The 72,089-nt window shown below is 45.4% G+C and overlaps 1 pseudogene; it reads right to left on the minus strand.

Moving 5' to 3' along the window:
* Nucleotides 1-2,971: 2,971 nt before the first annotated feature.
* Nucleotides 2,972-59,646, minus strand: LOC136503873 (putative disease resistance protein RGA3; annotated as a pseudogene).
* Between the last annotated feature and the right edge of the window lie 12,443 nt (nucleotides 59,647-72,089).

A 72,089-nucleotide genomic window follows, 5' to 3' on the forward strand; every position in this document is an offset into this window, starting at 1 on the left:
ACACTTTCTCCACGCTAGTTTCCTTTTTTGCCTATGTATCCGCCCAGTTCAGCACCACAGTCAAGGCGATTCAGTGCGATAACGGATGGGAGTTTGACAACTCTAGTTCCTACACTGTTCTTCCTCACTCATGGTGTCCACCTACAGTATGTTGTGCCCCTACACTTCGCCTCAGAACGGTAAGGCCGAGCGCATCATTCATTACCTAAACAATGTTGTCCGCTGTCTTCTATTCTAGGCATCTCTTCCACCCTCCTTCTAGGGTGGAAGCCCTACAAACCGCCACCTACCTCATTAACATTCTGCCTACCAAGACACTTCGATCATCCACCCCGCACTTTGCCCTTTTTGGTACTACGCCTTCTTATGATCACCTTTGCGTCTTTGGTTGCAAATGCTATCCCAACATGTCCGCCACAGCCACTCACAAACTTTCTCGGTCTACCTTGTGTGTTTTCTGGGTTATTCCGCTCATCATAAAGGATACCGATGCCTTGATCTCTCTTCCAACAGATTGATCATCTCTCGCCATGTCGTTTTTGACGAGTCGGCCTTTCCCTATGTTGAGCGTGATTCTTAACCATAACTGGGTGACTTGAATTTTTGGATGTGACTGACTATGTGCCAGCTCCCATTGGATCCACACAAAGGTTTCTCTCTGTAGGTCCCAGCGCCCAACCTCCTGCATAGCCACGTGTGGCTGCGCCCGGCGATGTCCCGGCTGGTCCAACAGCTTTGCGCCCGGCGATGTCCTAGCTAGTCCTGCAGCGTTTGACGTGCTCCTAGCCAACCTCACGCTGTTGCCCTCACAGCCACGTGTGGCTCCTGCACCTTCGTCCGCACAGCTACGTGCGGCTCCTACGCCTCCGTCCACGGCGCCTGCCTCGTCTTCGCCAAGTGCTAGCGGGTTAGGCGCGCACTATTCGTCGCCTAGTGCACGCAGCCCCCTGCCCGGCTTCCCACTTCCCACCGCTGGTGCCGGCATCACCCCCATAGCCGGTGCTCTTCCCAGCGCCCGTCATCAAGCACGTCTACATGCGCCGAGGCTCGGCTGCTGCGCCGCCTGTGCTGCCTGCTGGTAGCCCTACCGTGGCACCTGCTGGCAGTCCTGCTGCTGCCAACCCTCCGTCGGCTTCTAGCAGTCCTCCTGCGCCGCTGCCCAAGGGTGTTGTTGTTGTTCCCCCAGTAAGCAACCAGCACTCCATGGCAACACGCACGAAGAGCGGCTACCGATTCCTAGTTGTCTACCATGGTGCGCTGCTGTCCCCCGTGCCCAAGGCCTTCCGTAGCGCCCTTGCTGACCCAAGTTGGCATGCTGCTATGGAAGAAGAACATGCTGCCTTGCTAAAAAACAACACCTGGGATCTCGTGCCCTGGCCCCCTCGAGCTAATGTGGTAATAGGGAAGTGGATTTTCAAGCACAAGTTCAATGCCGATGGGTCTCTCGAACGGTACAAGACGCGTTGGGTTCTTCATGGATTCACCCAACGCCCTGGTGTGGACTTCGTCGAGACATTCAGTCCGGTGGTAAAGCCAGCTACTGTCTGCACGGTGCTCTCACTGGCTCTGTCTCATCAATGGTCTGTTCACCAGCTTGATGCCAAGAATGCTTTTCTACACGGTACCTTGACTGAGACAGTCTACTACGCACAGCCGTCCGGTTTTGAAGATCCCACCCATCCTAACTTTGTTTGTCGGCTCAACAAGTCACTGTATGGGTTCAAGCAGGCTCCTCGTGCTTGGTACAACCGGTTCACTACATATTTGGTTTTCCTTGGATTTATTGAAGCCAAGTCAGATACTTCACTCTTTGTCTATCGATGTGGGTCAGATACTGCCTATCTACTGCTTTATGTTGATGACATCGTCCTTACAGCTTCCTCACCGGGTCTTCTTCAACGGATTATTTCAGCCCTCCAGCAGGAGTTTTCTATGAAGGACCATGGTGAACTGCATCACTTTCTCGGTATGCATGTTTAGCGTTGTCGCAATGGTCTTCTTCTCTCCCAGCGGCAGTACATGCTGGACATTCTTGATCGCGCTGGGATGGCAGAGTGCAAGCCATGTTCTACTCCGGTTGACACAAATCCAAAGGTTGTTGCTGCTGATGGTGCACCTATGGATGATGCATCTGACTTTCGCAGTCTTGCTAGTGCCTTACAGTACTTGACGTTCACTCGGCCTAACATCTCATATGCTGTTTAACAGATTTGTCTACACATGCATGATCCTCGTGAACCTCATCTTGCAGCCATCAAGCGAATTCTATGATACGTTCGAGGTACTCTTCACTTGGGCCTTCTGCTGCGACCATCTACATCTACTGATCTTGTGGTCTACACTGATGCTGACTAGGTTGATTGCCCGGATACGCGCAAGTCCACCTCGGGCTATGCTGTGTTTCTCGGTGACAATCTCGTCTCCTGGTCCTCCAAGCGTCAGAACACCATCTCAAGGTCCAGTGCTGAAGCTGAGTATCGCGTAGTGGCTAATGGTGTCGCCGAGGCCGCCTGGCTGCGCCAGCTCCTCCAGGAGCTCCACGCCCCTCTACGCCGTGCTACACTGGTGTATTGTGACAACATCAACGCGGTCTACATGTCCTCCAACCCAGTTCATCATCAGCTCACTAAGCACATCGAGATTGATCTTCACTTCGTTCGGGAGCGGGTTGTGATTGGTGATCTTCGTGTCCTTCATGTCTTGATTTCGTCTCAGTATGCGAACATCTTCACCAAGGGACTTCCCTCTTCGGTTTTCACATAGTTCAAGTCCAGTCTGAATGTGCGCAGTGGCTGACGATCAGACTGCGGAGGCGTGTTAGAATAGGCTATTGGGCCAGCCGCATGGGCCTAGGCGCCTAGGGCTTATATGGTAGTTGATTTGGTATTAGGCAAGGATCCACCTAATTGGGTATTGATCTATAAACCCCAGGTCATCCTTGCCTATATATTGTACACCTCCTGTGCTACTCATTAATCAATCTACTATATTCCCCAGCACACTTTCCTTCACATCCAAGTATAAAGTAGCCTTGTTTATTGTCAAAGTGCTCGACTTTTCAACACATCCTACAATTAGGGAGGAAGACTAGAGTGTAGGCAAAGTCGGTAGATTGTGTTGCTTGTCATTGCAGATTCTGAACATCAATGAAGCACTTGAGGTCGTAGTGTCCTCCATAAAGAACATATAACCTGAGCATATTGATATAGACAAAACATTGAGTAATGAAAAAAAAAGATTGAACATAGTAAACTTAACTGAAATGGAAGCAGTACTGTTGTAACAAGTTATTGATGTCAACACATTGCTAGAAGCTTTACCATTGTTTATTTCTCTTTTGAGAATCTGGTAATTCAATTCATTCTATTTCCTTCCAATTTGACCAGCTTTCACCATTAGGACTGCAGCTCTCCTTCAAGAGTTCACAGTCTTCCACTCTTATTCGCCGAATAGAAGTTGGTAGTGCTGGTAAAGACAACAAATTGGGACACGTAGAATTTGAGGCTCTCCAGACAGGAAAGGTCCTTCAAACTTGGCAGGGACTGGATTCCGCAATTCATGAAGCACAGATGCTGGATGGAACTTAAACTATCAGACCTTTCAAACAAAATGAATGGCTTGTTGCAACATTCAAGCGTGACCTGTGCTGGAATTGCAAAACCTTCTGTCGATAGCATGTCATTGAGCATTATGGAACTTCTAACAGTGAGTGATTTCTGTACACGACAGTGTGAAATATACTTGGCTGAGAGCTTTGGAACTAGCACCAATGTCAACTCATCAAGTTGTAGGGAAGGTAATCCTTCAAGCATGCACAAATCTGGCAAATGACTTAGTTCGAGTGTCTTCAAGGAGGTAAGATGACCAACCGATAAGCGAACAAAGCTTTTGTAGTCATATACAGTCTCACTTGCAAGCATGCAGTTGGATACATCGAGCTCCTCAAGGGACAATGGCATAGATTCGACTCCATGAGCCAATCCCAAAGAAGGACAAGAACTTAGATAAACGCTTAAAAGAGATGCTGCACCATTTATGCCCCTTAATGATCTGATACACCAGCACTCCAAAATAACCAAACTGTGCAGTGTTTTCAAGTGCTGGAAGACTGCTTCTGACGGGAGTGTAGTTAAACTCATAATACCTTGTAATTGTAAACGATTCAATGAACTGAGGCCTCCAAGGTAAATAGTTAAAGCCCAATCTGTAATACTGCAATTACAAAGATGAAGTTATTGTGTCCCAAGGCTATTTCTATAGAGGAGTTTTATCCTTTGCTCCTGGCAATGTATCCATGCCTTGATGATATTTTCTTTCACAAATGCTTCATCTCTTCCACCAGCTAGTCTGCTTTCAATGACTCGATGTGTTCTGCTACATCAGTATCCATCAATGGCATCATCTGCTTCAGATATGAATGCTCTTCCAATATTGTTTTTTAATTCGAGAACTTGACCCTGAATCCAGTTCCCAGATCAAAGCAAGTCGGGATGCCAGATTATCTGTTTTCATCATGCTTTCCTTTTCGTCATGTTGTTCCAGCTTATCATTGCAAAGAAACATAAGCAATGTGCACTCTGCAATTTGGAGAAATTCAAGGTGACTCGGGAGGCACGGTAGTGTCTTCAGATTTGGGACATGTCTAAGTGACAGATGAGAGCAATGCCTGAGGATCTCTGCATTGGGTGGTAGATATTGTAAAGAACTACAATTGTACAGACAAAATCTATTCAAATTATCAAAGTAGGAACCATTGAGTAACCAGCTTGGATATGCAGAAGATTTGTAACCCCAAATGAGAAGAAACTTTAGCCCAGGCGGAGGCATCAGCCCTTCAAGAACATCCAAATGAGAACTATCTTCTCCGCGCAAGTCATTGTCAAAACTCCAGTTCAGATGCAATCCCTCAAGATGCCTTTTCTGATGGAGCTTTGACTCTAAGGCTTCCACTTTTCCAGTGGCATTCTCAAGATTTGTGATACTTAAGATGCCACCAAGATTATTAATGTCCCTTCAGCCTACGCACACTAATTTTTTGAAGTTCCTGTTGTGAAATTAGCTTGCCCATGTAAGGAATCGGAGGGGCCCCTTCTTCAACTGGATAACCATAGTATTCATCAAGATATGCTCCCAGATGCTGTAGGTTACTTAAATTGCAAATTTTATCAGGCAGGCTCTTAACTTTAAAATTGAAGAGAAGTATCTGTAAGTGGTAGAGAGTGGACAATGACCTAGGCAGTTCAGAAATTGAAGTTCTAATGAGGTTCAAATACCGAAGATACTTCAGATCAGCAACAGATTGAGGTAACTTCCTTCCATCATAAGAGCACAAATACAATACACGTAATTTCTTCAAATTCTGCAGTACCTCATGGAAAATATCACTTACATTATCTACAAGGGGGTCGATGCAGATAACAGTGCGTAAATTTTGGATCTTGCAGATACTTTGCTTGTGCTTCTTCATACTCTCTACACGAACAGATAAATGTCAGAATAGCGCATGGTATTTCTGTCACATTATCATCTTCTAGTCTGAAGCAGTCCTCTCTAGACAGCTCCTCTGCCAAGTCATGTAGGAGATCATGTACATACAATCTTGTACCATATAAACTTTCAGAAGTTTGAAAGAACGAACAAGAGACCATCTCATTGATGTATTCCCTTCCAATATCGTCCATTCTCTTATCTTGGTTGCGTGAATCAACAAGTCCCTCTGCTATCCATAGATAAAGCAACTCCTCAACTGAATACTTGTGGCCTTTTGGAAATAAGCTGCAATACAGAAAGCACCTCTGGTGGCGTGGATCTAACTTCTCATAACTCCACAATAGAGCTCTCCTGGGTCCGCTTATGTTTCTAATCTTTAGAGCATCTTTCCATGTGGTGAGATCTTTATTCCTGCTTAGCTGAGAACCCAGAACTTGTGCTGCCAAAGGAGATTGTCCAAGCTGTTTAGCAATCTTCTCTGCAATCCCATCTAGCTCTGCACGCAGATGCTCATCTCTGATTTCTGCTCCTGAGAAGGAATGGTATTTGAAAAGTTTCAGGAATTCCGTGTCTTCCATGCTTTCCAAATGAACCACATGTTTACAGCAAAGAGCAACAGGAAATGTATCCCGTCGAGAAGTAACCAAAACTTTGCTGCCCACCCGCTGAGAAACTAGAGGAGCTCGGATTCTTGAAACTAGACATCATCCAAGACGAGGAATTTCTCTGACTGTTGCAGCATGTCACTTAATTTGCACTGAAGAGTATCAAGATTATCGACACGTGGGCATTCTCCCTTTGCAGAAGACTCAATGATCTCTCGTGTATGAGCACGGACATCCAGCTTGCGGGAGATGCAGACCCACATCCTGACATCAAAATGTTTCTTCACCCTGTCATTGCTGTAGACATATTGTGCCAAGGTGGATTTTCCAGCACCTCCATGAGCAACAATGGCCACACCAGAGTAGCCAGCTGAGTTATCCTTGTTTGTAAGAAGATCTATTATATGATTGCGATCGGAGTCGCGACCAAACACTTTTGGAGGGGGCAGTGATGTTGTCAAAGGGACAGCTGCTGTTGGCACATCTCTAATGCCACCTAGAGCTGGTAACCCAAGAAGCTGACGGAAGTCCTTGACTTTTGCTAAGATGCTCGAGTTCATTCAGCTGGCGAAGTAGCTCCCTGTTCCCAGGAAGCAGGTTGGACATCCTGCTTGTGGCAACACGCAAAGGCTTCAGGACTTTGGCTCTAACCCCCGCTGGGGAGCGATCATCATTTCCATTCTTCGCCTTGTGCCTGAGGACACTGTACTCGTGCTCGTCAAGCAGATCTTCAGCAGTGTACAGGGCTTCTTTGAGCTGCCCGAGCCATGCTTCCAAGTTTCTGCGGTGGGGACTCGCTTCAGCCGCTTCGATTACCAGATTGAACTGTGGCATGATGCTCGTCTCCAGTTCATGGAGCTCATTCGCCATGTCAACGCGAAGGTAGGTTGAAGCGAGCTTATTCAAGATGTATGAAGCCAGAGCCTGTGCGGGATGACTCCAGTGGACTTGATACTTGAAGTCAGTCGCCGAAGGAACTCCACCCCTTCCCCGGAGCGTCCAGGACAGGCGACTCGGGGGCGACCGTGCCGGCACTCCATCTCGCCCCCTCTGCGCCTCCCCTCCGGCCGCCGTCACCGTCCTCCAGCACGAGGCGGCGGCGGCGGCCAGCGGTGGACCCGAAAAAAGAGCATCCGTCCGCACCTTCACCTCCCTCCCACTCCCTCTAGCTCATCCCCTCCCTACCTCTCCAACTCCGGCGATGTCCGGCGGCCTGCCGGCCGGATCTTGGTCCCTAGGGGCCGGATCTGGCGCATGCTCGCTGTGCCGGGTCGGGGCTGCCTGTGGTGTCCGGATCAGCCCCCATGGGCGGTGGTGGCTTCAGCCGGCCTCCCGCTTCCGGTCGGCGTGTGGCTCTGGCGTTTGGCAGGCGTGCTGGGCTGCAGCCGGTTTGCGCCGTGGCCTGCTGCGTGGATCTGGCCGGGGCAGTGGCGATCGGCGGTCCCAGTGGCATCCTCGCCAGATCTGTGATGGCGCATGCAGGGCGCCCGGGGCCGGGCGGCAGAGGCCTGCAGTTGGCCGTCTCGGCAGCGCCTGGCAGGGTCCTGGTGTCTGGGCGCCCCCACTGCTACCTCCGGTGCGTACGACGGCCGGCGGGGCAGGATCTAGCCCCACAGGGCTGCTGGGGTGAAAACCCCGCCAGGCTCTTGCCTTGGGCCGACGACGGTGTCCCAACGAAGTTGGCGTCTGCCGATGTCATCCCAAGGCTTTGTTGATCCCACGGTGCTCTTCGCTGGAGTCACTCCTCACTGTACTGTGTCTTCGTTCTATTCTTCGCATAGGTTTGCCCTGCCTCAGTTGATGTTGTCGCTGCAGTCGCTTGGCTGTTCACAGCGGCTTCCTTAGTCGTTGTGGCTAGAAGCAGAAAGACTTTTTTTTTTGAATGAAAGGGCTTCACAGTGAAAAAAAGAATAGAAGGAATAACTTTTTTTCTTTTTGAAAAGAAAGATAAAACACAAGGATACACGGGTGAATTAGGTTGGGAGATAATACGACAACCGTTCCATGGCAATAGCGCAAGAAATACTTGTTGGTATTTCTTAACGCATACAGAAATGATTCGCAAGCGTATGGAATTACTGTTGTAGTAGTTCATCCGGAAATATTTAAGGTATCGTATTTCCGCGAAGAACGGATGTGTAGAAGTTTCTTAGCTAGCTCACCTAAGGTAACGAGAAGAAGGATAGCTCGGGTAGCGAGGTTTTTTAAGGATAGAGATCCTAAGCTAAGATAGCTTTACCATTATAGACTTGCTTCGGGCACCGGATAACACTTTGTTTGCCAAGTATTGCCGGTCTACAACCCTACGCCATATCCGAATGTGGGGGATTATGAAGGACGGATAGGACTATTTGTAGGTTTAGTGTTGGTTTTAGTGAATTTCTTACAAATGTTGGCGGTAAGAATTATGAGTTAAGCACCGCCAATAGAGAGCTTGGAATTGAATGGGGACACTTCTCCACCGAGCTCCACACCCTCTATTTATAGTGTAGAGAGGCATGGGGGGGTATTTGTAGGCAGCAGGAGGTCAGTTGGGTACCTTGGGGCACCAAGCGGCGGCTAGGGGGGCCGACCGGCCCTTGGATGCACCGCCTTTGCATCCTACGGTGCTGGTTGGCTCCCAATGGCAGTTGTAGGAGTGGCATGTGCAAAGATTTGGACAGGAGGTCGGTTTGGAGGTCGATTGGAGGCCTCCAAGCCTATGACGGTGGGCCGGTGGATCCGCGTCAACTCCATCTTGTCCATTGGTTGAAACCGACTTGGATCAACGCTTGACAATGCTTCTGGAGCAGCTCCCACGGATCAGTGACATGGCCAGGCCACCTGGCACCCCGGGCGGTGCCCTTGTGAGGTCGGCCGGTGTGGCCAAGTGGGCCCAAGGCCCCCTGCCATGTCTGCTTGCTCCCTATATTCATATTTGTCACCATTTTAGCCCATTTTTGCTATAATTTTCTGCATACAAATAATTCTACAAGCACAAGTGGAACTGGCTGAATTATAAACAAAATGCAACACATGTGATGATGTTTTACCTCACTTTATCATGCTTTTGGGTGGAATGTTGATGGTAAAAATAGGTGTTAGTGACCATCAACACGGAGCTGGTCGGCGACTTCGCCGCCACCGCGGCTGCAGTCATGGCTACCGTGAACGTGGAAGACATCCTCCGCGGCGGTGGCCAGGGGCCTTAGTTTGTACCTAGGGTCCTTTAAATGAATAAAGAAATCTTTTTAGGTCACCAGTTTTGATTTCTGTTTTCTCTTTTGCTCTCGATCCATCGCAATCGTTGATGATTTGGTTGTTCGATATTACCGTCATTCATGACCTCGCCCGGGGTCGATGTTGGCATTTCTTAGCGCAATCATCAAGTATGGAGATGAAATCCATTCCTGGCAACGACACTATAAATGCATGTTCATATTTCTTAGCATCATCACTAAGATTTGGATAAATCTTAGCAATGTCGTCAAGGAACACCAACACGATAGTTCTTAACGATTACAAAAAATATCCACAAGCATACGGATCTATCATTGTAGCATTTCACTCGAAAGTATTCAGTGTATCGTTATTTATATTTTCCCAAAGGAGGGCAAGGTATAAGAGCCTAGCATGGATATGAACAAGATTACATACTTGCATAGTAAACAAATAGTACATCACAGGGGTAAAATGATATTTCAAGGATAGTGGACACACACTTGGGCCAACCTCAAGGATAAAAGAGAAACAAAGAATAAAAGAATGTTCCTAAGCGGAGCAGACATGTTCTAATATAGCCATGCAAAGAACAGTTGATGATCATACAAATTACATGGTTAGAGCTAGTACTAAGTGTAAGATGGACGGGGAGAGCTCTAGGCACTGGTCTGCCAGCAAGTCAGGGAGACTTTAATACTCCTACACAATACCCGAACGTGAGGGATTACAAGGGACGGACAGGGCTGTCACCACTTGTCGCCTACCCCTCAACCGTGGAGTACCATCATATCTGAAGGTTTCCGTGCACCCGAGCACCATGTCTGTGTACACAAAAACTACCCATATCCCCTCGAGACTCTGACCCTATGGATCGACAAGCATAGGACATGGGCAAACCCGAAGGAACGACGAACCACCACCTCAACTTAGCTCTACTCCTAATCATACAAATTGTATGAATGATTAAGCATAAAGTTGCACATGTTAAGATCATAGCATAGAAACTATATGCTAGTTCATATGTCATGATTATAACATGAAAACTATACTCTAGTTCCATAGCATAACTATATTTATAAAATGAGAGCATGACTTTGAAAGAAATTCTATTTGTATTCATACCATGCTTTCTCTTTTTCTTCCAAGGAGCCAGGCCCTCCTTGATAGCTCTTGCTAGCTCCAAATGCTACTAAAAGCTAAAAAGAGTACAAGGTGTAGTGTGAGGTGTAGAGCCCAAATGAGGTGTGTTTGACGGAGAGCTCCACCCATGCTTATATACAGTTTGTGGTCAATTTGGCGTAGATAAATTAGAAAACTACCCTAAACCGACCAAGCATGCCACCATGCAACCGCCTACAGAAGATGGGCTCGGGAGGTGGTAGTGGGGGTGCGGGCACACCTAGGGTGCAGGTGCACCCTGGCTAGCCCCGCTGGCCATCGCCTTGCTCCGATGGGCTACGGGCTGGGCCTAGGTTGCTTCCTCAGTGGTGCTCAGCCTAGTTTTAGCGTGTAGGTGGGCTTTTCCTTGGCTCCTTTGTGCTTTTCTACTTTACACTTTCCTATGTTGCGCCTTTTTATCATATTTCCATGTATTTCATGAATAAGTCCTGCAATATCCAATACATGTGGAAATATGTCAATAGTAGAAGCATATGTGTCAAAAGTTTGTTCATTTCTCCCGTTTTGGATATTAATTGGTGACTGGATTTGGTCGTTAAGGACCGCCAACAAATCCCCCAAGCTTAACATTTGTTCATCCTGAGCAAATAGCTAAGTACTTGGTTATTGATCAGGAGTTGCTACTATCCTGAATATATTTCAGAAGTGCCATACCTATAACAAAGTATTCTTCTTCAATTTAAATAAGTCGGTATTTTTATCCACCCTTTACTTTGATCCCTATGGGGCATATAGCTTCTCCAAGTTCTTGGGCGGTTGCAAGATAGAACGGTTATAACAGAATCACCAGTCATTCATTCTTTGATCAACTATCTATCCGGAGGTTTTTATGAGTTTTGCAAAATAATTGTAAGTTCCTTGAATGATTCTCTCGATCGCTCAATGTGTATGAAACCTCACCAAGGCATTTGAAATTTGTCTTCTTTTTATCCTACCACTAAAGGCTTTTTGTGGTGTTTTGGGTAGGTATGAAATTGAGGCATACTTGCATCACATATTTTGTTAAGTCAAAAAACGGACCTCAAGGAGATGCAAGTCATACACTTTGATCAAGACATGCAAGTGTGTGGAATTTTAAACTTTTTCTAATTCTAAGTATTTTTGGTACTCCTTTGAATTATGCCTCTCTCTCTTTTTGGATGAATGCCTTTTATTTGAAAATATGGGCTATATTTATTTCTTTATTTCTTTCTTTCATGCTCTTTGGTATGCATTTTTTTCTCTCATGCCTTCTAGCATGTATATTTTTCTTTTCTCTCTTTTTTAGCATAGCCCATACTATTCTTTTGGCATATAAAACTTTAGAGAGAGACCCATGATAAATGAATGGAGTAATTATTTGGTGGATGAAAAAAACATGTTTTTGTGTAACTCTCAGTGTAAGAGTTAGCAGTTTATTTGTGGGTGTACGTGTGTCTTGATCATGGGTGCATGATGAGAATCTCAACAAGGGTCATAACAATTTAACAAAGCTCAATGCAAAAACAAATAGCATATGACTAAGGTTTTGCATGAATATTATGTCATGTGGCCTTAGTAGGTATTCTTAATCATTGAGGAACTTTGAATTTTAGCATTTTTTTAAAATTGAAAACTTTAGATGTCTAGTCTGTCTTAGAACAAAATTATAGCAAATTCTATTTGTAGCATAGCATAACTTGCAGCAACTTAGAAAAGGAGCATATATTTGCATCCCATAAGTTTTTAAGTTTTTAGGATGAGACATTTTTAGCCAACAAACTTAAATCATGGGGAATACTAAGTTACAGTCTAGACATAGATGAATTATAGATAGAGCAACTTTTAATTATTTTAACTTAGGAGAAACTAATTTTTTTTAAAACACATATGAGAGTGGAATTCGTATTTTTGGTATTTTTATCGTATTTCTTTTTTTATTTTTTAAAATTTTAGCTTTTTTAAATGCTAAATAAATAAATACAGAAAATAAATATGAAAATTTAAAATACGAAAAAGACACAAGCTACCTCTATGGGGTCCTCCCCCAAGCTAGCTCATGGCCTATGGTCCTGGATTGTATCCCATAGACCACATGATGTTGCTTCAGCAGCACGTTCATTTGGGCCATCTGTGGTTGCTACTAAAGCTGCCAATAGGTCGTATCCTGCACATGAGTGTTAAGTGTATTTTATATTTTACCTATGCAGATCTCCAGTCCTCCAAGGTGTGTGTTGATGTCGTCTAGTTCGTGACGATCCAAAGTAGACTGTCATGGCTGGACGGATGGTGGTAGTCCCTCGGAGTCGGAGGAGTGAGCATATCTCCATGCTGCATCGTCAGCCTCATGCCATCCCAATCCACCGGTCTCATGTGGTTGCAGGGTGTGCCCCAACCAGGCTAGTACCCGGGTGTGAACCTAGGCATTTGCATGGCCGGTAACCACTCCAGCATGGTATGCTTGAGGCACAAGTCAAGTCAGGTGTTGGCGGTGGCTGATGAGAGCTGGCTGCTTCGTTCCTAGTCCTGCTCCTTGTTGCCCTACTGAGAAACAGAACTCTTGTGTGCTTTCTCTTGCTCAACAAGAGTGAAGGTTAGCTTCGAGGACTTATACAAAGAGCGTTCTGGGTTAGGTAATGAAATCTCATTTGTATATCCAAAAAAACATAAGATTCCCAGCATCATCATATTTCAAATGATGCCCTTGAATCAAGTAGTGCTCATCAATACTGATGCATGGAGTGGAGATGTATGTTACATCTTGTCCATCCATTGCACAAATACTAGTGGCAATACGAGTCACAAGGGACGTGCTAGAGATAGATGTAGAAGCCTTGAATTTTTCTAACCAATGTTTAAAAAATTCTTTTACATGAGCAATTTTAATATTTTTAAGCATGGCATAGAGAATTTGCATTTTCGCATGATAAACAAATCGAATGTCCTGTCTAGCGAACAAAGTCATGGCAATCCAATGATGCATGAACCTCAAAGTAGGATGATGAATATTCATATTTCGAGGTTGAAACTTGCCAACTACGTTTTGACCCAAAATTAGTCTCCATAATTCATGGCAATTAAATCCTTTGAGAGCACGATCTAAGTCAATTGAGCATTTTATACTAAAACCTAAGTGAGAACTGAGATTTCTCCATGTAAGATAATATTCTTGCTCAAAAAGACAGAAACTAATCCCACTCTCAACTTATTGCAAAGGGCATAAAAACTGATTTGTTAGGAGGCGAGAACCTTGTTCGTCAACGGGAGCAACATTCTCCCATCCAACGGCTTTCCAGATGGTGACGAATTCGATGTCCATACCTATCTTATGGAGAAGGTCGGGGTCAACTCACGGTTCTTGATGAGGTTGTACGCTTGCGTCTCCCGGTCTCCTTCCAAGTCAAGGTGGGGATCATCATCACCTTCCTCCATCGGTTGTTCTTGCTCCTCTTCTTGCACTTCCATCGGCTCTATTTGTTCATCTTCATGCATCAGGCTCTCTTTGGGCTCAATGTAGCGCACGCTTGAGCTTCCACGGGCGTGACTTGAGCTTGCTCCTACGACCTTCTTGAAAACACCAGCGAGCTGCCTACCGAACTTGCCCATGGCAAAAACAACACAAAAAGCTCGAAAATGGGGTTACGTTAGCAAAAATAAATTGAACAAGCCATGAGCTTGGCTTGGTGGTCTTGAGCGTAGGATTTTTTGCAGAGTTTCCTTGCTCTCAAGCTTTATGGAACAAATATTTTTGCAAGTGGTGAAGCAAAGAGAGTGAGAAGGATTCCAATTTTGAGTGGTGTGTGAGTGAGGGCTCACACCTGAGCTCTCTTATTTATAGCATGAAGCACCGGCTAAGAGGGGGTGGGAGCAACGACGCCTAACCGTTGGAGAAGCAGTAGCCGCAGCGGCGCTGGGTAGGGTGCAGCCGCACCTCAGGTACGCCCGCACTAGAGGTGGGCTAGCTCGGTCCCCCCTTTGGCCGGTGGCTCCCAATGGCTCCCTAAGAGCTAGCCGTTGGGGTTTTGCAATTTGTTGAATCCCCCTCTCTCATAAATGATTTTCCACAAAACTTTTATTATATTTTGAATTTTCATAAATATTTTAAAAATGAGAAATGATAAGAGAAAAATCTATACTATCAGAAAACAATTTTTATTTTATTTTTCTGAAAAGTTTATTTTGAAGCAAAATTTTAAATTTTGAATTTTGAATTTTTAATTTTTTAATTTTTGATTTTTTAAAAGATAACTACCGATTTACCTTTGGTAAGGGTTCGGCATTTATAGTCCGTCGGCAAGACTTCTCCTTCATTGCTCTGCAGCTGCATGAACAAACTCAGGGGAATTCTGGTTTGCCCCGGGATTTTCCCCAAATGGTTGGCTGGAATAGCAGGCAACCATTTGAGCAATTTGTGTTTTGATCATTTTATTAAAACTTAATTGATTCTTAACAGAGGAGGATAAATTTTTAATGTTTAGAATTTATATTTTCAATCATTTTATCATTAAACATCAACTTTTCAGTGATATTTTCATTAATTTTAGCCTAGGCTTAAGACCAGGTCTTTCAAGGAGGGTTGGATTGAATTAAAATTTGAATTGTAATTATTATTACCTCCGTTGCAGGCGGGATTGATTGTTCCACCCATTGTTATTATGTCAGAACCTGTTGTTGATGAATGCAGTGTCTTCACAGGTCTTAGGGCAATCATTCCCCGAGTGTTCGACATTTCCACACACCTCGCAAGTCATTTGCGTGTCTATGGCTTAGACGATGCCTTTCATAGCTTCTTTTCGTGGGCCCATTTGTCTAGTCTTTTTAACAAAAGATCGGCCTCCTTCATGGTATGCATGCCTTTTTATTGTTTTCTCTCTTCCCCCACCTTTTGTTTGCCACCATCTTTTCGATGAGAGCCGTGGCTTCCGCGGTGTTCCTTGTGAAGTTTTTTCCTATGGGCAAAACAAATGCCCAGAGGGGCAAAATTTGTCCCACGTGTTGACAGCTTCCTTCTCCTTGTAAAACCACTATTTCATCTTCCCCGCGAGGGAGAAGAGAAACAGACAGAGCCTGATACTTACTGGTGCGACGTCTTTGATGACAATGGTGTCGCACAGCTCAAGGAAGTGTTGGAGGTGCGTGTTCATGTCCTCGCTAGGCAAACCACATAATTGGTTTGCCTACAGCATCCTGATCAGGCCAGTGCGAAGCTCGAAGTTTCTAGTGCCCATGTTGATAGCAGGCCCAACGGGCACATTGGAAATAACAGGGGTGGAGTAGGCATGGAGTGACTTGGCCATGAGTGAAGTAGCGGATGGTGCAAGGGTGACTGATTTAATTACCGTCGGAGTGACGGAGGAAGAAGTGGTATGGGACCTATTCTCTCTTAGGAGCGCCTCCAGATTATCTATAACATTCTGTAATTCTGTGTAATAAAAAAAATCCCAACTTTTTAAAATTTTTTTGCTTGAATGTGTGTTGCATGTAAATGTTAGGTCAAACTCAAGTCAAATGTTTTCTCTTCCGGAAGCAAATTCAAAATCTGTGCTTCAAAACTTTTTACAACAAACTGATTGTCATGAAGATTGATCACCTACGTGATGAGAACTGTTTGCAAATAAAATGTTTTTAGGAAAAATTAAAACCTAGGTTGAATTTGAGCCACACTCAAATTCAACATACAACCCGCACTAATGGTTTATTAATTCCTAAAACGTAAACCTAACTCTCTCCCATCCCCTTCAAATTGAGTTTACAAATAAATTGATGCACCAATTAGTATAAGATGCATGTGTGATTTGGATCTTTTTATTTGTGCTTGGAGGTAGCCTTGATTCCTAGAATTCCCTAGAGAAAATAGGAAATCTTTCTTCTTTGCTCTAACGACCGCGTGCGCGGCATGCGGAAGCGACACCCGCTCTAGTCGCGAGTGCCGTGCGGCGCCACGTGGGGCCCTCTGGCCAGCGATGGGAAGCCGCAGAAGGCCGCTCGCCTCCATCTCCCTTCCATCGCCCCTCTATTGCTTTTTCATCCTTGTAGTGTCGTCTTCTTCCTTCACTTGCCCCGTCCCCTTGTTTTCCATCGGAGCCATAGCCTTTCGTCGCTCGCTCCGTCACTCATTGCGAACGCCACGCCTTCGTAGCCCCCCTAAAGTTGTGTCCCATAGCACCCTTGACCGTGTGGACTAGTGTCGTGACCTGCCACCCTTCACAAAGCTTCCTGAGTCAGCGCTAAGATGCACGCCGCGTGTCCCCATGGCGCGGACTATTGGGGTTTAGTCCCACATCGTGTAGCGATGGTGGGAGAGCACAACATATAAGGCAGAAGAAGCCCCCACCTATTAAGTTAGGCTTTTGGGTTGGGAAGGCCTAAGGCTTTATATGTTGTAGCTCCGGTGGACTTGGGACCTGTGGGAGCACAGGCTCATGGACATGAGCCAGGCCGGCTATAAGCCAGTTCCAAGACCATGAACTCGGTGGTCACCACCGGTTCCAACAATTGGTATCAGAGCCCATGGTCAAAAAAGCTAAACCATTGTTGGGGTTTAGTCCCACATCGTGTAACGATGGTGGGGGAGCACAACATATAAGGCGGAAGAAGCCCCCACCTATCAGGCTAGTCTTTTGGGTTGGGAAGGCCTAAGGCCTTATATGTTGTAGCTCCGGTGGACCTAGGACGTATGGGAGCGTAAACTCGTGGACATGAGCCGGGCCAACTATAAGCCAGTTCCAAGACCGTGAACTCGGTGGTCTCCACTGGTTCCAACATGAACGCCATGATCATCGCCTCCTGTAGCATGGTCCACCCCTCGGTGAACACTAGCCGTAGGCTATAAGAACCCAAGCTGGATGCCTCCCTTGCCCTCTCCCTCTCCTAGCCACTGTAGCCCTTTCCTCTCTACCTCCCTTCTCATCCCAAGGCCGCCATGGCCAAGACTCCCTGAGGCCACGATGCCGCGACCACGCCACTGCCGCGGAGCTCTTCCTATAGCCTTGCAACGAGCCTTTGTCACCATAGAGCCACGCAACTACCATGATGGGCGTGCCCACACCATGAAGCCATCGTGACTGTGTCATCTTCCTCAGAGCCCCGCTGGCGCCGCGGCATTCTTTCGCTCTAGGAGCCTTGTCGACCCACCTTGCCTCTCTGAGCCCCGCGGGCCACCCTAGATCACTAGTAAGCCCCCATCGTTGGCCAAGCCCCCACCTTTACTACCTTATAGCCTCATCATGAGCTTCACCCTTGATCTTGGTCACAGCTCAAAGACATGCTGACCGCCTCTCCACCCGGACCGCCTCGACTGTTCGCAACACCTAGGTTCACTGTCTCACCTAGCCACCACGACACCTGGCCACGCCACCTCACTTGAGAACACGTCGATGCCGAGCAAGCAGGAGTAGAACCGTGCCTTCACCTCGAGCCAACCACTTCCGTGACCACACCGCCGCACCAGAGTCCACACACTGCCCCAACTCTTCCTGCTACCCCAGACTTCGCCGGTGAGACCATCAGGGCCCAAAGTCTCGACGTTTTCTTCCTTATCGACCGCCTAACCCCTATGCTCGCCTTTGAGCCGCTGATGCAGCGCCTCAACTCACCTCACGACCACATCCTCAACCTCCACCAGGCGCCCATCTCTATCAAGCCATGCCTCGACAACGTCTGCGCTAGTGTCATCATGCCCACCCATAGGAATGCCAGGGCACACCACCAAGCCACACCGCTAGAACAACTTCTTCGAGCCCCACGTCAATAGCCAGAGCCCAGTGCTGAGCCATGAGAATGCATAAATGGCATCGACGCGACCTCGGCCTTTCCTGCACTGACCCCTACCTACACCACATGGATGCTCAGCGCCAAACCCATCGGTGAGCCATCCATATCCCAAGGTGTCAACAAAATATGGTCGGCAGATCTCCGATGGTATCCCACAAAGGTAGATTGATCGACAGAGGTACGATCAGCAGAGGTGTGCGTGATTAGGAACTAGATGTGACACAAGGCGCAGAGACAACAATTTAGATAGGTTCAGGCCGTCTGATCGACGTAATACACTACGTCCTATGTCTTTAGTGTATTGTATTGAATATGGGATGTATGTAGATGTCGACTAGGGTAACCCTACCTCTCCTTATATACTCTGGAGGGGTAGGGTTACAAGGAAAGTATCCTATTTGGTACTATACAATATCTTGCGGTGCATGTCGACCAGTGCTGTGCATGCCTTGATCTTGTGGGTTGGGCCACCTCTGAGGGTGCGGCCCATGTCTTGTCTTGTGGATATCGGGGGCCATACCCCCATAGCTAGTCCCCAAGCCTAACAGTAGGTGACATAGTCACATGGTGCCAAGGTTAGAAAGTAGAAGAAAGGCAGAAGACCGATCGAGCAGGCAACCATCCCATGGGCGGAGCCCTGAATTGAAAAGCGCACATTCACCACAAGGTGAAGTGTGCCCGCTTGGTCCCTGAGCCTGCTAGAAGATGAAGAATGAATCTTGTAGCAGGGTCAAAGAAAAAGAAATCTAAAAGCTTACCGACATCATCTGACATGCATGTATCAAGACCCTAGTCGTGCTGCCCAAGATCAGCACCCTGATTAGAACAACATGGAGCAACTTGATAGCACACCGATGAGGCGTAGCAAGATCCGACCATCAAGGGAGTCCCCAGCATAGCTAGCGACGTCCGTGCACCAAGGAGTCCCTGGCGTAGCTAGTGATGTCCGAGCACCGAGGAGTCCCTGGCGTAGCTAGCGATGTTTGAGCACCGAGGTGTCCCTAGCATAGCCGGTGATGTCCGCAAGGTGAAGTGTGCCCACTTAGTCCTCGAGCACAAAGAATCCGAGCACCGAGGAGTCCTCTGCGTAGCTGGCGATGTCCGCAAGGTGAATTGGGGTGAAGTGTGCCCACTTAGTCCCTGATCATGAAGAATCCGAGCACCGAGGAGTCCCCAACGTAGATGGTGATGTCCGAGCACTGAGGAGTCCCTGACGTAGCTGGCGATGTCCGAGCACCGAGGAGTCCCCGACGTAGCTGATGATGTCCGGGCATCGAGGAGTCCCAGGTGTAGCTAGCGATGTCCGAGCACCGAGGAGCCCCTAGCATAGCTGGAGATGAAGCACAAGTGATGAACAGTCTGGTCAACTAGTCTGCGGCAAAGTGAGCATTAAGTAGAAGCGACCGACAAACAATCCGATCAACTAGTCGGCGATGAAGTCCATGAACCTAGCGGTCCGACCAGTTGATCGGTGGAGAAGTCCGAGCACCAGGTGGTCCGATCACCTAGACGATGATCCTGCAATACAAATATGTAGAACGGGTAGTACATGATGTAAAAATATATGAACTCCGAAGAAAAATCAGCAATGGTGATGAAATAGCATATGTAGCTTGGTGATCAGTTGGTGTGAACACTTAGTGTTATTCTAAAGATGTATTTATATTTAATATAAATCGCCCGACCAGTTAGTGTGTAGCTAAGTCTCTAGCCCTAGCTAGTCCGTTAACCATAACATGGAGCACGGAGCCCATGTGCATGTAGAAAGAACAAAGTGTCGCTAAGGAGCCGCTACCGACCACCCATAACGCAGAGGGCAGACGCTCGTGCATGTGTAGGGAGGAGCTGAAGACAGGGCCATCTCTGGGGACATCCGAGCATCAACATGACTGTTCTGGGGTTCAAAAAATCGTTTGGAGAGCAAACATGGAGAAAACAGCTTGGAGAAATATTATGATGATATACGAAGATTGGAGAATATTTAGAAAAAAATATTAAAGCATGACTTAGCTTTAGATAGAACGTCTGGTCGGCGGCGTATGGCGTTATCTGGTCGGCGTTGATGAAATTGCCCGGCCCTTGAGCTTTTCGAACTGTCATCATGGCGGCGGTCACGGTTGCCACGGCGCCGTTCTTCACGACGATCATCATTGCAACGCGGTAGGTGGTTGGAGTAAGTAGTCTAGGCAACGTCGTCCTTATATTAGTGGTCGGCGACGTGGGCAACTCGCTTAACGGCTCGCTTGGTGGCTCGACGGCTCCATGTGTGCGTGTGCACATGCAAGTGCCGCAACAATCTGTTGTTGGCCTTCCTTCCATGTAGATGTATATACGTAAGCACATACAACTAGCTTTGCATGGCTCTAGTAATTGGCATGCAGCTAATCGATCTCAGTAGATGAACTAGAATCTTGGGACCGCACAACGGCGATCTGAGCTTCACCTCGATTCACATGCAATAGCAGCCAGCAAAATAATTTGTCGATGCCTTTGATATAGGTACAACACCATATTTGATTATCTGATCCAATCTGGTGGCTCCGTTGGAACTTGTCGCTGAGAGAGACGCCAAGTAGCCGACGCACAAAATAGAAAGCTCTGAGTTGTAGATTGATCCTCGAACACGACATTGAATCTGACATCGAGTCTTGTTAGGTTGTCAGTGGATGCCATCATAGCAGACCAAGTTGCTAGCATAGCAGATTGATTCCATCACCGAGTGATGTCGAGCCTATTAGGCTACTAAAGTACGCCACACTAGGAAGTCAAGTTGCCACGAGCGGCGTCAATTTTGAGATTCCATCTAGTTCACCATGGATCAGCACGCACACCCCTACCTAGCGCGCTAACTGTCGACAAAAGATGCTCGACAATCCTCAGAGGGGTATCCCATGAAGGTAGATTGATCGGCAGAGGCTGTAACACCCTAGGTGTTTGGCATCTACAAAAGTGCATTTCATTTCATAAACATATGCGTCATCCATGTCATCATGCCATTGTCACTGAAACATACATATGCAACATTCACAAATTCTGATTGTTTCATACTTGATTGCTTATGAATGGTAGTAGTGCAATATGTGAATGCAACATGAGTTTCTTATACCTTGAAACATGGCAACATGGTAGTAATATGACAAGTATAAAATAACAACAAAGTCATGAAACATGTGAAACATTGAATTGCAACATTTGGGTGAATTGCTTGTTTTGTTGCTTCATCACATGTGATCAATTGAAATGGGTATAGCATTTGTGTAAAGTGGTTGATTATGGTCTAATACACCTTAACTACACTTAGGGTAATGGTTGGAACATTGTTCATATAGATCAAAATGACAAAAATGCCCTCAAGTGGAGGTTTGACTTGAATTGACCCTTGGAGTGCCACTGTTTGACTGATTCAAAAGACCAACTTAGAGACCTTGCATGGCTGTGCACTCTTTACCAAAGTTGTAGATAATTTATCAAGGAACAAAAGTTGTTTTATGATCATCTCATGAAAATGGCTAGAACATGCTCAAACATGGCCCACAAGTCAGAATTCCATGCTGATTTCACACTTGGAGAAATTGCTAAGTCATAATCCATTTTCAGTTTGATTGAGCCATCTTTGGCTTGATGTAACTTCTGATCCATGGCGATTTAGATGATGATCCTTGAAAATAAGTTGTAGATGGATGGTAGGCCTACATTTTTCATGTACATAGTTTTTGCAATGGGTCAATCGTTTAGCCGTGTCGACACGTTGAAATCACGCTGTCAGTCGGTTTCCGTTGTCTAAATGGTGCTACAGTGACTGACCGCCATCAAACAACAGACGCCGCGTGTGTGCCACCCGTTGCCGGACTTCTGCTCGCGCTGCCATGCGCCACGGGCATCCTGGCGCTGCTGGCCATGACTTGAGCACCCCGTGCGCCTGCCCGACGCACTCGCCTGCTCCATTTGCTTCTCCTCCGCCTTCACCACGCGTAGCGCCGAGCCGTAGCCGCCCTCCATTGCCGGCTGAGCTTCGCCATCACCTAGCTCACGCGCCTTTGCAAAAACATGTTGCCCAGTTCGCCCAGAGCCTCGCCGTGATCCCCTCTACCACCTCCACCATTCAATCGAGTCAATTGAGTCTTGGTAAGTGGGTTTTCGTCAGTTCTTCCACCGCCGCCATGGTGGGACCTCGTCGGAGCTGGCGCTCCACGTGGCCAACTGCCACCGCAGCCTTACTGTCCCTTCTATCCCTTGCACTAGCTACTGTGAGCACTGCTGAAGCTCGTAGAGTCAACCGTTAGGGCAGTGACGCCGTAGCCTCGCCAGAGCCGGCCGAGCCGTGGCCGAGCGCCGCCATGGCCGTCGCCACCCCCTCTTGCCACGGTGATAGCCAAAATTGATGGCACCGCTAGATGCGCATTGATGAGGCGAGCACCGTAGTACCGCTGGACTCACCGGAGAGGCCACCGGTGATGAGCTACGCCACCGTCCGTTCCTCCTCCCCTGCCTGTCTCACTGTCTCGCGGGCCCCTTTTGTCAGTCGCCGATGCGGAGGCGGGAGCCAGCCTAGGCCGCGTCGTGGCTGGGCTGCGCTTGCGCGTGTTTGTGGGCCGCCGAGTCTGACCGGGCCGGCCCAACAGTAGTCAGTAGTGTTTCAAAAATTGTTTTGTTTTATTTCTTTTCACAGATTTGTGTATAGATTCAAAAATGCGTATCTCCTAGTTGGTAGATTCAAATGATGTGGTTCCAATTTTGCTGAGTTCATAATAATGTCTAGTTTTTATTAAAAATATAATTTATGCTATGTTCTGTTATGAAAATTGGAGTTGCTAATTATCTCTTTTAGTCATGAAAGAAATAGGGGTAATTATATCTTTTTCTATGTAGCTCCAAATGGCATGAAATTTTTATGGTGTACTGCTCATATCATGAATAGTTTGTAGTTAAATTTTCATATATTTTGGACACTGTATGTAGGAGATAGAAAATTCTCTTGTTTGCATGGATGGATCTTGTGTGAATTTTCATAATTTTTCTATAGATCCAGTAAGGGTAAAATTTGGTGAGTGCTATTCTTATGCTAGAATGATGCTAAGAAAAATGTGAAATCTGTTGCTTGACACTTTTCATTAGGGTTTCCTAATTATGCTAGAAATAGACATGCCACCTGTTATTTTGGGTACAACAAGTTCTGCTTGCCCAATGGCTTTGAAATTTTTATGGTAGTCTATGTGAGGCATGAGATTACTACTGTAATTTTTGTAGATTTTTATGAACAATTTTACTATATATTGCTTTAATCACCTAATTAACTAAATAAATTAGAAAAGGATATTAAATAATTTATTTAGAAGTTGGCACTATACTTTCTAGTGTTCCTCTGGTATGTGCAACAAGTTGGTAAACTTGGTTTGGTCCAATTAAGCTTTTGCATCATTATTAAATAATTAAGTTAGTAAACCTGTCATTTCTGGACACATTCTAGGTTTACTGGAATTCGATTTGGTTAACATAAGAATCATGCATTGATGTTACAAATGATTTGTAGAGAATTTCATAAGCTTTCCAGAATGTCCTCATGCAAGTCATTTGGAATTGTAGAACTCTTGTTGTGGTTGAATTAAGGGACTACTTGTGTGCATATGAAACTTTAAATGTTAATTTAAGTATGCCTTTACTATTTCTAAGTTTGTGGTAATGTTCCTAGGTGTTAGGCCTTTAACTGAAGATGAGCATCTTTATCTTAGGTTATGCAAGTTAGGTAAGTTGATCTCGTTCTTCAAGTTAAGTTAGATACATGTTTTAAAGTGAATTGAATAGAGCTATTCTTAATCGGTAAACGAGTGTCCAGTGATGTTTTCGTTAAACACTTACTGTGATTCATTCATCATGAGCATCATGTCATTCCTTATGCATCAATGATATTTATCTTGTGCATCGGCATGCAATAGGTGTACCGGAGGGTGTGACACTGCTGGAATTCAAGGAACCGAGCGAGCAGCAGCAGCCGACACCGGAGGTTCAGGAGGTGCAGCCTTCAGGAGAAGTGCCAGACGAGGTCACCGTTGAGTGCCCGGATCACCGTCCGTGCAACTTTGTGAAAGGCAAGCCCCGGAGCATATTAAGCCTCCTAATTTCCGAAATGCAGTTAAAGTATTATTGTTACACACATATATATATATATATATAAGTTTAGGTGTTGGATGCAAACACTTGCTGCATTGGTTATCCAATCCTTGTCCAGATATTGATACCCTGAATCCTATGTAGCTTAGGCTCGTATAGTGCTTAGCCCTACTTAAACACGGTAGAAGTCAGGTGATTTCCTGTCACTTGTGAGATATAGGAAGATACATATGGCATGGTTGGCTATATTTGCTATCGTGGAAAAGAACCAGTCTTAATTTGAAATAAAGACCGGACGGAGGCTTGCCGGTTTGTAGTGACTCCTTCTGTGTCGATTAAGAACTGAATCTTGGAGCCTTTCCTGTTCATGTTGAATGCATGCCTCTCTCTTAGTTGGCTGGGTCTGGAGACCGACCACGAAGCCGAGTAGCTCACCTCAGGCTGGGAGTCGATAAGTATGAAGTACGCCTCAGAAGGGAGCCGTAGGCGTGAGTCCAAGGGCAGGTGATTTAAAAGTCCTGATCGTCCTGGCAGAAGGGTAATCCCTAAGAGCGCTGGCGCTGATCGAACCCGTGAATTTGGTTCCTGAGTTGTCCCAAAGGTGACCCACGGCTACCCTTGCTAAGTATGCTAGGGTGAGAGTTAGGAATACCCCCTCAGCTGAGTTGTAATTCGATTCGAGTCGCCGTCTCTCCCGGTTAGTGAGAACTTGACGGGCTTATCTCCAAAGTAGATACACTAAATAACATAATGGTTCGGAAATGATGATATGATGATGACAACCTTATTATACCTGCTATGGTTAATATTGTTTGCTCCTAATAAGTGAGTGCTCTAGTACAGGTGCAAATCTAGTGGACCGGTAAATGATGATAACTTGATGCTAAGTTTAAATTGGTTACTATAATCATAAGCTCTTTTATGCAACTGTGTCAAGCTAGCCCACCTCATAAGCCTTGCATGACCCTTGGTGTCTTTATTTCTGGTTTTGACGGGTAAGTCTAGTTGAGTGCCTTCTCGTACTCAGGGTTTATCTCCCACCTATTGTAGATGCCAGTTCTACTTTGGTTGCTACAAGTACTGCCTTCTCCTAGCTGGGGATGAAGACTAGACCGTTGGGCGCGGTCTCTCCTAGTTCTCATACCTGATGATGCTTTTGTGGGACATGACTCAGATCTGGCAATGTATTTGAAACTATGAAGTTATGTACTAAACTATGTTGCTTCCACAAATTCAAACTTGGTTTGTAATATTTATTTGAACTCTGATGGATGTAATCTGAATGCTACTTGTGAAATGTTGTAACAAATGATATGTTGTGTTGAATCACTACGGTCTTGGTTTGTATGTCGAGAGTTGGTTGAAATCCTTCGTGATTTCCGGACTACCGGGATTATGGGAGCTTAAGTATAGGAATTTGATCGCTTCGGTGATTATTTTTGTACTTATGTTCTTATGATTTGGTCGGTTCTGTTACAGCTGGCATCAGAGCAAGATTCGACACTAAACATGTCATTTGTGTATTTAAAACAAAAGTATTTGTGAAAATCCTAAATTAAAATACTAAGTATTGCCAGTGGTCATATCCCTTATGCCCAAATAAGGACTCTTAGGTGGCTTATTAAAGTACTAACTTGGGGGTTCCTACTTGTTTCTGTTTCGTTGTCCATACGGTGTGCTATTGTATGGATGCCATCCACTTGGATGGTAATGTATGGATCAAAATACCTCTACGCTCTGGTAAGTGGGAGTTGTGAGAGCATGACCGTCCAACCGTCGGTCTAGGGGAGAGTAGTTGTGGTTGCTCGCATACTTACATGTTCGATCATGTATCTATGAGAGTACTTAAATGTGGGTATCTCTGACGGGTAGCTGTGATACTAGAGTATATGCATCGGGGGATGTATGTATAAAAGTATTTAGTTTACATGCCTTTTTGGGAAATTATTGGGCTAAAATGAAATTTTCTGCAGGTACACTAACAACGTATCATTGTAGATCGACTAGCTATCGTATATGAGAGAACGTATGTATGCCACCGTATATTCCGCTAGCCTTTAATTTTTTCTAGGTTTGTGAGGACGTATGGATCGTGCATGCATCATGTTCGAGCATACATGGCATTTCTTGCATTACTCCCTCCTTTAAAATATGATTGTCCCGACTAATTAAATTTCGTATCCCTTAAATGATTCTCCCCTTACATTGTAACTTTTTGCTACAGATGGCGCGCACGAAACTCACTGCTCGCAAGTCCGCTGGAGGCAGGGCACCTCATCACCAGTTAGCTCCTCGTGAGCCCTGTCCTGAGCCTACTGAGGCGGAAAGGCTGAGGACAGAGCTAGCCCGGGTGACTGCTAAGAGGAATGCGGCTCAGCACCGTTTGGAGCAAGTCACATAGGAACGGGACCAAGAGACCCTAGAGGTTTAGAGGTTGACAGTTGCTCACCGCAACTATGAACGTATGTTGATTCACGTGATGAACCAATGGAATGAAGCCTGGCACGAAGAGAATGTGTTGAGAGCACGACAGGTGGAGCTAGAGCAGCAGTTGGCAGTTGCCGAAGAGTACAATGACCATCTCCATAAGGAGGTTCACCTGTTACACAATCAACTTCACCCTCTCCTGCCACCTGATGATGAGGATGAGATGGGCTCTGGTGTCATCATGGCTGAAGGCGATGATGACATGGAGGTCAATGGACCTGAGGATGTTCCACCTGAAGAGGAGGAAGATGATGAGTTAGAGCCTGCTAGTGATGAAGATGGAGGAGAGATCTTCGACACTGACTCCGAGGACGATGCGTAGTTTAGCTTACTACTTAGCTAATGCGCTAGAGCTAATCTTTTGTTGATCCTCATGCATGAACGAGTAGCTTTGTATCAAGTTAATCGTTGAGATGTAATATCGAACCTTAAGTTATCTTTGATGTCAGTTTGGAACCGCTATGGCTTGGATGTAACCTATCAAACGTTTTATGCTCCACGTATGTGAGTTCTTGATGAATTCCATCTTTGCGGTCTATAGATCTCATTGTTGGTTAAGTTCATCGCATTTATGTGTCAATTGATGCGCTTGATGAGTTGTGTGATTGTGATGAATGATTGTGCCTCTGTTGATTATATAAATGCATTCTCTCTAATGGAATCAGTTTGGCATAATTATACAATTCATCTACAAAAATTTCCACATCGTCAGTGCTCATTGGCTATACATTTTGCAGATGGCTTATAACCTTCGTTGCGGTCGTAGCATGGGAGATGAGGAACAACCACCTCCTCCACCGCCCACACCAGCTGAGCTAATGCAGATAGTTGTTGAAAGTCAGCGCATGCTAGCTGAGGCTATGCGCCATATGGCTAACCGTGATGACCGACATGTCCGCCAGGGACCTGAGCCGAACCAATACAGCAGCTTTAAGGACTTCATGGACACAAAGCCTCCTATCTTTAGAGAGGTAGAGGAACCATTGCAAGCTGATGAATGGTTGAGCATGATAGAGCAAAGGTTTGGATTGCTCCGATTGACTGAAGGTATGAAGGCCTCATATGCAGGACACCAGCTCCAAGGCCCTGTAGGCATCTGGTGGACCCATCACAGGACCACCTTCCCTGCAAACGTCGAGATAGTTTGGGACCAGTTCCAGGCAGCTTTCCGAGGACACTTTATCCCTCCTGGTCTCATGGCCATTAAGCATACCGAGTTTATGAAGCTAACTCAAGGCAACAAGAGTCTTAATGAATACCTCCAGGCATTCAACAACCTGGCAAGGTATGCTCCCGAGTTCGTGGATACTGATGCCAAGAAAATAGCTAGCTTCAAGAGGGGGCTTTCCTCTGATGAAGTCTATGGGCAACTGCAAGTGTGTCACCTTCAATGAGTTTATCAGTGACACCCTGACTCAGGAGAATAATGATAAGATATATGCTGCTTCCAAGACCCGTAAAAGAAACGTTGAGGCAAATGCTTCTCAGTCTAAGGCACCAGTGGTATCCAAGACCCCGTATCATCCACCCAATGCTAATGTCCGGTACCACCCACCTCAAAAGAAGAATCAAGCTAAAACTGGTTTTCGCAAGGGGTACACAATTTCCTTACCAAAGAATACCTCTGGGCAGGGCAGCTCCAATGTCCCACCAGCAAACAGGCCGTGCTGGAACTGTAACCAGCCTGGTCATTGGGCAAATATGTGTCCCTATCCTTCCAAGCAGAATGCTCAGGGAAACGTCCATCAGGGGCGTGTTCACTACACTACTGTGGAGAAAATTCTTGCTGGTGAAGTGGTCACCGCTGGTAAGTTCCTTGTTAATGATCACCCTGCAGTTGTGCTCTTTGATTCAGGTGCTTCGCATTCCTTTGTGAGTTCTACTTTTGCATCTATGCATAAGATGAATGTGATTACAATCATAAAGGGTGGTTATTGTATTAGTGCTGCTGGAAATAATATCCTGACTAACCAAGTAGTTAAAGATGTAAAGATTGAGATTGGGGATTGAGAGTTCCTTACGGATCTTGTAGTTCTACCGGGGGTAGGAATCGATGTAATCCTAGGAATGAAGTGGATGAGTGGGAATGGAGTGTTGATCGATACATCAACCCGTGTGGTAATGTTGAGGGATCCTATGGATAAGAAGGGTTTTCTAGTGCAGTTACCTCGTGATATCTCTATCCACAATATAGCCAATGCTACCCTAGCCAAAGCCATTGAGGATATACCGGTTGTCTATGAGTTTCTAGATGTCTTCCCTAATGACTTGCCTGGATTGCCTCTGGACCATGAGGTAGAATTCAAGATAGAACTCATTCTGGGTACGGCTCCTATTTCTCGAAGGCCCTATAGAATGCCACCCAATGAGTTGGCTGAGCTAAAGAGTCAGTTGAATGAGCTATTAAAGAAAGGTTTGATTCGGCCTAGTTCTTCTCCTTGGGGTTGTCCAGCTATCTTTGTGAAGAAGAAGGACGAGTCTCTATGCATGTGCGTGGATTATTGCCCCCTTAATGCTGTTACGATCAAGAACAAATACCCTCTTCCTCGCATCGATATTCTGTTTGATCAGCTCTCCAAAGCTAAGGTATTCTCCAAGATTGATTTGAGGTCTAGCTACCATCAGATCAAAATTCGTCCTGAAGATATACCTAAGACAGCTTTCTCTACTCGATATGGCTTGTTCGAATACCTTGTCATGTCCTTTGGGTTGACCAATGCTCCGGCACACTTTATGTACCTGATGAATTTAGTATTGTCTCGTCGTGTTCATTGATGATATCCTTGTATATTCTCAGAATGAAGAAGAGCATGCTGAACATCTGAGAATTGTTTTAACTCGGTTACGTGACAACCAGCTTTATGCTAAGTTCAGCAAGTGCGAATTCTGGTTGAACAAGATACCTTTTCTAGGTCATGTGTTATCTGGTGAAGGAATTTCGGTTGACCCTACTAAGGTGCAAGAAGTCCTAGAGTGGAAGGCACCTACTACGGTCATAGAAGTCCGAAGTTTCCTGGGTTTGGCTGGTTACTATCGTCGCTTTATCCCAGATTTCTCTAAAATCGCCAAGCCCATGACTCGACTACTTCAAAAGGATGAGAAGTTTGTGTGGACTCCGAAGTGTGAAGAGGCTTTCCACTCTTTGTGGACCTTACTAACCTCTGCTCCTATATTGGCACAACCTAACATTGAGAAGCCTTTTGATGTCTACTGTGATGCATGTGGCACCGGTTTGGGGTGTGTTCTTATGTAGGAGGGACGGGTCATTGCTTATGCTTCACGCCAGCTTCAAAAACATGAAATCAATTATCCTACCCATGACTTAGAGCTAGCCACGGTTGTTCATGCCCTGAAGATTTGGAGACATTACTTGTTGGGTAATGTGTGCAACATCTATACTGACCATAAAAGTCTCAAGTACATCTTTACTCAACCCGAGTTGAACATGCGTCAACGACGATGGTTAGAATTAATCAAAGACTACAACCTTCAAGTACACTACCATCCTGGCAAGGCTAATGTGGTTGCTGATGCCTTAAGCAGAAAGGCCCATTGCAATTCCTTAGTTAGTGAAGACTTTCATCTGGCACACCTCCTTCATCCTGTAGTACTCCACAATATCACTGTGGATTGCTCTCTTAGAAGTCGAATTATCAAACTCTAGAAGACTGATGTAGGTGTGTTTCATATCAAGCGGAAGATGAAAGGTCAGGAGACCAAGCACTTTAGGGTCGATGACAAAGGAATTCTCTGGTTTAATGATAGGCTTGTAGTACCCAAAGACAAAGAACTTAGAAATCAAATTATGGCTGAAGCCCATTCTTCTAAATTGTCCATCCATCCTGGTAGCAGTAAAATGTATCAAGATCTCAAGCTGTATTATTGGTGGACCAAGATGAAGAAAGAAATCGCAGCCTACGTGGCAAGGTGCGATAACTGTTGCAGAGTCAAGGCTATTCACATGAGGCCCGGATTATTGTAGCCACTCTCTATTCCTGGCTGGAAGTGGGAAGAAATTAGCTTGGATTTCATTATTGGATTACCCACTACCAAAAAGGGTTGTGATTCCATCTGGGTTATCGTAGATCGTCTAACTAAATCCGCTCACTTTATTCCGGTCAAGTCTACCTATCACCCTCACAATTATGCTGAGATTTATTTTCAACAAGTGGTACGTCTCCATGGTGTACCCAAATCCATTGTTTCAGATAGAGGACCGCAATTCACGGCTCGCTTTTGGGAGTGCTTACATCAGAATCTTGGCACTCATCTAATCCGCAGTTCTGCCTATCATCCGCAAACATCAGGACAGACTGAGCGCGTTAATCAAATTCTTGAAGACATGCTTAGAGCTTGTCTTATCTCTTGCAAAGGCTCTTGGGAGGAATGGTTGCCTCTCGCTGAATTCTCTTATAACAACAGTTATCAAGAGAGTATCAAAATGGCTCCTTTTGAAGCTCTTTATGGCCACAAGTGTAGAACTCCTTTGAATTGGGTGGAACCCGGAGAAAGAAGATTCTATGGTATTGATTTTGTAAAAGAAGCCAAAGAGCAAGTCTGAACTATATAGAAGAATATGACTGCCGCTCAGGCTAGACAAAAGAGCTATGCTGATAAGAGAAGAAAACCTATTGAGTTTGAAGTAGGTGACCATGTTTATCTGAAAGTATCCCCTATGAAAGGAGTAAAGCATTTTGGAATCAAAAGGAAGCTTGAGCCTCGATATGTTGGACTTTACCGTATTATCGAGAAAAGTGGAAGAGTAGCATATAAGCTCGATCTACCACGTGAGATGGGAGCTATATTCCCGGTATTCCATGTGTCCCAGCTGAAGAAGTGTCTCTGTATTCCCGAGGAAAGAATAGCAACAAGGAAAGTCAACTTGAAATCTGATCTTTCTTATGAGGAGAAGCCCGTGCAAGTTCTAGATACTCAAGAAAGAGTGACTCGTACGCGAGTAGTTAAGTTATACAAGGTAGTTTGGAGTAATCATAGTGAACGGGATGAAACATGGGAGCGGGAAGATTATTTAAAGGAAAATCATCCAACTTTCTATACTAAATGGTATGCTTTCCAAATCTCAGGACAAGATTTTTCTAAGGGGGGAGGGCTGTAACACCCTAGGTGTTTGGCTTCTACAAAAGTGCATTTCATTTCATAAACATATGCATCATCCATGTCATCATGCCATTGTCACTGAAACATACACATGCAACATTCGCAAATTCTGATTGTTTCATACTTGATTGCTTATGAATGGTAGTAGTGCAACATGTGAATGCAACATGAGTTTCTTATACCTTGAAACATGGCAACATGGTAGTAATATGACAAGTATAAAATAACAACAAAGTCATGAAACATGTGAAACATTGAATTGCAACATTTGGGTGAATTGCTTGTTTTGTTGCTTCATCACATGTGATCAATTGAAATGGGTATAGCATTTGTGTAAAGTGGTTGATTATGGTCTAATACACCTTAACTACACTTAGGGTAATGGTTGGAACATTGTTCATATAGATCAAAATGACAAAAATGCCCTCAAGTGGAGGTTTGACTTGAATTGACCCTTGGAGTGGCACTGTTTGACTGATTCAAAAGACCAACTTAGAGACCTTGCATGGCTGTGCACTCTTTACCAAAGTTGTAGCTAATTTATCAAGGAACAAAAGTTGTTTTATGATCATCTCATGAAAATGGCTAGAACATGCTCAAACATGGCCCACAAGTCAGAATTCCATGCTGATTTCACACTTGGAAAACTTGCTAAGTCATAATCCATTTTCAGTTTGATTGAGCCATCTTTGGCTTGATGTAACTTCTGATCCATGGCGATTTAGATGATGATCCTTGACAAGAAGTTGTAGATGGATGGTAGGCCTACATTTTTCATGTACATAGTTTTTGCAATGGGTCAATCGTTTAGCCGTGTTGACACGTTGAAATCACGCTGTCAGTCGGTTTTCGTTGTCTGAATGGGTGCTACAGTGACTGACCGCCATCAGACAATAGATGCCGTGTGTGTGCCACTCGTTGCCGGACTTCTGCTCGCGGTGCCACGCGCCACGGGCATCCTGGCGCTGCTGGCCACGACTTGAGCACCCCACGCGCCTGCCCGGTGCACTCGCCTGCTCCATTTGCTTCTCCTTCGCCTTCACCGTGCGCAGCGCCGAGCCGCAGCCACCCTCCATTGCCGGCTGAGCTTCGCCATTGCCTAGCTCACGTGCCTTTGCAAAAATGCGTTGCCCAGTTCGCCCAGAGCCTCGTCGTGATCCCCTCTACCACCTCCACCGTTCAATCGAGTCAATTGTGTCTTGGTAAGCGGGTTTTCGTCAGTTCTTCCACCGCCACCATGGTGGGACCTCGCCGGAGCTGGCGCTCCACGCGGCCAACCGCCACCACAGCCTTACCGTCCCTTCTATCCCTTGCAGTAGCTACTGTGAGCGCTGCTGAAGCTCGTAGAGTCAACCGTTAGGGCAGTGACGCCATAGCCTCGCTGGAGCCGGCCGAGCCATGGCCGAGCGCCGCCATGGCCGTCACCACCCCCTCTTGCCGCGGTGATAGCCAAAATTGATGGCACCGCTGGATGCGCATTGATGAGGCGAGCACCGTAGTACCACTGGACTCGCCGGAGAGGCCACCGGCAACGAGCTACGCCGCCGTCCGTTCCTCCTCCCCTACCTGTCTCACTGTCTCGCGGGCCCCTTTTGTCAGTCGCCGATGCGGAGGCGGGAGCCAGCCTGGGCCGCGTCGTGGCTAGGCTGCGCTTGTGTGTGTTTGTGGGCCGCCGAGTCTGACCGGGCCGGCCCAACAGTAGTCAGTAGTGTTTCAAAAATTGTTTTGTTTTATTTCTTTTCATAGATTTGTGTATAGATTCAAAAATGTGTATCTCCTAGTTGGTAGATTCAAATGATGTGGTTCCAATTTTGCTGAGTTCATAATAATGTCTAGTTTTTATTAAAAATATAATTTATGCTATGTTCTGTTATGAAAATTGGAGTTGCTAATTATCTCTTTTAATCATGAAAGAAATAGGGGTAATTATATCTTTTTCTATGTAGCTCCAAATGGCATGAAATTTTTATGGTGTACTGCTCATATCATGAATAGTTTATAGTTAAATTTTCATATATTTTGGACACTGTATGTAGGAGATAGAAAATTCTCTTGTTTGCATGGATGGATCTTGTGTGAATTTTCATAATTTTTCTATAGATCCAGTAAGGGTAAAATTTGGTGAGTGCTATTCTTATGCTAGAATGATGCTAGGAAAAATGTGAAATTTGTTGCTTGACACTTTTTATTAGGGTTTCCTAATTATGCTAGAAATAGACATGCCACCTGTTATTTTGGGTACATCAAGTTCTGCTTGCCCAATGGCTTTGAAATTTTTATGGTAGTCTATGTGAAGCATGATATTACTACTGTAATTTTTGTAGATTTTTCTGAACATTTTTACTATATATTGCTTTAATCATCTAATTAACTAAATAAATTAGAAAAGGATATTAAATAATTTATTTAGAAGTTGGCACTATACTTTGTAGTGTTCCTCTGGTATGTGCAACAAGTTGGTAAACTTGGTTTGGTCCAATTATGCTTTTGCATCATCATTAAATAATTAAGTTAGTAACCCTATCATTTCTGGACAGATTCTAGGTTTACTGGAATTCGATTTGGTTAACGTAAGAATCATGCGTTGATGTGACAAATGATTTGTAGAGAATTTCATAAGCTTTCCAGAATGTCCTTATGCAAGTCATTTGGAATTGTAGAACTCTTGTTGTGGTTGAATTAAGGGACTACTTGTGCGCATATGAAACTTTAAATGTTAATTTAAGTATGCCTTTACTATTTCTAAGTTTGTGGTAATGTTCCTAGGTGTTAGGCCTTTAACTGAAGATGAGAATCTTTATCTTAGGTTATGCAAGTTAGGTAAGTTGATCTTGTTCTTCAAGTTAAGTTAGATACATGTTTTAAAGTGAATTGAATAGAGCTATTCTTAATCGGTAAACGAGTGTCCAGTGATGTTTTCGTTAAACACTTACTGTGATTCATTCATCATGAGCATCATGTCATTCCTTATGCATCCATGATATTTATCTTGTGCATCGGCATGCAATAGGTGTACTGGATGGTGTGACACTACTGGAATTCGAGGAACCGAGCGAGTAGCAGCAGCCGACACCGGAGGTTCAGGAGGTGCAGCCTTCAGGAGAAGTGCCAGACGAGGTCGCCGTTGAGTGCCCGGATCACCGTCCAGGCAACTTTGTGAAAGGCAAGCCCCGGAGCATATTAAGCCTGCTAATTTCTGAAATGCAGTTAAAATATTATTGTTATATATATATATATATATATATATATATATATATATATATATATATATATATATATATATATATATATTGTTGCATTAAGTTTAGGTGTTGGATGCAAACACTTGCTGCATTGGTTATCCAATCCTTGTCCAGATATTGATACCATGAATCCTATGTAGCTCAGGCTCATATAGTGCTTAGCCCTGCTTAAACACGGTAGACGTCAGGTGATTTCCTGTCACCTGCGAGATATAGGAAGATACATATGGCACGGTTGGCTATATTTGCTATCGTGGAAAAGAACCAGTCTTAATTTGAAATAAAGACTGGACGGAGGCTTGCCGGTTTGCAGTGACTCCGTCTGTGTCGATTAAGGATTGAATCTTGGAGCCTTTCCTGTTCATGTTGAACGCATGCCTCTCTCTTAGTTGGCCAGGTCTAGAGACCGACCACGAAGCCGAGTAGCTCACCTCAGGTCAGGAGTCGATAAGTATAAAGTACACCTCGGAAGGGAGCCGTAGGCGTGAGTCTAAGGGCTGGTGATTTAAAAGTCCTGATCGTCCTAGCAGAAGGGTAATCCCTGAGAGCGCTGGCGCTGATCAAACCCATGAATTTGGTTCCTGAGTTGTCCCAAAGGTGACCCACGGCTACCCTTGCTAAGTATGCCAGGGTGAGAATTAGGAATACCCCCTCAGCTGAGTTGTAATTCGATTCGAGTCGCCGTCTCTCCCAGTTAGTGAGAACTTGACGGGCTTATCTCCAAAGTAGATACACTAAATAACATAATGGTTAGGAAATGATGATATGATGATGATAGCCTTATTATACCTGCTATGGTTAATATTGTTTGCTCCTAATAAGTGAGTGCTCTAGTACAGGTGCAAATCTAGTGGACAGGTAAATGATGATAACTTGATGCTAAGTTTAAATTGGTTACTATAATCATAAGCTCTTTTATGCAACTGTGTCAAGCTAGCCCACCTCATAAGCCTTGCATGACCCTTGGTGTCTTTATTTTTGGTTTTGACGGGTAAGTCTAGCTGAGTACCTTCTTGTACTCAGGGTTTATCTCCCACCTGTTGCAGATGACCAGTTCTACTTTGGTTGCTGCAAGTACTGCCTTCTCCCAGCTGGGGATGAAGACTAGACCATTGGGCGTGGTCTCTCCTAGTTCTCGTACCTGATGATGCTTTTGTGGGACATGACTCAGATCTGGCAATGTATTTGAAACTATGAAGTTATGTACTAAACTATGTTGCTTCCACAAATTCAAACTTGGTTTGTAATATTTATTTGAACTCTGATGGATGTAATCCGAATGCTACTTGTGAAATGTTGTAACGAATGATATGTTGTGTTGAATCACTATGGTCTTGGTTTGTATGTCGAGAGTTGGTTGAAATCCTTCGTGATTTCTGGACTACCGGGATTATGGGAGCTTAAGTACAGGAATTTGATCACTTCGGTGATTGTTTTTGTACTTACGTTCTTATGATTTGGTCGGTTCTGTTACAGAGGTGCACGTGATCAAGAACTAGATGGTGACATAAGGCACAGAGATAGCGATTTAGACAGGTTCGGGTCATCTGATCAACGTAATACCCTACGTCTTGTGTCTTTGGTGTATTGTATTGAATATGGGATGTATGTAGATGTCAACTAGGGGACCCCTACCTCTCCTTATATATTCTTGAGGGGTAGGGTTACAAGGAAAGTATCCTATTTGGTACTATACAATATCTTATGGTGCAAGTCGACCAGTGCCATGCACGCCTTGATCTTGTGGGCTGGGCCACCTATAAGGGTGCGGCCCTGTCTTGTCTTGTGGATATCGGGGGCCATACCCCCCCCACAAGGCCTCGCCTTTCCCTATTTCTCTATGTGTCCATGCTTGGGGTAGCCTTTGAGCCAGCGTGTTTACCCTGTAGGGGCACGATGCCATGCCGGAGGCCACCCACGGCCACCGTAGAAACATGATGCCTTGAAAAACATGCTCACCTGCACCCCGCACGGGCACAACACCATGGGGCATCCATGGTCATGGCTGCGCACAGGAGCACACACTCACGCATGGTCACTAGCTCTTGCACACCGAGGCATACCTCCTCGATACGGCACCGACTCACGTGTCACGGTGGCGCCATGCCACCTGTGGTTGCCATGACCTCACCGCCACGTGCTTCACCCTGGCCACAGCACTAGGCGCTACACCGTCAAGGCCTCACTACCACCATGCATGCACAAACCTTGTCTGTAGCCCGAAGCCCCAACCTTTCCCTTGACCCAGAGTCTGCCGCTAGATGGAGATCGTTTCCATCGTAGTCACGAAGCACCATGACTGGAGCGCCGCCAACCTTCCTTGCCACCATCGGAACCCTAGAGTGGAGTCTTGCCCTTTTGCCCCATTTTAGCCAGCCGAGATCTCCCTTCCCTTGTCTTCCCTTGTATAGCACATTGGAGACCATGTCGCCGTAGGAGCAAGCGAGCTCACGCTTGCCGTGGCAAGAGCCATCGTCGAGCACCTACTGGCCTCCTATCGAGCACCTAGAGGGTGCCCTGTCCCCCTTTGCCTTCTCTTGCTATTGGGTCGGCAGTAGTGATTAAGCCCGCTAGGCCCATCATAGCTCCTAGCCTAGTGCTGATGCCTCTCTCCTTTCCCTCTCATCTTCCTCTCTGGGCTGGTTGGTAGCGCCACGCCTAAGACGACCCTTCACCAGCATAGGCACCTTTCTCCTTGTTAGGCCTACGCTATTGCACATGAATCCCAACCGATCGATGCCCTTTCTCCTCCATCTGTTTTTAGGTTCCCTTTACCCTACCTCCTAGTACAGCCCTTGATTCTAGTGAGTTAGGTTTTTGTCGCATTTTTATTGGTTCTTATTGGTGATTGTTCTCAGCTTTTCTTTGCATAGAGATGACTCAAGCTCAGATGGATCCGGCGACGCACCCAGAGATGATGGATCTCGATGGTGGATGACCCCAACTTCTAGAGATGCATATCACTACTTCCTCGACATCACAGGTGTTATGGCAGCACCTTATCCTAGAGAAACCTATTAGGCATTACAAGTAGAATGGCTAGCACTTTACTTTACTCATTTGCTAGTATATGTGATGCATGCTATTGCCTAAGCCTTGATTGAAAACCCCTTCACCCTGACTACCCAGCTTCGTGCTCACACTTATATATTGCCTACCTTCTTGCATGCATTTACTTCCATCATTATTACATATATGCCTTGTTATGTGATGTGATGGTTGGTTGTTGTTGTGGTTGGTGGATTGGGGTTGGCCATGGGGCTTCCCCATGAGATAGATGGTAGGTTGGCATGATAGGAGTGTTGAATCCCATGTGGGTGGTGGTGATTGAGGAGTTCTAGAGATATTCTTTGCCTTTTGACCTATTTCTTTGGTGATATCAGCCGAAGTGAGAGGATTTACCCTAGAGGGGTGCACTTGGTGCATGGAATGCCCCGGATCTAGTTCTGATGGATATGATGGTTATCACATGATAGGCGTGTGGTGGTGCCTACTCATGAGAGGTGGGCCACATGATATTGGTGGAAGGTACTTGCTCTGGCCAATTAAGGACCATCATGGGTTGATGCCTGGGACACGGGACTATGTTAAACATGCACACCACAGGCCCTAAATGGGCAGGGCCTGTTCTCTTGAGTTAGTGTGAACTAAGCCTATTCTATGGGAGGTGAGGTGCATAGGGTATAGCCCTAGGAGCACAGTGAAAAAGGATGCCAACGGTTTTTCTGGCTACCCTAATCACGATCCCAAGTGTATACGTTGTGCCATATGCTACTCCACTTGGGGGCAGACGGGTGAGGAATGTGCTAGTTCTTGAGCGGTGTTCGCCTAGACCGCGGCCATGGTCGATGATGGTGATCCTAGAGGGTATAGGTGTACACACTTCGTAGAGTTAAAACTATACGTATAGCCGTGATTTCGGTCATGATCATTCATGTGAACTATTTCACCCTGCTAGTCTTCTCTTGTGCTTTACTTCTCTCCCCCGAAGATAGGTCTAGCATGAGGCTGTTGAGATGAGGGGCTGTGAGGGGCTGCATCATCGCTTAGACTGAGAGTATGAGGGTGCTATGAGGGATGATGAGTTGTGAGATGTGATGATGAGTGGATGGTGAGAATGAGTGTATGGGTTGGGTTTTAGAGAAGATTTATACTATTTATTTGACGCTTCTACATGCGCTAAGGATGCAAACTACAACCAAACTATTAGGATCGCCAGATCCCTTTATTTTCTATTTTTCCACTAAAGCTCATTAATGCTGACCATGGCCTTCACACATCTGGCGGTGTGCAGATTTCTTGTCTTGCAGTGATATTGAGATTAGTAGTTGGTTTGCGGTCTACTCTCAAGGATGCCCATGGATTGTAGATTCACCAAGCTTCGTTGCCATGATAGAGCCTTGGTGTTTTGTTTGATCATAGCCTAGAGAGCTTGTAATTAGGTTAGTTTTATTCCTATTTTTGTACTCTATTGTTGTATGACTTTGTAATCAGCTGAAAAGTGGACGCCCGTGATAGCTAAGGTATCCTGGAACTATCACAGAGTGGCAAGAGAGCCAATATTTCAAGTTTTGAAATCCTAGTTCATTTTAGTTAGTATTAGAGCCATACTTGATAGTAGGTCGCAAACTTAGAATCGGACGTTAGACTAGAAGCCAGCAAGTCTGTCTAACGACCCCCGTTGAAGAAGCTGATGTTTAGGGACCCTCCCTACCATACTAATCCGACTAGATAGTTGCGTGAGTTGGTTTGTAATGCTGCTTGAGTGATTGGCTCTTGTTGTTTGCAGTGTTTCTTATGCTTGAGTGTAGCATAGTAAAACTGTTTTATGTGTGTTTGTGTGTGATTCCACCTCTAGGTAACCTAACCCAAGCCTGCCTTACCCTTTTATTGACTAGATGCTAGTCCTCAAAAGGATATCGAGGTTGGAAAAGAAGAAGGCTTGAGCCAAATGGGCTAGACAACCTATCAGTAGTCTCAGCTTGGAGAGTTCGATGGACATCGACCCTGGTATGAACCTTGGACACTTAGAGCCAGACTAGAGTCCTAGACTCGAGACTCCAGAAGCACCCAGCTTGTTAGCAGCTATAGCTCATCAGACTCGTATCTTGCAGAAGATTGCTGATGCAGTGGGACCTAACCCATGTCGTGAGCCTTTCATCAAGAAGTTTAAGGAGTTCTATAAGTTGAAACCTCCTACCTTTGACCATGCTGACAACCCAATTGAGGCTGATGACTGGTTGCGTGGAATCAAAAGAAGGCTTGTACTGGTGAAATGCACTGATAAGGAAGGTCTGATGTCACACCCCAAAATTTCTGATTTTTGGTTGTGCATAGAAAACACTAAATAAAATGAATTATTTTAATATTTGGATAAAATTTACCAAGTTTTGTTTGAGCTAGCGCAAATTTAGTTATAGAAAAATATGAATTTTCAAAGTTTTCTAATTTTGACGGGCGTTTGGATGATGTGATGTTTGCTTGTTGCTTCTTTGTGTGTTGAGAGTGAGCAAAGTCTTTAAAATGCATTAGTAGGTCGATTTTCCTTCTCCGGCATGCCTTTATCTTTTTCTACAATCAAATTCTTTGTTTCTCGACTCAAGTTTTCGTTGGGAGCTTCCTAAATTATTTTTTTGTAACGCAAATCACTCCTTTTAGTTTCTTGTTTGTCAATCAATCTCTACAAACTTCTCAGGAATTTTTCTAGCTTTTTCTAGAACTTGTTCCTACTTGTCTATGAGCATAATTTAATTTTCAGATGCTCCAAATTATCTTATCATGGGCTCCAAATACTTTATTTGGGTTCCTCATGTTCCATAATGTCTCTGGGAATTTCCCCCCGAATTTTCAGAGTTTTGGAGTATTTTTCGTGGCTTAAATAATAATTCTACAGTTTTCTAGAATTATTTTATCCACAAAATTAATTAATTCCAAAAATAATAAATCTCTCATTTTCCCAATGCTCAAAGCCCATATGCAATAATCCTAATAAATCCTAAAGGCCCATGCATTTATTTACTAATGGGCTTTAATGATTATTTAGGTCCATTAGTAAATGTGGAGGGTGCAACATCAATTAGTACCATATTGCTAGTTGATGTAGATGTGGAGAGTTTTTTTCCCTATAAATATGTACCAACCCCTTGGGCAAAGCACACCAAAACTATCGTAAGGGGAGCCCCTAGTTTGGGAAATCCCCCATGTAGTAAACTAGATTTTTCTCCTCCTTCTCTTGGTGTCGCCGTCGCCGTCGCGCTGCTTGACGCCGTAGACCTGCCGTTGACCTCAAAAAGGCCCTAGGTGAGTTCGTCGTCTTCTCCTCTTGTTTCCTGTGCTCTCGGCTCGTCAAACCGTGGCCTCTCGGGCCCAAACCGAGCGCTCTAGGGAGCTTCTTGCCGCCGGTAATGGAGCTCTGCCGCGTCGGTTTTCTTGTCCGGCCGGTGACACTGTCTCCCCCTCCTTTCTAATCTGGGCTGTCCAGATTCAATCCAACGGTCCAAGATCGACCATACCCCTTCGCCAGCTTTATTTGCAAAAGAGCCTCTGTAGTTTCGCGTAATATAACCCGTAGTCCATGGCGCACTTCCAGAATACGTTTTTCTATTCCGAAAGCGTAGTTTCTTTCTAGTAGATTCAGAATACGTTTTCTCTTTCAGAAAGCGTAAAATCCCTCTGTTAGATTCAAAATGCATTTTCTTCTTTTGAAAACGTAGTTTCTTCGGTTAGATCCAAAATACGCTTTCATCTATTTATAGTTTTGTCACTAATCTTGTTTTAGCCACAAAATCTTTGTTTTAACTCCGATTTGACCCGTTCAAGTTGCGTTAGTTTTGTAATTGCGTAATCTACATATTTATACTACTGTTAAATATATTTTCAACTTTTAAAATTCAAAGTTAAAATTTAATCTATTATTTTATTAAAGGAAATCTTGTTTAGTTCATAACTTTTCTGTTATTGCTCCGATTAGCGTCCTTTTCTCGTTTGTGTGTTCGTAGTAACGTGTAGAACAACTTTAAAACCTTTTTACTTGCTATTTCATATATTTGGTGTACTGTTCTAATTTAGTTCTATTGTTTGTTTCGTGTATGATTGCATGGATGCTTGTGTGGTGCTTTATGATCTTGTCTAGTCGGTGAGCTTTACGTGTTGATCAAGGAGTTTCTTTGAAGGTTTGGACTAGAAGAAGGATCTAAGTTTAAGGTAAGTATAGCATGGGATCTTTCTTGTTGTCCTATACACCTTTAATCATTTAATTCATACTGCATGTGTCTACCTTGACTACCACTAAGGATTTCCTAGTACTTTGTTACCTCCTACCTTGTCACCTATGGGTTTATGCATTGGGTAGTATGATGCTAGTGCTCAATTAAAGACCATGATCTTGTGACTTGACTAATGGTATATGCAATAAATATTAAAATATGTTTTTAGCAACATGGAATCAGGGGGCTAGAGCATTGGGCTATTTTATGGTGCTCTAGATTCCTCTCCCTAAGGACTTATCTATAAGCGAACATCTAGGACTTACAGTACAACTGTGAGGGCTACATGGCTCTAGCTTTAGCTCAGTATGAGGACATTTTCTATCTTGTTAGAGGTTACCTTTATTGGCGTAAGAATGGCTTACCAAATCAAGTATAGTGCAGCCTGATGAGGACAACAGGAACAATGCGCGCAAAATTGGTCACGACAGCAATGATTTGATGGAAACAGTGAAGACAAGTGTATGAAATTAGATGGCGTGGACTAGGGTTTGATGGATACAAAAGAAACTCAATAAGACTTGGAGATATTCATGGATTATGATGAAAAACAAAGGGGAAAACACAAACTGGACAAAAAAATGATCTAAAACCAGCAACAAGAACTTGACCTAGGGCACAAACTCAACAACGCGAAACCGAGACGAAATTGCACGGCACAATGAGGCTATAGGACAGGGAATATGTAATGATGTATATTTTTTTTTGGCTTTTTGTGGACTATAGGTAATGCAAACATAGTAATAATCTAAAGGGGGAAACAAAGTTATACCTAACAGGCAACAAGGTCTCTGATACCACTTGATGTAGACTAAGCCCGATCTTCCAAAAGGTATGATAGCGTCGATTGGTGGAGACTCGACATTCATGATCTAGGCTTCGAACCAAGACTGATTCAGACCCCCACAACCGTTACACCACTGCTCCGTTGGTTATCAACCACGCGAACGCGATTGACCTCGCCGAGAAGGCTTTCCTATAAGCGAATCGAGAACACAAGCAAGAACGAGATAAACACAATCTAAAATTGCAAATAAATATGAGGCTTATGAAAATAAGAAGGAGTTCAAGTCTTTATTCGAAAGGACTAATCGCCACAGGCGAACAAGATCAAGAACTGGGGACCTGGTTCACAGCAAGCAGCCTTGGCGGCATAATTGCAGCAAAACGATGTCTGTTTCACGAGAAAATCAAGAACTAAACAAAACCCAAACCCTAAGGAGAGCGATGGCTCCTATTTATAGAGTCTTGGGCGTCACCCCCCTGGACGCGCCCCCTAATGGGCCCAAACACGATACACGGTCCAACGGACCAAAAGAGGGTGTCGCAGCACCCTGACAGATTCTGGACACTGACTTGTTTCGACAATTCCTATTGATTCCGAAGGTCTTTTGACATGAAACCACTTGGATTGGCTTCCTTATCAAATTAGCTTTCTGACCATATGTGGATCGTCGAAAACGGAGTCCGGATGCGTCCTGGATGACCAGTTTAAGGTAGACTGGTCCTGGAGCCCGAGCTGCACTCGAACTTGAGTTGGACTGGGCTTCCACCATGAAAAAGATGAATTGGACGCCCATGCTGGACCTCCTCCTCTCCTTGGCTTGTATGCGATGAAGTAGTGATGTCCTCATCATCCTCCCTTTCTTGAATTGAAGTCGTCCTCGACTGAAGTAGATCGTCTCCTCCATTGGATGACAGCAACGATGGTTCTGGAAGAAGACGTTCATCTTAGCGCCCCATCCTGGTGCAATAATGCTATTGCTAATGCTCAAATACCTCAAACCTGGACTGTACTTAAACAACGAATGAAATCGAGATTTGTTCCTCCATACTATCAGCGTGATCTGTGATTAAAACTGCAACATTTAAATCAAGGTAGTAAAACTGTTGAGGAATATTATCAGGAGCTTTTAATTGGTCTAGCATGTAGTAACATACAAGAGGATGATATGGATAAGTGTTCTAGATTTTTTGGAGGTTTGCGTCGTGAAATACAGGATGTTCTTGACTATAAAGAATGGACTAGATTTTCCCAATTATATCATTATGCTATTAAAGCTGAAAGGGAAATACAGGGACAACAACCTAGGCGATCCACGACTCCATCCGTGACTCCATCCATTCCTTCACATCCAACCGAGGTGAGTAAATTTTCTAATGTGCAGACACCACCAGCGCCTGTAAAGAAGAGTTCTCCTATCACACCTTCTTCCAGTGGATCTGCTACACCTTCCTCTAGCAGCTCTTCTAAAGTTGTGTGCCACCGCTACAAGGGCATGGGACATATTGCTAAAGAATGCCCCAGCAAACGCGCATATATTGCTACTGATGATGGTGGGTATGCTAGTGCTAGTGATGAAGAGAATGAATTTGCACTTGCAACTGATCTTTATGCAGATAAATTTGTGGATAGTGCTGAAGATCCTGATGAGGTAATTGATAGTGTGGCATGCACTATAGACTACAAATCAATCCTTGTTCAACGTGTTTTGAGTACACAAGTTGAGCCAGTAGACAAGCTACAACACCATAATTTGTTTCAAATGTTCCTCATTGTCAATAATTTCCATGTTTGTGCTATAATTGATGGAGGGAGCAGCAATAACTTGGTAAGTTCTGAGCTTGTCAAGACTCTTGGTTTATCTACACGTGCTCTTCCACATTCATACCATGTTCAGTGGTTCAACAATAGTGGTAAGGCAAAGGTAATACAATCTGCTCGTGTGCATTTTTCTATCGGGTCATACCATGATTATGCTGATTTTGATGTCGTGCCTATGCAAGCTTGTTCACTTTTGTTAGGCCACCCTTGGCAATATGATAATAATGCTCTACATCATGGTAGGCAAAATAGATATACTTTTATGTTTAAAGGAAAGACCATTGCTTTACTTCCTTTAACACCTGCTGAAATTGTGCAATATGAAAAGGAACTTGCTGAAAAGAAAAAGAAAGGCCTTGATAACGACTCTAGCAAACCATTAAATGAACCTTCAAGTAACATGAAAGAAGTTTTATTTGCTCTAAAATATGTTCTTGCTGTTCATGATAAACCATGTTATGCTCTAACTTGTACATCGCCTATATGTCCACTTGGTCCTACTCCTAGTGCTATGCCTTTTGTTGGTACTAACCTTTTGCAGGAGAAGGAGGATGAATTCCCAACAGGGAAGCCACCATGGCAGCCGCCTTTGCGAAGGATGGGGCGCCAAGATGAACGTCTTCTTCTGGAACCATCGTTGCTGTCATCCAATGGAGGAGACGATCTACTTCAGTCGAGGACGACTTCAATTCAAAAAAGGGAGGATGATGAGGACATCACTACTTCATCGCATACAAGCCAAGGAGAGGAGGAGGTCCAGCATGGGCGTCCAATTCATTTTTTCATGGTGGAAGCCAGTCCAATTCAAGTTCGAGTCCAGCTCGGGCTCCAAGACCAGTCTACCTTAAACTGGTCACCTAGGACGCATCCGGATTCTGTTTTTGACGATTCACATATGGTTGGAAAGCTAATTTGATAAGTAAGCCAATCCAAGTGGTTTCATGTCAAAAGACCTTCGGAATCAACGGGAATCGTCGAAACAAGTCAGCGTCCAGAATCTGTTAGGGTGCTGCGACACCGTCTTTTGGTCCGTTGGACCGTGTATCGTATTTGGGCCCATTAGGGGGCGCATCCAGGGGGTGACGCCCAAGACTCTATAAATAGCCACCATCGCTCTCCTTAGAGTTTGGGTTTTGTTTAGTTCTTGATTTCCTCGTGAAATAGACATCGTTTTGCTACAACTATGCCGCCAAGGCTGCTTGCTATGAACCAGGGCCCTAGTTCTTGATCTTGTTCGCCTATGGCGATTAGTCCTTTCGAATAAAGACTTGAACTCCTTCTTATTTTCATAAGCCTCATATTTATTTGCAATTTCAAATTGCATTTATCTCGGTCTTGCTTGTGTTCTCAATTCACTTACAGGAAAGCCTTCTCGACGAGGTCAATCGCGTTCGCGTGGTTGATAACCAACGGAGCAGTGGTGTAACGGTTGTGGGGGTCCAAATCAGTCTTGGTTCGAAGCCTAGATCATGAACGTCGAGTCTCCACCAATCGATGCTATTATACCTTTCGGAAGATTGGGCCTAGTCTACATCACGGCGTCTTTCCCCTTGTGTATAGGCTACACGTCATTGTGCCATTGAGAAGGGGGGCTCTACATCTATTTGCCGAGTGAATCTAATGGCCCTAACTTGTTAGACAAACCTTTGAAAGGCTTCATAGTGAATCCTGCTGACCTTCCTTGGTAGTGGGTCAAGAGGCTGATCACTTTGGGGCAAAAGGGTAAATCACGACTCACAGTAAAAGTGTATAACCTCTATAGAGTGTAAAACTGGTATATCAGCCGTGCTCATGGTCACTAGCAGCCTTGGACCCTTATGGAATAGATGATGAACACTAATGATACAAATGTTAAAGATGCTCACTAATGGTTAATTGTTTATGCTATTCATTATTCATGTTTACCTGATCATGTGTTTATGGGCTTATGATAACATTATTGCTACTCAATTGCTAAAATTGTGACTTATTAAAAGCTAATCGCTATTAAAACAGAGTCAGCCTTTTGAGCCTCATGAACCCCATGTTATATTTGTTGAGTACGACATGTACTTATGCTTGCTTTATTTTTTTCAATTATTTGGATAAAAATCCCGGATGGGTACCAGATTGCTAGTCTGGAGGAGTTAGGCTTGTGATCAACCAGTTAGTTGTCCCTATGGAATTGGAGTCTTCACCCAAAGATCAGAGTTGTCTTTTCACTGCTTGCTATCTAAGGTTATATCCTTTATACTAAGTACATTATATATTGAGCATTGTCTTTCGATATTACCCTCATTTGTAGCTATATGTGAGGTTTGACTTTCTGGGCTCACATATGGTGTGTATCTAGTTTTGTTCTTAAAACCGGGTGCTACATTTGAACATTGCCACCCTACAACTCAGAGGCATTGCTAACTCATGGCGGGATTGCTTTTGTGTTAACCACCCTGACCCCGCCAACAATGATTGGATGGAGTTTGCACAAGCATTCGATGAGTACCACCTCATGGAAGAAACAATGGAAGCAAAAGCAGAAGAGTTCAAGAACTTGCAAATGGGTACCACATCAGTTCAAGAGTACACCACCAAGTTCATATAGCTGATGAGATATGTGTCTGGGTACATAGAAACTGAGAAGCAAAGGAAGTACTACTACATGAAGGGTCTTCCCTGGGCCATGCAGAGCATTCTCATCGGTCATGATTTTTTTACTCTAAAGGAGCTGATCAACAAAGCTTCTCTAGTGGAGATAGATTTGAAGCATATTCCACTAGAAAAAGAAGTGCTCCGCAATGAGAAGAGAAAGATGCCTCAACCAAATCCTCAGTATTTGAGCTCTCAAAGGCTTAGAGTTGGAGATAGGAAGCTACTTGGACCAACACCATGACAAGCCTTGGGACAGCTTCAGTATCCACCATAGGGAAACATCTATCAATACCCTATTGAGCCTATTCCTCAGCCATGTGCTAAGAAGCCCGCCAAGTGCACTAAGAGCAAGAAGAAGAAGAAGAAGAAGGTGATTGTTGTTTGCCACACATGTCATCGAATTGGCCACAAAGCCCAAGTTTGTTCTCAGCATCAGCAATCTGCCTAGATAGGACTACTTGAGAGTCAATCTCCACCAGCTCAAAGCATGCTAGCCATATCATCCATAGGATCATGGGACACTTAATCACGTCACAACAAAGAATGCAATGGAAGCCCCTTAAGTTGTGCTTGGAAAGCTAGAAGTAGAAGGAGCCATTATAGTAGTCTTGTTTGACTCAGGAGTCACCTGTTCCTATGTCACCTCGAAGTTCATGCAACAATAGTCTCTTCCTACCAAATGTCGCGGCAGATCCATGATCACTAGCTCTCCCCTTGGAGATGTCAGCTGCACTTTGTTATACAAATCAGTGAGACTCAAGATGGCAGAGTACATATTTCTAGCAGATCTGACAGTCCTAAAGTCTGATGGTGATATTGATGTGATTCTTGGTATGGATTGGTTGACCAAGCACAAGGTTTTGATCTCTTGCTTCCCTCGATCTATTAGCTTAGAGCACCCTAGAGGATTTTGAGTGCAGATTGAGGCTACACATCGACTAGATGATGCAGAGAAAGCCAAACTTCATGCCTTGATAGAGGAAACATTGCAAGATGTGCCAGTTGTCTATGAGTTCCCAGATGTCTTTCCAAATGAGTTGCCAGGAATGACACCTAATCGGGGCATTGAGTTTATGATTGACTTAGTCCCTGGAACATGACCAATAGCCAAGCATCCATATAGAATGGCAACCGATGAATTAGCAGAGCTTAAGAAGCAGTTGCAAGAGATAACTGATAAGGGTTTCATTAGGCCTAGTGCCTCACCCTAGGGATCTGCCATGCTCTTCATGAAAAAGAAAGATGGTTCAATGTGGATGTGTGTTGACTACCATAGCTTGAATGCTGTCACGATTAAGAACAAGTATCCGTTGCCTCGCATAGATGACTTGCTTGATCAGTTGCAAAAGGCAAAGTACTTCTCCAAGATTGATTTGAGATATGGCTACCATCAGATGAAAATTAGGCCTGAAGATGTTGTGAAGACAACCTTTGTCACTAGATATGGCCAATATGAGTTCATGGTTGTTTCCTTTAGGTTGACCAATGCATGACCATACTTCATGAACATGATGAACAAGGTCTTCATGGAAGAATTAGACAAGTTTGTTGTGGTTTTCATTGATGACATCTTGATCTACTCAGAAACAACAGAAGAACATGAGAAGCACCCTAGAATTGTGCTAGAGAAGCTAAGGTAGAATCAGTTGTATGCCAAGTTTCAGAAGTGTGAGTTCTAGCTTGAGAAAGTTGCTTTCCTCAGCTATGTGTTAACCACAGATGGTGTTGCTATAGATCCATCCAAGATTGAAGCAGTTATAGAGTGGCAGCAACCACAGAATGTCACCGATATCAGGAGTTTCCTTGGATTAACTAGATATTATTGTAGATTCATTGAGACTTTTCTAAGATTGCAATACTAATGATGGAGTTGCTACAGAAGAATACTCCCTTTGTGTGGAATGAAGCACATGAGCAAAGTTTCCAAGAGCTCAAGAAGCGTATCACGACCACTCCGATCCTTGCCTTACCTGATATTCACTAGAATTTCATGGTATATTGTGATGCCTCCAAGAAAGGGTTAGGATGTGTGCTTATGCAGAATGACATAGTGATTGCTTATGCCTCATGATAGTCGAGAGATCATGAGAAGAACTACCCCACACATGACCTTGAGTTAGCTGCAGTTGTTCATGCTCTCAAGATTTAGAGGCACTACTTGATCAACAACAAGTGTGATATCTACACCGACCATAGGAGTCTCAAGTATTTCTTCACACATAATGAGTTGAATATGAGACAACGCAGATGGTTAGAATTAATCAAGGATTATGATCTAGAGATTCATTACTATCCTAGGAAAGCCAATGTAGTGGTAGATGCTTTAAGCAGAAAGAGCTATTACAATAGTCTGGTTGCCAAAGAGTGATTGCTGGAGTTGCATGAAGAGTTTGAGAAGCTAAGAATTGAAGCTTGTGATAGTGGTTACCTTCACACGCTCCAAGTTACCTACACCCTAGAAGAAAAGATCAGAGAAGCTCAGAAATCATGCAAGGAGATTCAGAAAATCAATAGCCTTATGAAAGAGGAAAAGGTCCAAAACTACAGGATTGATGAACAAGGCACCTTGTGGTTGAAGAATCAGCTATGTGTTCCACAAGATTAGCAAATTCGAGAATCCATCTCATCAGAGGCACATAACTCTAGGTATTCCAATCACCATGGTTGCACAAAAATGTATTGTGATCTTTGAGACAGATTCTGGTGGAAGGACATGAAGTCCAATATTGCAGCTTATGTGGCTAGATGCGACATCTGTCAAAGAGTGAAAGCTAAGCATCATATGCCCATAGGATTGCTTCAGCCCCCTAGACATTCCTATGTGGAAATGGGAAGACATTAGCATGGACCTTATAGTCAGCTTGCCTCGCTCTCAGAAAGGACATGACTCGATATGGGTCATAGTCGATCGCTTGACAAAAGTGGCTCATTTCATCCTAGTGAAAATAGCATACACCACGGATAAGCTTGCAGATTTGTACGTTGACAACATCTTACGTCTACATGGAGCTCCCAAGACCATTGTGTTGGATAGAGGACCACAATTCATAGCTAAATTCTAGAAGATCTTCCATAAGGCCATGGGTACAACCCTAGATTACAACACAACTTTCCACCCTTAGACTGATGGTTAGACTTAGAGCTTGTGTCTTGAATTATGGATCTGATTGGGAGAGAAGTATATCATTTGCTGAGTTCTCCTACAACAATAGCTATCAAGGTAGCTTGAAGATGTCCCCATTTGAAGCTCTGTATAGCAGAAAGTGCACGACCCCACTCATGTGGTCAAAAGTTGGAGAAAGATAGTTCTTTGGACCAGCAGTGATCAAAGATGCTGAAGAGCAAGTTGCTAAGGTCAGAGAGAACCTGAAGATAGCCTAGACCAGACAAAAGAGCTATGCTAAGAAAAGAAGAAGAGATCTTAGTTTCAAGGGTGATGACTATGTGTATCTCAAGGTGTCACCTCTCAGAGGCACCATGGGGTTTCACGTCAAAGGCAAGCTAGCACCTCGCTTTGTAGGCCCCAACAAGATTGTGAGTAGAATTGGGAAGCTCGCCTACAAGTTGGAACTCCCACCTAACCTAGCTGGAGTGCACCCCGTGTTCCACATCTCATAGCTGCGGAAATGTGATAGAACCGTCTGAAATAACACACTTATGGAGGCACTTGTCATCCACTAGACACTAAGCACCCTGAGAGCGAGCTATATCAGACGGATTCCATCGAGCACACCCCAAGAGAGAGCCCAAATGATCCACATTTTCCCCTAAGGATCTAATAATGAGAACGAGTTACAATACTTAGTCCATTTCATACATCCAGAGTTCTTAAAAATGTATTATTACAGTATCAAATTTAGAATGAGGAAATTTAACAGCGGAATGAAAAGAAACATCTATCGATAATACATAAGGATCTATCTGTGCCCACTAGAAGAATCCTTCACACAATGGTTACTCCTCAAGCAGTACCTGCAATAGGGGTAAATAAACCCTGAGTACACAATGTACTCGCAAGACTTTTTCGACTAGTGGGAATAATTTCTCGACTCCAAGGGATATGATAAGCTTTATGGTTTGCTGGGTTTCCTTTTGCAGAAAATAATACTAATAGTGAATCCTTATGTAAGTTAATATTATCAGTCATGATTAATTTATTATCTAGCCATTCTATGTAAGCACCTGTTCTACTTTCAATCAAGGGTTGAGCAAGCAGTTCCATTTCATCACCTTTCATCCTTCAGTTCTTACTATGATGCTAGAGTTTAGACAAGTCGTACCAATATGATGGCGATTCGTGAATCAATGAGCCCATCTGGGTACATCAAAACACACACCCGCTTGTACCCCAGGCACAAGCGAGACCAACCCACCACTCTCCTATCATGGGGTCCAAGTCCCTGTCCAAACTTGGACTCCAAGCCCCCACTCCTGAGTCCTGGACTTAGTGCGGTGCTTAGACCTCCACCATCCCTGCCTCCAATTAGTCGGTCTAGAAAGAGTCGGAATCCACGACAAGAGAGCAACAAGTCTTCCCTACGCCCATACCCAAATATGCGCTCAGGATAATAAGTCTGTGACTTGCCTAGCGTCCATTGCAACGGCTGGTCCTTAACCGACATAGATAGGGAAAAAGTGTAACCAAGCTATGCCCTGTTGGCTGCAGGACACAACCTCTTATACCCACCAATAACCAAACCATATCCCTACCTGGTCTCCATTTTTCCTTTCCACCATTTTATCATGAGTGATCTTAATAATCACCTATTATGAGTAACGGCAGGTTACTCATGCTACCGAAATCCTGAGCATAGCGGCTACTCGACCTATACTAGTAGGACTCATAGGTAGGTATATCTATGCATGTAGTTTACATAAAATTCCTGTAATGTAAATGCACATAACATATATATTCAATGATCATTAAAAAATAGGGGTTATGCATCGGGGCTTGCCTTGGGCAGGTGGAGTGCCAACAAAGTCAGCAACTGGTGGCTCTAGGGCTCCCTCCTGTACGAGAATCTCCTCCTTGTACTCCTCAATGATCTCCTCGAACTCCTATTCGCTCGTAGGAACGAACTCTACCAACTCGTTATCTACATGCATGAAATGATGATGCAACACTTAGTAATACGGCACCAACAACTCTTAAAATACAAACACACCTATCAAGCTACTAAGCTAGTTATACCAACTAAGGTGCTAAGTTACCTATTGTTACCACTAATAAGTATGAAACATGGCATGTACTATCTTAGCAACTAAAGGCATTCTTACTCTTAATACCGATTTACTATATATATACTAAAATAAGGAGTACTAGCTACTCTATTTACCAACCTATTCTAGGGCTACAAAAATTACAGTGATTACATAATAATCTAATGATCCCACTGTCCAAATTTCATGGCTAAAGCTCTCACCAATTTGCCACAAAAACTCCTACAAATATTAAGCTAAATAATACTAAGCTTTCCTATATGAATTAATGAATCTATCATTATCACAGATAACTGTAAACTAACTACGCCAACAACTAGATAGCATCTTTGTGAACCTAACAAATTTTGTTTCACTATTTTAGGACATCTACAGAATTTACTATAATTTTTCAAAGTTCAGCTCGAAACTAAATTGAATAAACCTTTACTAATTCACTGGAAAAATGAAAAACCAAAATCCACCGCGTGGCCCATGAGCGAGCGGCGCGGCCCACTCCCGTGCATCGCGCGTGCGCGTGACCCACCAGCGTGGCCCACATGGACGCGGCCCAACCGCGCGACGACGGCCTGCGACGGGGAGGCCCGCGCGCGTCGGTCACAATTGTGAAAACGTCCTCGAACTACCGGTGACTCACCCCGAGGTTTGAAGTACTATTCCCACAGTCAGCATTTACGCAAATAAGCCCTTGGAGAAAACCGTCTTTACCACAGCCACATAGTCGGGCACCCGAGCGCGCACCGGCATGGCGGCGCTGTCATCGGGCGGTCAAGCCGGCCAGCCTAGCCCCTCCCCACCCCCGATAGCGAACCGATGCTCACCTTGTTGCGAATGCAAGGTGATGGATGATGAAGCGGTGAACAAAGACGCAGTCTCGAGCTCCCTCCACGGCGACGGGCCTCCTACAGCGGCGGTGGCCACGTTCCCGTGAGCCAAAGCACAAACGATGGAAACAAACCGAAGAAGGGGCATCAGCGACTCACCCAGAACCTACCAGACATGGTGGCTTTACCGGGGATGGGCCGAGTGCATCCGACCATGCACGCATGGCAAGCTTCGCGATGATGGCAATGGCGTGACTGAGGCAGCAGCGCCAAGAAGGTAGTGGTGGAAGAAATTGGGTGCGCACGGGATGGAGGGGAACAGGGCGAAGACACAGTGTCAATTAATTGAACGGAGGTGGACGGTGCAAGGTGAATTGAACGGGCGTTGCCATGGGGTCCTAAAATGAACGACGGTGATGGAAGCTTCAAATTGAAGCTCGACACGGTGTGATTGCGGTAGTTGGGGAGCTTGGCGCATAGCTGGGTTCCCACTTGCGGTGCTGGCGTGCGCAATTGCTTGGATTAGACCGGCGTTGTGAGCTGGCTCAGGCGCAGCTCGACGTGATGCCATTAAAGGCAGAAGTGACCGGGGAGCACAGGGTGTCGCATGCCACTCCAAAGAAATGGACAAAGGCACATAGGGAAGGTAACATGTGCGCATATGAATCGGCATGGCTCGTGCAGCCGCAACGCCTTAATTGGCAAGCCGACGGCGACATGGCCACATGCCGGTGCAGGGGCGCACGCAGCAACGGCAGCGGCGATGCGACACAAGTGATGAGGGCGCACATGATGTGACGACGCAATGCAGAGCAACATGCGCATGCTATGATGATGGCTGCGGCCCTAGGATGCCACTGCACCCGAGCAGATGGTGACGACGACTAGCGGAGCAGAGCCAGCAATGACACGACATGGGCGGCCTAAGGGCACCAGCAGCGATGTTGACAGCAGCGCACGCCCGGGCAGTCGGCCATCGTGGCTAGCCAAGCATGGGCAGACACGTGCATGCACGGCCGGCACGCCGACGACGCCACAGGGCAGTGGCGACCGTGTCCACGAGCTAAAACTGGCTGGGAACGTCATGCGCATAATTTTTAAAGCATTCAAAAAATCAAATTCGATGATTCAAATGCCAACCCAGTTTTTCTACACTCAAGAAGGCATGTTATGCTATCAAAACCAGCCATGAAACCATACAATTAATTAATCCAATTCACCTACAAAAATTGACAAACTTGGCCTTGTCAAACCGTTTTCCGACTTAGGAATTTCGACTAAATCTTGATCGGATTCGCGTCAACTTCGATTGCCAAGCTACCAACCATGCTAGCTAGGGAATTCATTTCTCGATCGCATGTATTTCATCGTCACCTACGAAGTTTGTACTACAAACTTTATTAAAGTTTCGTCTATGCATTCTATAGCATTTTCGTTCAATAAAAATTCGTTTAAAACCCTAAGTGATATAACGTGACATTGAAATGTAGCTTTCGTTTCGCATTTCCGACAATCGTTTTGAGTGTCAGAAATTGATCTACATACCATATCACATGCATTAACACATAACCATGATGCTCATGACATGTTTTAGCAAAAGATTTATAGTGTAACACCGAGGGTGTTACAGGAAATGCCTGAGAGTTCTAGATGAACAAGTCCAGATAGAACCTCTGGATCTACAAGACACACTTGAGTATGTTGAGCATCCTATCAAGATTTTGGATATAGCTATCAAGGAAACTAGAAGAATGACCATCCCCATGTGCAAGGTTCAATGGAGCAACCACACTAAAAGAGAAGCTACCTGGGAGAAGGAAGAACTTTGGAAGCAACACCCCACATCTTCACCGACTGAGTATCACCTTAATCTCGAGGATGAGATTCCTATAAGGGTGGAGGACTATAACATTCCATAATTCTGTATAATAAAAAAATCCCAACTTTTTAAATCTTTTTGCTTGAATGTCTGTTGCATGTAAATGTTAGGTCAAACTCAAGTCAAATGTTTTCCCTTCCAGCCGCAAATTCAAAATCTAAGCTTCAAAACTTTTTACAACAAACTGCTTGCCATGAAGATTGATCACCTATGCGATGAGAGGTGTTTGCAAATAAAATGTTTTTAGGAAAAAAATAAAACCTTGATTGAATTCGAGCCGCACTCGAATTCAACATACAACCCGCACTAATGGTTTATTAATTCCTAAAACGTAAACCGAACTCTCTCCCATCCCCTTCAAATTGAGTTTAGAAATAAATTGATGCACCATTTAGTATAAGATGCATGTGTGATTTGGATCTTCTTGTTTGTGCTTGGAGGTAGCCTTGATTCCCAGAATTCCCTAGAGAAAATAGGAAATCTTTCTCTTTTGCCCCATGGCCAACAGGCCCCATCTAGCCCCTTGCTTCCCTATAGCCCAACTCACCCTTCTGGCCTCCTTGCCAAAGTGGCCCAGACCAACTCCCTCCCTCCTCCTTTGGCTCAGGCTAGAACAGGCCCAATCTGCGCCTCGGCCCAGCCTAGGTACCAGTAGGGAAGCAGCCCAACTTGCCTGTCTAGCATGGCCTGTGCGCGGCACGTGCTAGACGGCAATGCCGCCGCTCTCCCTCGGATCCTCATGTGGAGGTGTGTGCTCCTGTACGGCTTCTGGGAACTACTCGTCAGCTACAGTAGATGAATCCCCCATCGCTGCTCGTCTCCCTTCCTCTGACGATCGCATGTGTGGCACGCAGAAGCGACGCCCGCTCTAGTCGCGAGCGCGTGCGGCACCACGGTGGGGCCCTTTGGCCAGCGACAGGAAGCCATAGAAGACCGCTCGCCTTCGTCTCCCTTCTATCGCCCCTCCATTGCTTTTCCATCCCTGTAGTGTCGTCTTCTTCCTTCACCTGTCCCGTCCCCTTCTTTTCCGTCGAAGCCGTAGCCTTCCGTCGCTCGCTCCGTCTCTCGTCACGGACATCGTGCCTATTAGTCCCAGATCACAATCAACCGCTGTATGTGGCTGGATCACAAGAACAAGAACAAGATCACAAGAGAGCTTGGACAACCGTCACGATGACGATAGGGTGACAGTGCCCCTTTTCACTTTCAAGAGTTTATGATACAGGATGCCTAACCGACTTACAGAGTAATCACCACACACCTTGATACATCCACTCCTAATACATGGAGCTAATGACACCACACTTTTACAAAACAACCCTTAAATGTGGATACAATTCACTGGAAAACACATTCTTCAGAAACTGTCGAAGTCGTGGGCGCGATCACCACTCCCGCTCCGGCGTCCAAGTTTCAAACTGAACTTTCCCGCCTCAGCTCCACTCCCTTGCTCTAAATCTTTCTGAATGAACCTTCAGGTGAACATTCTTGTTAGGCTTAACGCCAACATGCTCCCCCCCTAAGCCTGACATAGTCCAAGGTCTCTCACACCAAGCAAATGGATCATCACTGTCAACTTTGCCATTGGCAGTGGCTTAGTTAATGCATCAGCCTTCTGCTCATTTGTTCCCACTCTCTTCACCATGATTTGTCCTCCCTCTATGCACTCTCTTATGAAGTGATACTTGATATCTATGTGCTTGCTTCTCCCATGAAACACTGCATTCTTCATAAGGGCAATAGCTGAGTTGTTATCAACAAAGAGAGTTACAACTGCTGGCTTTTGCTTCATCACCTCACTGAACAAATTCCTCAGCCACAATGCTTGCTGAGCTGCTGCTGTGGCTGCTTTGAATTCAGATTCACATGATGACAAAGACACTGTCTTTTGCTTGTAGGAATTCCATGTGATCAGATTTTCTCCCAAGTAGAATGCCATTCCACCTGTACTTCTCCTCTACATCACATCAGATCCATGGTCACTATCAGTGTAGCCCACCAACTGACCTGCACTCCCTCCTTGCACATACACAAGTCCAAGGTTCAAGGTCCCATGCAAATATCTCAGGATCTATTTTACAGCTTTCACATGCATCACTATAGGCTTCTCCATGAATCTACTAGCAACACCAACAGAGTAGGAGAGGTCTGGTCTGGTGTGTAGTAGGTATCTGAGACACCCAATCATTTTCCTATACTCAGTTGAATCCACTGGTACACCTTGTTTATCAGCATCAAGTTTGCATCCTAGGATCCATAGGAACTCTAGTAGAGTTGCATTCTTGCATACCAAATTAGTCCAAGGACCTTCCTAGCATAACCTGACTGCCTTGACAGTGATGTATTCACTTCTCTGATCAACTTCTATTCCCTAAGTAGTAAGACAGCAGACCCAAATCTGTCATCTCAAATTCAGTCATCATTTCATTCTTGAATGTCTTGACATTGTTTGGATTTCCTCCTGTCACTATTAAGTCATCTACATAGACTCCTAGGATGACTGCATTTGCTCCTCTCCTCTGGTGTAAACTGCCTGCTCACTAAGACACCTGCTGAAACCTAGCTTTTTCAGGCTCTTGTCCAACTTTGACATTCCAAGCCCTAGGTGCTTGCTTGAGTCCATAAAGAGCCTTGCTCAATCTGAACACTAGACTGCTCTTTTCCTTTCACAACATAGCCCTTAGGTTGTGAAACATAGACTTCTTCCTCTAACTCTCCATGTAAGAAGGCAGATTTTACATCCAGATGATGAACTTTCCACCCAAGATTAGCTGCCAATGCTAGCATGAACCTCACTGTGTCTAACCTGGCCACAGGTGCAAACACTTCTTCAAAGTCCACCCCATGCTTTTGCACATACCCTTTGGCAACTAGTCTGGCCTTGTGTTTCACCACCTCACCATCAGAGTTTCTTTTTAATTTGTAAACCCATTTCAAGCCAATGGGCTTCTTCCCAACAGGTAGCTTAACCAGCTCCCATGTGTTATTTTTCTCTATAGATTCCATCTCCTTATTCATAGCATCTTGCCATTCTTGATGATCTGCTGCCTCTCTGTAACAAGTGGGCTCACCTGTCTCAACCAGCAAAGCTTGCACTTCTGCATCCTCCAACTCCTCTTCTGAATCTGCTAATTCAATTTCAACAGTATCATCATAGACTTCATTCAGACTTCTGAATCTTAGAGGCTCACTGCTGCTCCCAGAGTTGGGTGAGAGGGCTTCTCCATCAGAGATGTCATTCTGTGGTGTAACTGGTTCTGAACCTGCTGCATTCATCTAGTCCTAGACCTGAAATAGGAGACTGTGGCAGGTTTGGTTCTGGAACTAAACTTTCACCTGCATTTTCTGTCTCTGTCTCAACTAAAACAACATCATCAACCCAGCCATTTCCACCAACAGGAAAACTCCCTAATTCAGTGTCAATCTCAACAACAAACTCAGGTGAACTAATTGATCTATCAGCTGAGTCCCATTTCCACACTGCTCCCTCCTCAAAGACTACATCCCTACTGACAATAATCTTGTTAGTGTCAGGATCATATAGCCTATGTGCTTTGGAGCCTTCCTCAACTCCAAAGTATACAAGTGCCTTGCTTCTATCATCTAGTTTTTTTCAGATGTGGTGCACTAAATCTTGCATGACTTGTGCAACCAAACACCTTCAGATGCCCAAGAGATGGTTTTCTTCCTATCCAGGATTCATAAGGAGTGACATCACCTAGCACTTTTGTTGGCAATCTGTTCAACAAATACACTGCATGCCTCACTGCCTCACCCCAAAACTTTCCTGGTACACTCATGCTTTTCAGCAATGCTCTGGTCATTTCCATCACAGTCCTGTTCCTCCTCTCCACCACTCCATTCTGTTGTGGTGTGTATGGGGCTGTGAGCTGCCTTTTGATCCCTGCCTGTTCACATACACCTGCAAACATTCCAGCAAGGAATTCCCCTCCTCTGTCAGACCTGAGGGTCTTGATCTTGCAATTACTGAAGTTTTCCACTTCTGCTTTGTACTTGACAAAAGCTTCCACTAGCTTGATCTTTGCTCTTGAGCAGAAAGACATGCATCCACCTAGAGTAGTCATCCACCAACAACATAAAGTATTTGTTGCCACCTGCAGTTGCTGGTACAATTGGTCCACACAAATCCACATACACCAAAGACAGCTTCTCTATTGCATGCCATTGTGCTGACTTTGGAAATGGTTGTCTTGTTTGCTTAGCTGTAAGACAATCACTACAGACCTGTTCAGGATGTTCTATCATAGGTACACCAGTAGCCATTTCCCTAGTTCACCAATTGTTTCATTGCTCTAAAGTTCACATGCCCCAATCTTCCATGCCAAAGCCAGGCCTGGTTCCCAATGTCTGCAATCAGACAACTAGTTTCTACAGTTTTCAGATCAATCTTGTACAGTCTGTTTTGTGTTCTAGAAACCCTCATGATCATTCTATCTGACTGTTTATCACACACTTCTAACTCATCATCATCAAGAGTAATTCTATGGCCAGTTTCAGTCAATTGTCCAAGGCTAACAAGATTACTTCTAAGCTTGGGTATATAGTAAACATCAGAAAGCACCCAATGATCCCCATGTTTCCCTTGGAAAACAACTGTACCCCTACCCTGAATTTCTACTGTAGAATCATCACCAAACCTCACCTTGCCAAGAACAGCATGATCTAACTCCTTGAATTTCTGCACATCACCAGTCATGTGGTTGCTAGCTCCATTGTCAAGAAACCATACATTGCCTGAAGGTACACCCCCATCAGTCAAATGTAGCTCAGGTACTATCTTCACCTCATTCAGAAGCACCTGTCTGAATCTGCCTCTCTGAAGAGTACTGTAGCTGGTTCGACAAAACAGTCTCAGCCAGCAGAACAGTTGGCTCCTTCTCTGCAGCCTTCACCAAATGTGCTTCCTCCTTCTTCTTCTCCCCTGGACACCTATTTGCATAGTGCCCATAGTCATGACACTTAAAGCATTTGACATGACTCTTGTCACGTTTTGCAGTGCCATCCTTCCCGGCGTCACCACTGCTGCCACGGCCGCTGCTTCCACCGCCACGACCTCGACCTCGGCCACGCCCTCCACCATCACTCTTCCTCCCTTTGCTTGAGGAATCGCCTCCCGCGTTCCTCTGCCTGGCTTCCCACTCGGCCTGTGTGAGCAATACTTGCCCACTCTCCGATCGTGCACTCCCACTGCCATGACGCGTGCGCTCTTCAAACGCTTTCAACCGTCCAACCGCCTCGTCGAACGCCAAGGTCTTCAGGTCGTAAAACTGCTCGATCCCGGCCACCACGGTGAGGTACCGTTCTAGGACGATGTCGAACAGCTTCTTGACCAGGTCTGCATCAGCCGATGCTCCCCCCCAAGCTGCTGCATCTGACTGACAGTGATGTCAGTTTTCCCACAACTTGGTCGAGCGGATCATTCTCCTTCATCCGGAGCGCGTCGAATTCGCTTTTCAGCGTCTGCAGTCGCGCGTCTCTGACACGATCTGCGCCGACAAACCGGGCCTTCAGGGAGTCCCACACCTCCTTCCCCGTCTTCTTCTTCGCAACTTGCATTAGAATGTCATCGGGTATACACTAAGAAGGTGTGCCTTGATCTTCTTGTCCTTCGCGGTCAGCTTCACTGCCTCCGCCACGGTTGGCGCCGCCGCCTCCGGATCCGGCTCCACAACCTCCCACTCCTCCCGATCCTCCATAATCGCCTGAACGCGAATACACCAACTGGTGTAGTTTGAGCTCGTCAGAGATGGATACACTTGACGCGCTTCTTGACGTGCTTCCCGCTCCTGTTGCCGCTTGGCAACAATTGACATGGCTAAGATCTAGAGTGGCTCCATAATCGATTGAGGCTCTGATACTAGATGTTAGTCCCAGATCACAATCAACCACTGTATGTGGCTGGATCACAAGAACAAGAACAAGATCGCAAGAGAGCTCGGACAACCATCACGATGACGACAGGGTGACAGCTGCCCCTTTTCAGCTTTCGAGAGTTCACGATATAGGATGCCTAACCGGCTTACAGAGTGATCACCACACACCTTGATACATCCACTCCTAATACATGAAGCTAATGACACCACACTTTTACAAAACAACCCTTAAACGTGGATACAATTCACTGGAAAACACATTCTTCAAAAACTGTCGAAGTCGTGGGCGCTGGTCACCACTCCCGCTCCGGCTGTCCAAGTTTCAAACTGAACTTTCCCGCCTCAGCTCCACTCCCTTGCTCTGAATCTTTCTGAATGAACCTTCAATGAACATTCTTGTCAGGCTTAACACCAACAGTGCCTTCACAGGGCTCGCCTAAAGCTATGCCCCGTAGCGCCCTTGACCGCATGGACCAGCATCATGACCTGCCTCCCTTCGCAAAGCTTCCTGAGTTGGTCCTCAGATGCATGTTGCGTGTCCCCACGGCATGGATGCCATGATCACCGCCGCCCGTAGCATGGTCCACCCCTTGGCAAACCCTAGCCGCAGGCTATAAGAACCCAAGTCGGCTGCCCCCTTTGCCCTCTTCCTCTCCCAGCTGCTGCAGCCCCTTCCTCACTGCCTTCCTTCTCAGCCCAAGGCCGTCATGGCCAAGACGCCATGAGGACATGATGGTGCCACCACGACGCCGCCACGGAGCTCTGCCTGCAGCCCTGCACCGAGCCTTTGTCCCCATGGAGCCACGCGACTGCTGCGACGGGCATGCCCACACCATGATGCCACCACGGCCACATCATCTTTGTCGGAGCTCCGCTAGCGCCGCAACGTTCTTTCACTCTAGGAGCCCCATTGAGCTGCCTCGCCACTTCGAGCCCCGCACACCACCCTAGATCACCGGTAAGCCCCAATCGTTGGCCAAGCCCCCACATTTACCACCTTATAGCCTCGCCATGAGCTTCACCCTCGATCTTGGTCATAGCTCGAAGACACGCTGACCGCCTCTGCACCTAGACCGCCTCGACTGTTCGCACCGCCCAGGATCACCGTGTCACCTAGCCACCATGACGCCGGGCCACGCCACCTCGCTAGGGAACACGTCGACGCCGAGCAAGTAGGAGCGAAACCGCATCTTCACCTCAAGCCGACCACGTCCATGAGCACACCGCTGCACCGGAGTTTGCGCACCGCCCCAACTATTCCCGCTACCCTAGACTTCGCCGGTGAGACCATCGGAGCCCAAAGTCTCGACCTTTTCTTCCTTGCCGACCACCTAACCCCTGTTCCTGCCTTTGAGCCATAGCTGCATTGCCTCAACTCACCTCGTGACCGTGTCCTCAACCTCCGCCAGGCGCCCATCTCCGCCGAGTCATGCCTTGACCATGTCCATGCTAGCGTCATTGTGCCCACGCATGGGAATGCCGGGGCGCACCATGAAGCCGCACCACCGGAACAACCTCTCAGAGCCCCACGTCAACAGCTAGAGCCTGGCATTGAGCCATGAGCATATGCGGACGGCATTGACGCGACCTCAGCCTTTCCTGCACTGACCCCTACCTACACCACACGGATGCCCCGCGCCAAGCTCGTCTATGAGCCATCCATATCCCAAGGCCTCGCCTTTCCCTATTTCTTTCTATGTCCATGCCTTTGCCAGCCTTCGAGCCAGCGTGTTTACCCTGTAGAGGCGCAATGCCGTGCCGGAGGCCACCCACGGCCGCCGCACGGACACGACGCCTTCAAACACACGCTCACGCGCACCCCGCACGGGCACGGTGCCGTGGACCATCCATGGTCATGGCTGCGTACAGGAGCACGCACTCACGTATGGTCACTAGGTGTTGCACACCGAGGCACACCTCCTCGACATGGCACCGGCTCGCGTGTCATAGCGGTGCCATGCCACCCGTGGTCGCCATGCATGACCTCGCTGCAGTGCAATTCACCCTGGCTACGGCACCAGGGGGCTACACCGTCGAGGCCTCACTGCCACCATGCATGCATGAACCTTGTCCATAGCCAGAAGCCCCAACCATTCCCTTGACCCAGAGTTCGCCGCTAGATGGAGCCCATTTCCGCCGTAGTCACGAAGCACCGCCACTAGAGCGCCACCAACCTTCCTTGCTGCCGTCGGACCCCCAGAGTGGAGTCACGCCCTTTTGCTCCATTTGAGCCAGCTGAGGCCTCCCTTCCCTTGTCTTCCCTCATACAGCACGTTGGAGACCACCTCACCGCACGAGCACACGATCTCGTGCTTGTCGCGGCAAGAGCTGCGGTCGAGCGCCTGCTAGACTCCTATCAAGCACCTGGAGGGTGCCCCGTCCCCCTCTGCCTTCTCTTGCTATTGGGCTAGCAGCAGCGATTAAGCCTGCCAGGCCCATCACGGTTCCCAGCCCAGTGCTGGCCCCTCTCCCCTTCCCCTCTAATCTTCCTCTCTAGGCCAGTTGGCAGCGCCAAGCCCAAGATGGCCCTTCACCGGCACAGGCGCCTTTCTCTTTATTGGGCCTGCGCTATTGCACATGAAGCCCAACCGATCGATGCCCTTTCTCCTTCATCTGTATTTAGTTTCCCTTTCCCACGTTTGTAAATTCACCATAAATTCATCCTAGTTCCAAAAATTATAGGTTTCATAATTTTTCTAAAATCCTACCCTACCTCCTAGTGAAGTCCTTGAGTCTAGTGAGTTAGGTTTTTGTCGCATTTTTATTTGTTCTTATTGGTGGTCGTTCTCGGCTTTTCTTTGTGTAGCGACGATCTGAGCTCGGATGGATCCAGCGACGCACTCGAAGATAATGGATCCCGATGGTGGATGACCCCGACTTCTGGAGACGCGTACCACTACTTCCTTGACATCATTGGTGTCATGGCATCACCTTATCCTAGAGAAACCTATTAGGCATTGCAAGTAGAATTGCTAGCGTTTTACTTTACTCATTTGCTAGTATATGTGATGCATGCTATTGCATGAGCCTTGACTGAAAACCCCTTCACCCTGACTACCTAGCTTTGTGCTCGCACTTATATATTGCCTACCTGCTTGCTTGCATTGACTTCCATCATTATTACATATATGCCTTGTTATGTGATGTGATGGTTGGTTGGTGTTGTGGTTGGTGGACTGGGGTTGGCCATGGGGCTTTCTCGTGAGATAGATGGTAGGTTGGTGCAATGGGAGCATTGAATCTCTTATGGGTGGTGATGATTGAGGAGTTCTGGAGATATTCCTTGCCTTGAACTATTTCTTTGGTGATATCGACCAGAGTGAGGATTTACCCTGGAGGGGTGCACTTGGTGCATGGAGTGCCCCGGATCTAGTTCTAATGAATATGATGGTTATGACGTGACAGGCGTGTGGTGGTGGCTACGTGAGAGGTGGGCCACGTGATATTGGTGGAAGGTGCTTGCTCTGGCCAAGTAAGGACCGTCGTGGGTTGATGCCTTGGACATGGGACTATGTTAAACATGCACATCATAGGCCCTGAATGGGTGGGGCCTGTTCTGTTGAGTTAGTGTGGACTAAGCTAGTTCTATGGGAGGAGAGGTGCATGGCGTTTAGCCCTATGAGCATAGTGAAAATGATGCTGACGGTTTTTTGGCTACCCTAATCATGATCCCAAGTGTATACATCGTGCCATATGCTACTCCACTTGGGGGCAGACTTGTGAGGAATGTGCTAGTTCTTGAGCGGTGTTTGCCTAGACCGCGGCCACGGTCGATGATGGCAAACTACAACAAAACTATTAGGATCGCTAGATTCCTTTATTTTCTATTTTTCCACTAAAGCTCATTGGTGCTAACCATGGCTTGCACACATTTGGTGGTGTGCAGATTTCTTGTCTTGCCATGATATTAAGATTAGTAGTTGGTTTGCGGTCTACTCTCATGGATGCCCGTGGATTGGAGATTCACCAAGCTTCGCTGCCATGAGTAGAGCCTTGGTGTTTTGTTTGATCATAGCCTAAAGAGCTTGTAATTAGGTTAGTTTTATTCCTATTTTTGTACTCTGTTGTTGTATGACTTTGTAATCAGCTGAAAAGTGGACGCCCGTGATAGCTGAGGTATCCTAGGACTTTCATAGAGGGGCAAGAGAGCCGGTATTTCAAGTTTTGAAATCCTGGTTTGTTTCATTATCTGTGTAGTTTTCTGACAGACCAAAACTAGTCATACACTATCCTGTTTTCATCCACAACAGTGAGAAAACAAGTAGAGTTAGCTACATAAACTATGGCTACCATTACATGCATGTGATCATGATCAGGTCCTACTAGATTCTTTTAACCTATGCCCTCCTTGGCAATGGCGTAAGAAATGCTTGTTGGAATTTCTTAGCGCAATCACCAAGTATGGAGATGGAATCCATTCCTGGCAACAACACTAGAAATGCCTGTTGGTATTTCTTAGCATCATCACTAAGATTTGGATAAATTTAGCAATGCTGATAAGGAACACCAACACGATAGTTCTTAACGATTATAAAAAAATATATGCAAGCACACGGATGTATCATTGTAGCATTTCACCCAGAAGTATTCAGGGTATCGTTATTTATATTTCCTAAAGGAGGGAAAGGTATAAGAGCCTAGAATGGATATGAACAAGATTACATACTTGAATAGTATACCAGTAGTCCATCACAGGGATAAAATGATATTTTAAGGATATTGGACACACACTTGGGTCAACCTCAAGGATAAAAGAGAAACAAAGAATAAAAGAATGTTTCTAAGTGGAGCAGGCATGTTCTAACATAGTCATGCAAAGAACAGTTGATGATCATACAAATTACATGGTTAGAGCTAGTACTAAGTGTAAGATGGATGGGGAGATCTCGGGCACTGGTCTGCCTGCAAGCCAGGGAGACTTTAAGACTCCTACACAATACCCGAACATGTGGGATTACAAGGCATGGATAGGGCTGTCAGCACCTGCTGCATACCCCTCAACCATAGAGTACCATCATATTTGAAGGTTCCCATACACCCAGGAACCACGCCCGTGTATAGAGAAACTAACCATATCCTCTGGGACTCCGACCCAACGGATCGACAAGCATAGGACATGGGCAAACCCAAAGGAACGATGAACCACCACCTCAACTTAGCTCTACTTCTAATCATAGAAATTGTATGAATGATTAAGCATAAAGTTGCAAATGTTAAGATCATAGCATAGAAACTAAATGCTAGTTCATATGTCATGATTATAACATGAAAACTATACTCTAGTGCCATAGCACAACTATATTTATAAAATGAGAGCATGACTTTGGAAGAAATTCTATTTGTATTCATACCAAGCTTTCTCTCTTTCTTCCAAGGAGCCAAGCCCTCCTCGATAGCTCTTGCTAGCTCCAAATACTACTAAAAGCTCCAAATACTACTAAAAGCTAAAAAGAGTACAAGGTGTAGTGTGAGGAGTAGAGCCCAAATAAGGTGTGTTTGAAGGAGAGCTCCACCCATGCTTATATACAAACTTGTGGTCAATTTGGCCTAGATAAATTAGGAAACTAGCCTAAACCGACCAAGCATGCCGCCATGCAACCGCCTGCAGAAGATGGGCCCGAGAGGCGGTGGTGGGGGTGCGGGCGCACCCTGGCTGGCCCCGCTGGGCTGCTGGCTAGGCCTAGGTTGCTTCCTCGGTGGTGCTCGACCCAGTTTTGGCGTGTAGGTGGGCTTTTGCTTGGCTCCTTTGTGCTTTTCTACTTTACGCTTTCCTATGTTGCACCTTTTTATCATATTCCCATGTATTTCATGAATAAGTCCTACAAAAACTCTAGGTATCCAATACATATGGAAATATATCAATAGTAAAAGCATATGTGTCAAAAGATTGTTCATTTCTCTAGTTTTGGATATTAATTGACCATTGGATTTGGTCGTTAAGGACCGCCAACAAATCCCCCAAGCTTAGCCTTTGCTTGTCCCAAGCAAATAGGTAAGTACTTGCTTGTTGATCAGGAGTTGCTACTATGCCGACTATATTTCACAAGTGCCATGCCTATAACAAAGTATTGTTCTATAATTTAAAAAGCTGACATTTCTATCCACCCTTTACCTTGATCCTTATGCAGCATATAGTTTCTCTAAGCTCTTGGGCGGTTGCAAGATAGAACGGTTATAACAGAATCACCAGTCATTCAATCTTTGATCAACTGTGTATCCGGAGGTTTTTATGAGTTTTGCAAAATAATTGTAAGTTCCTCGAATGATTCTCTCGATCGCTCAATGTGTATGAAACCTCACCAAGGTATTAATTTGCCTTATTTTCATCCTACCACTAAAGGTTTTTTGTGGAGTTTTGGTAGGTATGAAATCGAGGCATACTTGCATCACATATTTTGCTAAGTCAAAAACTAGACCTCAAGGAGATGCAAGTCATACACTTTGATCAAAACATGCAAGCGTGTGAAATTTTTAAACTTTTCCTAATTCTATGTATTTTTTGTACTCGCTTGAATTATGACTCTTTTTTTATGAGTACCTTTTATTTGAAAGTATGGGCTATCTTTATTTATTTCTTTCTTTCATGCTCTTTGGCATGCATTTTTTTCTTTTTCTCTCATGCATTCTAGCATGGATATTTTTCTTTTCTCTCCTTTTTTAGCATACCCCATACTATTCTTTTAGCATATGAAACTTTAAGAGAGACTCATGATAAATGAATAGAGTAATTATTTGGTGGACAGAAAAAGTATGTTTTTGCGTAACTCTCAGTGTAAGAGTTAGCAATTTATTTATGGGTATACATGTGTCTTGATCATGGGCGCACGATAAGAATCTCAACAAGGATCACAATAATTTGACAAAGCTCAATACAAAAACAAGTAGCATATGACTAATGTTTTGCATGAATATTATGTCATGTGGCCTTGGTAGATATTCATAATCATTGAGGAACTTTGAGTTTTAGCATATTTTTTTAAATTGAAAACTCCGGATGTTTAGTCTCTCTTAGAAAAAAAATCAAAGCAAATTCTATTTGTATCATAGCGTAACTTGCAATAACTTAAAAAAGGAGCATGCATTTGCAACCCATAAGTTTTCAAATTTTTAGGATGAGATATTTTTAGCCAACAAACTTAAATTCTGGAAAATACTAAGTTATAGCCTAGGCACAGATGAATTATAGATAGAGCAACTTTTTATCATTTCAACTTAGAAGAAACTAAACATTTTTAAAACACATATGAGAGTGAAATTCATATTTTTGGTATTTTTATCATATTTCATTTTTTCTATTTTTAGATTTTTTCAATTGCTAAATAAATAAATAAATAAATGCAGAAAATAAATACAAAAATTTAAAATACAAAAAAGATACAAGGTACTTCTATGGGTCCTCCCCCAAGCTAGCTCATGGCCTATGGTCTTGGATTGTATCCCATGGTCCTCCAGTAGGCTACCTGCGCGTCGTGCTGTTGCTTCAGCAGCGCGTTCATTTGCGCCATCTGTTGCTGCTGCTGAAGCTACCACTAGGTCGTATCCTGTACATGAGTGTTAAGTGTATTTTGTATTTTACCTGTGTGGATCTCTAGTCCTCTGAGGCGGGTGTTGATGTTGTCTAGTTCGCGATGATCCAAACTAGATTGTCGTGGCTGGTTGGGTGGTGGTAGTCCCTCAGAGTCGGAGTGAGCATGTCTCCATGCTGCAACGTTAGCTTCATGCCATCCCGATCCACCATCCTCGTGTGGTTGCAGGGTGTGCCCCAGCCAGGCTAGTACCCAGATATGAACCTAGGTGTCTACATGGCTGGGAACCACCACGCATGATACGCCTGAGGCACAAGTGGTGTTGGTGTTGGTGGTGGCTGATGAGAGCTGCCTGCATCGTTCCTAGTCCTACTCCTTGTTGCTTGCAAGAAATAGAACTCATGTGTGCTTCCTCTTGTTCAACAAGAGTGAAGGTTAGCTCCGAGGATTTATACAAAGAGAGTTTCGGGTTAGGTAATAGAATCTCATTTGTATATCCCGGGAAGAAAAACGCAAGGTTCTCTACATCATCATATTTCAAATGATGCCCTTGCATCAAGTAGTGCTCATCAATACTGATGCTTGGAGTAGAGATGTATGTCACATCTTCTCCATCCATTGCATCAATACTAGTGGTAATACGAGTCACAAGGGACATGCAAGAGATAGATGTAGAAGCCTTGAATGTTTCTAACCAATGTTTAAAAATTTCTTTCACAGGAGCAATTTTAATCATTTTAAGCATGGCATAGAGAATTTGCATTTCTACATGATAAACAAATCGAATGTTCTGTCTAGCAAACAAAGTCATGGCAATCCAACGATGCATGAACCTCAAAGTAGGATGATGAATATTCATATTTCGATGTTGAAACTTGCCAACTTCGTTTTGACCTAAAGTTACTCTCCAAAATTCATGGCGATTAAATCCTTTGAGAGCATGATCTAAGTCAATTGAGAATTTTGTACTAAAGCCTAAGTGAGAACTGAGATTCCTCCATGTAAGATAATATTCTTGCTAAAAAGACGGAAAGTAATCCCACCCTTAACTTCTTGCAAAGTGCATAAAAATAGAATTGTTAGGAGGAGAGAACCTTGCTCGTCAACGGGAGCAACGTTCTCCCATCCAACGGCTTTCTAGATGGTGGCAAATTTGAGGTCCATACTATCTGTTGGAAAAGGTTGGTGTGGGGGTATGACCCCCAAGACATGGGCCGCACCATCAGAGGTGGCCCGGCCCACAAGATCAAGGCGTGCATGGCGCTGCTTGGCGTGCACCGCAAGACATTGTATAGTACCAAATAGGCTACTTTACTTGTAACCCTGTCCCTCCAGACTATATAAGGAGAGACAGGGGTCCCCTAGCGGACAAGATACATACATCTAGATCAAGCTACTTGGTCGTCCAGATCAATACAATAACCAAAGACATAGGACATAGGGTATTACGTCGATCAGACGGCCCAAACCTATCTAAATCGCTATCTCTGTGCCTTGTGTCACCATCCGGTTCCTGATCACGCACACCCCCATCGACAAATCTACCATTGCGGGATACCCCTTGGTGGACTGCCGAGCATATTCTATCGACAGTTGCCGCGCCAGGTAGGGGTGTGCGCTTGATCCATGGTGAGCCAGATGGACCTCAAATCAACAGCGCGTTCTCATCGTCAATCTCGTGGAGATTCATGCCGGTCGACGATGATGATTCATCGCTACTACACCAGCCCCTGCGACAGCAGATCCGATCTCAGAACCACCTCCAAGGTTGGCTTCACCAACAACTGATCGCCCGCTAGGTGCTCGCCGTCAACGCTGACCAGATAACGCCATACGTCACCAACTAGACTTTCTGTCCAAAGCTAAGTCACGCTTTAATATTCTTTTAAATATTCTCCAATCTCCGTATATCGCCATAATATTTTTCTGAACTGTTTTATCCATGTTTGCTCTCCAAACGATTTTCTGAACCCCCGAACAGTCGCGTTGATGCTCGGACGCCTCCAGAGACGGCCCTGTCTCCAGCTCCTCCCTACACGTGCTATGGTCTCCGCGCTCTGCGTTATGGGTGGTCGGCAGCGGCTCCTTGGTCACGCCTGTTCCTCCTACACATGCACGGGCTTCGCGCTCGACGTTATGGACTATGGGCTAGCCAGGGCTGGAGACTCAGCTACACACTAACTGTTTGGGCAGTTTATATCAAACATAAATATATTTTCACGCCAACTGATCGCCGAACTACATACGCCGTTTCATCAACATTGCTGATTTTTCTCTAGAGTTCATTTATTTTTACATCATGTACTACCCGTTCTACATGTTTGTATTACGGGATCATCGTCTAGGTGATCGAATCACCTGGTGCTCAGACTTCTCCATCGATCAACTGGTCAGACCACCTGGTTTATGGACTCCGTCGCCGACGAGTTGATCGGACTGTTCGTCGGTCGCTTCTACTCAATGCTCACTTCGCCGCCGACCAGTTGACCAGACTGTTCGTCTCTCATGCTTCATCGCCAGCTATGCCGGTTACTCCTCGGCGCACGGATACTTCGTGCTCGAGGACTAAGTGGGCACACTTCACCGCACGGACATCGTCAGCTACGTCGGTGCTCGGACATCGCCAACATCGCCGAGGACTCCTCGGTGCTCGGACATCGCCGCCTACGCCGGGGACTCCTCGGTGCTCGGTCATCGCCGTCGACGCCGAGGACTCCTCGCTCCTCGATGCTCGGTCATCGCCAGGGACTCCTCGCTCCTCGGTGCTCAGTCATCGCCAGCGACGCCGGGGACTCCTCGCTCCTCGGTCCTCGGACATTGCCACCTACGTCGGGGACTCCTCACTCTTTGGTGCTTGGTCATCGTCGGTGACGCCGGGGTCTCCTCACTCCTTGGTGCTCGAACATCGCTGCCTACGTCGAGGACTCCTCAGTGCTCGGTCATCGCCAGCGACGTCGGGGACTCCTCGCTCCTTGGTGCTCGATCATCGCCAGCGACACCAGGGACTACTCACTCCTCGGTGCTCGGTCATCGCCAGCGACGCTGGGGACTCCTCGCTACTTAGCGCTCGGACATCGCCGCCTACGT

This window comes from Miscanthus floridulus, chromosome 14, assembly GCF_019320115.1.
Source record: "Miscanthus floridulus cultivar M001 chromosome 14, ASM1932011v1, whole genome shotgun sequence".
Lineage (NCBI taxonomy): Eukaryota > Viridiplantae > Streptophyta > Magnoliopsida > Poales > Poaceae > Miscanthus > Miscanthus floridulus.